Here is a 58,119-nt window from a genome sequence, read left to right on the forward strand (position 1 = left end):
CACCCTACATCAGTACATCCCTAAAACTTAATTTTTTATATTTATTTTATTTCTATATATAGTACACCTGTAAATACAGGGTTTAATTATATTCATGTATGTGTTTTTTATTCACATCTTGTTTTTTTTAACATCTCTGTGTTGTTGTTGTTGTGTCTGTGAACTGGAAGCTTGTGACAGTAAAACAAATTCCTTGTATGTGCAAACATACTAGGCAATAAAGTTATTTCTGATTCTGAGAATACAATTAGTGAAATGACTGGGAAATCTGAGGACTTCAGGAAGGTTCAGGAGCTACATCATGGGATAATTGATATTGAGCCTTTGGGTGAAAGCACTTAACCCCAGTTTGTTCCAGGGAGACTGTGAATTTTCTAAATTATTACTTTCCAACTAATTATTAAATAGGCCCAATTATACACAAAGACATAATAAATATGGCAGTAGCTCTTTACAGTCCTGTTACTCATGTACATACTATGTACTTATAGTAATTGACATAACTAGGTAATAACCCTGAATCTAACCCTACCCAATGTACAGTACTGTAGTTAGTTCAAATACTGTAAAATAAGAGCAATGAACATGGCTTTACTGTGAGGCCTGGTGTGAACTGGTGAATCAGTCCTTTATAGTAACAATATCTGAAAAATGTAGGGTTAGAGATTTTAGTCCACGTTTTAATTGTAATACTTCCGGAATTTACAGATGGTTTTTCTGTTCATATTATGTTATTAATTCTGCCAGAAATGTATGATTTCACATTGAAGACAAATACTGAAAAACAACATGAACTCTACCAGAGAGTGATAGAGCAAAATTAATATGAAAATACAATAAAACTGCATTTTGAATGAATGAATGATGAAAGATGAAACTGCAACAAAATTATGATATAGAAATTCAGAGGCAGGTGTCTGCCACGGTCAGTTACAAGTGGTCACAAAAGTGACCCCCATCCCACTATAACAAATACTATAACATGCAAACAAATTGGATATGAAATCTTTACATAACTTATTATATCAGAATTGGTTTTGATCTAAATATTAAAGAGTAAAATGTTTTGATGTCATTTTGATGAATTAAAGAAGTTAATTCAGACCCTAAACCAGCCATATTATCCCAGCTATTCTATGCTATGAAATGTGAAAATATACATTTCCTAAACAACTCATACATGACTTCACCTCATGTAACTGTACAGAAACAATCTATTTGTTCTATTTATAATAAAACATAAACAAAAATGCATATTAAGGCACATAGACCTGCTATTTAGGACCTCTGTGTGCAAAACTATTTATTAAAACATAATTTCCTGTTTGTTCCCTTAAAGAACCTTTTAGCCAATTCACAGTTTACGCTCTATTTGACTCTAAAACTATTTTTCAATTCCACTGGCAAAAGATATTCTCTTAATAGTGTACTTGTCTAAATGAGTGTATCATAACAACACACATGTACATTTAGGTTCACTTTTATGATAAATTCATGGCCAACCTAAGTTACTGTCCAGACCGAACGTTTCTAGATCAAACTCCAAAACAGAGTCCGGCAGACTTGATATGTCCTGGTCCAGCCAGGATGACGGGTCTGAAAAGGTGGAGAAACATGGTGAGAAATTAAAGAGCATGATAGGAGAATCTAAAATTAAATATAAGACAAGACATACAGGCTATACACACTACAACTATATAAAGCCTACTGTATCATATTAAATAGACATATCTGTTTTATTAAATCTAAAGATTTAATAAACTGTTCCATTTAACAAAACATGGTCTTTTTGGACTATTGTTTCACATGTCAGGCTTTACACAGTTAAACTGGCTGCTCTTACATATCTTACCAGGTACGTTGATGTTGAACATATTTTGCGTCTCTCCAGCACTGTAGCTTTGATTCTGTGCTAGCGGTTCCATTCTTTCTGCAGGTTCACAGTTGAGATCTGACACTCCACTGCCATCTACAGGCTCCTTTTGAAGCACTCCAAGCTGTACAGAGAATACACATACTGGAAGTCAGTCATAAATGCATGCACAGCATCTCTGCACAGCATCAGACCATATGACCAAGACATGTGCAATCTAAATGGATGATTCATGAAACAAACAATGTACCTGCTGGGAAAGGGCCTTTGCCTGACTAGGGGTGAGATGTAAGCCAACATATGATTCCTGTAATAAAAAAGGTGTTTATTATCATATTTGTAATCCTTACATCTGGCTTACATGCTCTAATGCAAACAGGGTTCACCTTGTTCAGTTCAAAACCTCTATCCTGTAAACCTGGATTTGCTTCAGTTACTTCATTTTCCTTATAATGAGGGACCTTCGATCCCTTTCCATGAGTCTCCTGGACAGCGACCTTGGACATGAGTTTTGGCTCTTCTGGCATCTGCATACAGTGTCTACGCTTCATTTGTGCATGTGGCAAGCCATGTGAGCCGGTTACATGATTCCAGTTTTTATCTTGACCTGGAGAGGGGAAAGTCACAGGTTGCTTTTGGAACTGGACCTCTTGGCATGGCATCTGCCACTGGCCCGGACACTGGTACTGCTCCTCAGGTATCTGATGAGGCTGGAACTGTGTGTACTGTTGATGCTGTTGTTGCAGTGAGATGTGTGGTTGGCCAGTCTGGGAATGATACAGTAACTGCTGATGATAGTTAGCATGTGATTGTGAATGATGCTGCAGGGGACGACTGTGTTTGTGAGTGTGGTGGTGTTCATCTTGACTCCATTGTTCCATCTCTGGGATTGACTGATGCTGTGCCTCTGGCTGGAAATACTGGCGCATTGGCTGATGGGACAGTGAAGGAGCGGATCTGAGGTGCTGAGTGCAGGGATACGCTGGTGGCTTCGTCTCTTTCAGAACTTTGTTGGGGTTGAGGAGAGCAACCTGTGTAATAAAAGTAATAAAATAAAAAATGATGACCAGGTAGATGACAGTTTTTTTGGTCTTTCAGAAAGTTGATTCAGGGTCTCTGCATGTTTGAAATGTATTTAAGTGAATGAATGAAATGCAGCTTTTAATGCCAATTTTAAAAATCCTATTGAAGAACTGCAGTGTTTAAAGCAGTTTTTAACTAAAACTTAGAAAAATAAATCACATTTAGTAATTTAAATAAAGCTAAAATAAAATAAAATAAATCCAAATTAAAAAAATATTAGATGAACAATAAAATAAATATTAGATAAATGTTGCCTTGGTACAGTATTGTTCAAAATAATAGCAGTACAATGTGTCTAACCAGAATAATCAAGGTTTTTCGTATATTTTTTTATTGCTACGTGGCAAACAAGTTACCAGTAGGTTCAGTAGATTCTCAGAAAACAAATGAGACCCAGCATTCATGATATGCACGCTCTTAAAGCTGTGCAATTGGGCAATTCGTTGAATTAGTTGAAAGGGGTGTGTTCAAAAAAATAGCAGTGTGGCATTCAATCACTGAGGTCATCAATTTTGTGAAGAAACAGGTGTGAATCAGGTGGCCCCTATTTAAGGATGAAGCCAACACTTGTTGAACATGCATTTGAAAGCTGAGGAAAATGGGTCGTTCAAGACATTGTTCAGAAGAACAGCGTACTTTGATTAAAAAGTTGATTAGAGAGGGGAAAACCTATAAAGAGGTGCAAAAAATGATAGGCTGTTCAGCTAAAATGATCTCCAATGCCTTAAAATGGAGAGCAAAACCAGAGAGACGTGGAAGAAAACGGAAGACAACCATCAAAATGGGTAGAAGAATAACCAGAATGGCAAAGGCTCAGCCAATGATCACCTCCAGGATGATCAAAGACAGTCTGGAGTTACCTGTAAGTACTGTGACAGTTAGAAGACGTCTGTGTGAAGCTAATCTATTTTCAAGAATCCCCCGCAAAGTCCCTCTGTTAAAAAAAAGGCATGTGCAGAAGAGGTTACAATTTGCCAAAGAACACATCAACTGGCCTAAAGAGAAATGGAGCAACATTTTGTGGACTGATGAGAGTAAAATTGTTCTTTTTGGGTCCAAGGGCCACAGGCAGTTTGTGAGACGACCCCCAAACTCTGAATTCAAGCCACAGTACACAGTGAAGACCGTGAAGCATGGAGGTGCAAGCATCATGATATGGGCATGTTTCTCCTACTATGGTGTTGGGCCTATTTATCGCATACCAGGGATCATGGATCAGTTTGCATATGTTAAAATACTTGAAGAGGTCATGTTGCCCTATGCTGAAGAGGACATGCCCTTGAAATGGTTGTTTCAACAAGACAATGACCCAAAACACACTAGTAAACGGGCAAAGTCTTGGTTCCAAACCAACAAAATTAATGTTATGGAGTGGCCAGCCCAATCTCCAGACCTTAATCCAATTGAGAACTTGTGGGGTGATATCAAAAATGCTGTTTCTGAAGCAAAACCAAGAAATGTGAATGAATTGTGGAATGTTGTTAAAGAATCATGGAGTGGAATAACAGCTGAGAGGCGCCACAAGTTGGTTGACTCCATGCCACACAGATGTCAAGCAGTTTTAAAAAACTGTGGTCATACAACTAAATATTAGTTTAGTGATTCACAGGATTGCTAAATCCCAGAAAAAAAAAATGTTTGTACAAAATAGTTTTGAGTTTGTACAGTCAAAGGTAGACACTGCTATTTTTTTGAACACACCCCTTTCAACTAATTGCCCAATTGCACAGCCTTAAGAGCGTGCATATCATGAATGCTGGGTCTTGTTTGTTTTCTGACAATCTACTGAACCTACTGGTAACTTGTTTGCCACGTAGCAATAAAAAATATACTAAAAACCTTGATTATTCTGGTTAGTCACATTGTACTGCTATTATTTTGAACAATACTGTAAATAACTTAAATGAGTACTAAGTTATTAAAGGGGGGGGTGAAATGTTATTTCATGCATACTGAGTTTTTTTACACTGTTAAAGAGTTGGATTCCCATGCTAAACATGGACAAAGTTTCAAAAATTAAGTTATACATTTGAAGGAGTATTTTTGTTCCCAAAATACTCCTTCCGGTTTGTCACAAGTTTCGGAAAGTTTTTTTCGAGTATGGCTCTGTGTGACGTTAGATGGAGCGGAATTTCCTTATATGGGTCCTGACGCACTTCTGCCGGAAGAGCGCGTGCTCCCGTATAGCGAGGCTGAGCAGCACAGACATTTCACAGATCAGAGCGATTCACTGATCAGAGCGAGAGCGTCGCGAAAAGTCACAAAAGAAGTGTTTTTGGTTGCCAGGGCAAGACAACCCTGCACAGATTACCAAAAAAAAACAGCATTAAGGGACCAGTGGATGGAGTTTATTTTTACAGAGCATCAACGGAGTTGTGCAAGTGTTTTTGTTTGTTCCCTGCATTTCGAAGATGCTTGTTCACAAGGCCCAGTTTGACGACGGATTTGCGTATCGTTTATTTCTTAAGGATGATGCAATCCCAAGGAAAAAGGGTCACGATCGTGTGTTGGAACCGCAGGCGGTGAGTAAAACTGCTTAAAATATCTCTGCCTCCTTGTTAGTGCGTCCGCCTCCCATCGGAGACCCGGGTTCGAGCCCCGCTCGGAGCGAGTCGTTGCTGCTGCTGCTTTCGTTCAGTTTCAGCCTCTGGATCTGATTCTGGATCATAAATAAACGGCTGAATCTGACTGTAAGCCATGGTTTGTTTTGGATGGTGGGTTTTGTCCTCACCTAATGTCACAGCTTCCAAACGCTCTCGACGCAAAAGCCTATTCGCGCTCGTCATTCTTTAGCTCCGCCCACACGTCACGCCTCCAGTCGGTCGTGTTTTTCCGGGAAAAATCGGTACAGACTATCTTTCTCTTATGAATATAATAAAACTAAAGACTTTGGATTTATGGATTTATTTTGGATTTATGAAGGATGCAGTACTACTCTATAGGTACTCAAGATTAACAGGATATTGAGTGAAAACGAGCATTTCACCCCCCCTTTAAAACTGAAATAAAAAATAATTTGTAATGATAAATAGAAATATATATATATATATATATATATATATATATATATATATATATATATATATATATATATATATATATATATATATATATATATATATATATAAAAGCTACTTCAAGTTTATATAAATATTTAGATATTGAATATATTTTCTACCTTGTTTTGTTGTCATGATTAATTATATATAGTAAATTACTTTGTACTAAAACTTTTTATGGCCTTAAATTAATAAGTGGATTTAAAATGTAATGTTAATACAAATAAATTAACTATAAGTGAAAAAAAAAACTAAATCTAAAATAAAAACTATATTTATAATAATTATTTAGATTTTTTTTTTTTCTGCCTTTTGTTGTTGTGTCATAATTCATTATATATGTAAATATAGTAAATGACTTTGTACTAAAACTTCTTATGGCCTTAAATTAATGCACTTAAAAAAAAAAAGTGAATAAATTTATGATAAATAGAAAATAAAAACTAAATCTAAAATAAAAAACAGAAAATAAAAAATGTAATTCAAATATATCTATAATAATTATTTATATGTTATTATATTCTTGTGTCATGACTCATTATATATACTGAATTGATTTTTACTAAAACTTTTTATGGCCTTAAATTAATAAGTTAATTTAAGAAATTAAAACTTGAAAATGTAATATTTTTAAAGAAACCTACAGAAACCCTGTGACCAAACATGATAATCAACGATGCTCATATCTCGCCTGGGATACAGAAGACATGGTTGGAGACAGTGTGGGTGAGAACTGCTTTGGATGCTGCCAGTGGGTCTCTCCTCCACCGGGCACAATGAGTGGGCTGAGCTGGGCTCTCTTGCGTGATGTGGCAGGGTGGGTGTGGCCTGTTAGATGTGGAGAACCAGAGAGAGAAGAAGAGGAGCAGGAGCGAGAGCTGCCGATTCCACTGCTGTGGCTGCAGCGGCTGGCAGATGATTGGACGGACTGGTTACTCAGTGAAGAGCTACTGAGGGAGGACTGCAGGGACTGGTTGCTGAGCGATGACTGCAGGGAAGAGTTGCTCAGTGACAGACGCAAAGAAGTGGAGCTGAGAGAGCTGGGCAGGGAGTGGCTGCTCAGACAGCTCTGGATGATGGGATTGCTGAGTGAAGACTGGAGCAAAGGATTACTTAAAGATGCCTGAAGAGACGAGGACAGACCTTAAAGACAAAATTGTGTGGAAACTTCATTATTTTTTATTGATTTGCATTATATGTTTTTGAATACTAAAACCTAGTATATTTCCAAGTTTAAATCAGATTTTGAATTCCAGTTTTTCAGTGTGGTCTCAGACATTTTTGGAGTACACGGTATGATACAAAATTGGTGAATTTAAATTAAACACTAGTTTTACACAACATTTACTCAAAATCAGAAATATTGGCTGATTTATCAGTTCATATATCAGTCATTTAACAATCTGTAAGCACTTTGCATTAATGCAAGGGCTTTCGACCTGGGGTTTAGTCATTTTATTATTTTTATTATAACTATTAATATACTATTAGACTATGAGATGTTGTCTGAAAAAAAAATTGAACTATAAGATTTTATTTGCTAATATTTTGAATCAAATTTTACCTTTATATATAGTAATTTTATTTGCCTTTTTTTTTTTTACATTTATATTTAGATATTTTTTTTTTTCTATTTTAGTTTTAGTCATTTTAGTACTGAATTTTATTTTTCATGTAATAATTATATTTGAATCTATTTTACTTTCATTTCAATTTACAAACATGTTTTGGTTAACAATAAAACAGTGGTCCAGGGACTGCAAGATGGTCGACAGTAAAAAAAAAAAAAAAAGATGAAAATTTGTCAAACTCTTCATTTTAAACTAAAGTATTATTTTATAATTTGCAAATTAAAAATGTTTCTATGCAAACAAGCTTCTTAATACAGTAAAAAGTACATCTTTTTCAATTAATTGTTTGGCTTTAGTAAAAAGAAGCTTATTTCTTTCAACAGTACAAATTAATCTTTATACATGAAAATACACAGCTGCTTTTATATTTTAGGATGGAAAGTCCATTGCAAAGTGATTCTCATATTTGGGGGTCCTAGGCATCCAAAAGTGAAAACCCTCTGCATTAATGTAATTCAAACATGGTCAGATCCTGAAACATACCTGGTAAGGTGAAGTCAGCCATAAGGTCAGGGTGCGTGGAAGTGTTGCTCGATTGCTCCGCACCGCTGCGGGGCTCAGAATCCTGGCCTACAGGAAGAGGAGGAGGCAGGTGGAGGCTGGAGAGGTCTGGAAGAGAGCCGCTAGTACTGAGGGTCGCCGGGACAGGGATGGATGATATCTGCTGATCGGCCAATGGGAAGCTGCTGGAGGGACAGCAAACAAACACTGTTTATAAAAGAAAAACTGAAACAGCTTAATGACTAGGACTACAAAGAAACTTACTGAAAAAAAGGTGTTTCACATCCTGATGATCCCATTGAGGATAACTATGAAAGAAGATATGAGCCTAGCGTTATCAGAGTGTTTAACAACACTTCATCAGTGTGATATGAATGAGGCAGAACACAAACCTTCTTTAGTTTGTGAGATTGTGTCTCCTCTTGAATATTTTCTTCAATCAGTGGTGCAGGATGTGCAAACCCTTAAAGAATAAGTTTGATATAAAATAAGCATGTTCTTTGAAATAAAATACCAATAATTCCAATATTGTTATATTAATATCTGGAAAGCTCTTATCTTAATGTGAAGTTTACTGACTGATTTGCAGTCCATAAACGGTTTGACTGCCCTGACTACCGTTCAGACATTTGGAGTTTTTTTGTTTTTTTTACGTTTTTCAAATAATTTGTTATGCTCACCAAGGCATTGATTCGATTGAAAACAGTTATATTAGGAAATAATATTACAATTTAAATTTAACTTTTTTTTTTTTATATACTTTTAAAAAATCAGTTATTTATCATTAGGTAACTTAAACTCAAATTAAATTACAATGTCTATTCTAATATATTTGAATATATTTGAATATGTAATTCATTCCTATCTGATATAAAGCAACACTGCAACAGTTGAACTCACCATGGTGTCTGGATTGAGGGTTCAGGGTCTGCACAGATTTCTGGGTGTTTCGCACTCTGGTGTGGAGGGCTGAGTCAGAGTTGGTTCTGTGAGGATGAACAGAATGAGAAATTAAGTGTGCGAAAACAGGGTGATGTGGGAATCTAAACCTTCCAGGATCAAAATGTTCATCAGAACACAATTACACAATGATATGTATATGCACAAGAGCTGATCTGGAATCAGTAGTCTGAAGACTCATGAGTTCTGAGCTTCGGTTCACCTATTGAGAGCTGTCAGAGGAAGACGGACCATCTGGCTCTTCTCAGTGGCAGAACAACTGGACCAGGTTCTGCTTGGACACAAGCAACACTTCATTAAAGAACTGGCACAAAGTAAAGCTCAGGGAGTTACATCTGATGCTGACTTCACTGTGAAAACCACATGATTGTGTAGCACCTAAATGTAATGGGGTGAGCGTGATAGATGTGAGAACACTTTATTTCAAATCTTACCTTCTCCAGGAAGGACCTCGCGGAGGTGAGAGGTGGGTGGAGAGATAGGGAGCGCTTTCAAACTGTAAAATGAAGTTAAGGCTTAAGTTAAGAATTCTACAACTGTTCGGGATTACTGTGTAAGCATCTGAGAAGTTTATGTATTTTTTTTAGATTATTAGGGTTCAAAAATTCTAGGTTAGTAAGACATTTTTATTTTATTTTTTGAAAGATTAATGTTCTCCAATGCTACATTTATTTTATTTATTTATTTGTTGTTGAAAATATAGAACTGCAATATTGTGGAAATATAATTAAAATTATTACGGATAACTGTTTTCTATTTTAATATCTTTTAAAATGAATTTAAAATTTTCCGCAGTCATTACTTCAGTCATATGTGTCACATGATCCTTCAGAAATTAATCTGATAGGTTGATCTGGTTTTCAAGAAACAAAATTCTTATTATTACTGGGAGATTTTCTTTTAGGATTCTATGATGAATGGAAAGAACATTAAAAGAACAGGATTTATTTGAAATATTGATCTTTTGTAATATTCTAAAAGTCTTTACAGATCAATTTAAAGTGTCCTTGCTGAACAAAAGTATTAATTTATATTTATATTCTATCATACTAAGCCAAAATGTTTTTAAACAGTAGCATACCACTTACTACTGGACAAATATTGTTTTGGCTGTTATCAGTTCAATACAAGACTAAAGCAACACAGTGATAAAGATAAGAGATGTAGAGTTTCAATATTCCTTATATACTACTACAAACATGAATCTGTAAGACTATCAGCCATGTTTAAAGTGGGGATACATGTCTCCTGTGCAGTCTGCCAGGAGGACTGGGCTGTGCGTCTCTGTACTCTTCATCTGCCTCTAGGAGCTGCTGGGTGAGATAACTTGGGTACTGTTAACAGAAGGAAAGCAAATCAAATGAAATTCGTTCAAACAAAAGGACCTAACATTTAAAAAAATAAAAATAAAATGTTTATCGTTTCTCCTTTTTTTTTTTAAATGATAGGATAATAATACCTAAAAAAAAATAATAATAATAAATTGCACACCTGGGTCTCTGTGGAACATCTTGAAATCTGATTGACATTTGGCAGCGATCCTCCATAGTACGGGACTAAGTCTCCGGTTTGCCGAATTCTCTCAGCCTGAACCTGAGGAGGGAACAGAAGCCCAATAATAGCCCTCCAACACTGAGTTAAACACAAATCTGATCTCACTCTCTCCCAGACTGCCTTACCCTCAGGGGAAGAAAAAAACAAATTGCATCATAATTTAAACCAGACAATGTACCTGGGATTTACACATCTCTTAGTCTGCAACACTAATTTCACACAGACCTAAGATTAGTGACTGGCAAAGCTATTTTTGTGCATCGACATAATCCATGTGGACCTGCTGAATCACAAGTCCATATACAGATGGTCAAATACTTCCTAAGTCTTATTTAGTCCCAACACATTTATCATGAGCTTCTGATTTTTAAGGGTCTAAAACTCTCACAGCTTTTTAAACAGCTGTTGATCGATGGCCAATTCAGATATCTGTGTGCTCTGTGAAACATCATAATTCAGTTACAACTACCATATTCAGTACATAAAATATTTCAAGGGTCTATTGTTAGACATTATAAAAGTCATGAGCACGTTTTAACAGAGCCCTGTTTTTAATAAGTAACTGATTGATTTACATTATGCAATTGCGGAGATTGAAGTAACATTAGATCAAACAAAGTTGAAGAAGAAAGAAATATGCATTTATTTACAGATTATTATTTCTTTAATGTTACTTTATTGTTTGCAACTTTCTGTTGGATCTTGTGGACCAAATTTGTCAATAGTTGGTTATCCAGTTTAAAATTTGTCCAGGAATATGATACACATTTTTTATTGTTATTAATATTTAAAAAAGAAAAAAAAAAACGGCATGCACCTGTGACTGCCTATGCTCATTTAGCAAAACTGGTTTACTATGTACCCAGAGAGCCGTTCCCAAACGTAACGTTTTAGTATTGTATATTATAATATATATATATATATATATATATATATATATATATATATATATATATATATATATATATATATATATATTATTTTGTTTGTGAAATCTAACTTCCCTATAAAGCTGTCCAGTATCAATACAACTGACACTAATAATACAAATAACATTTGAAAGTTTAATCACTTCCTTCCGCTGTGTAAACTCATTATAAGGGAATAATCCAGGTCAAGTATAAAACAACTCTCGTAGCCCGACGTGTCTTGAATTGAGTTGAGACTCACCCTGATGGAAGTCATGTCCATCATAACCTCTCGGAAAGCGGCTGTGTCTTCAGCCTGTCGCTGGTTGTGCAGGGCGATTTTCTCGCTAAATTTACGCGGATTGCAGCTTCCAGGCGCCGGTCCTGCTCCGGGCCCCTGTCCGTACCCTAATTTCCCAATGTCCGCGCCTGACAAATGCATTATTCCGTCAAATAAGAGAAAGTAAGCTTGACTGACACGGCCAGAGTTCGATAAGTGACCCAAGAAAGCAAGACTTCTGACAACGGTGAGCAGTGCTTTGTGGGTAATGCAGTCCTAAAGGCTGTAGTAAACATCGTTGCCAAGCTCATTCGTTATCTACAGAGACTGTAACGCGCACACGCCCAACTACTGTAGAGAAGGGGGAAAACAACTCTGGTATTTTGGGAAACGTAGTTTTTTACAAATAATTAAACAGCGGGAAGTTAGCATTTTTTTTAGCCTGACTTTGTCGAATTGAAAATAAATAAATAAACAAACGTTAAAACACTATACAGTTGCAATAATGAATAACCATGAACAATATTATTTATATTCATTATTTTAATTTTATAATAAATCCCCCCTTAAAACACGTTTATATATATATATATATATATATATATATATATATATATATATATATATATATATATATATATATATATAATTTTACAATCATTTAATATTCTAATTGATTCTCTATGCAATACAGCAAGATTTCAAATTTTGTTTTAGACACTGGGAGCCAAATATATATATATATATATATATATATATATATATATATATAAGATCAAGTTAATTTGAAATGTGACAACATTTTTTTTTTCATTTTTATATTTCGTTAGTGAACCGCAGATTTATATATATATATATATATATATATATATATATATATATATATATATATATATATATATATATATATATATATATAAAAATCTGCGGTTCACAAACGAAATATAGAAATGAAAAAAAAAAATGTTGTCACATTTCAAATTAACTCGATATATAATTTTCTCTGATTATTTGTTCCAGATTTCAAACTGCTTTTGTGAAATACTGACGGAAAATATTAAATTCTCGAAGGAAGGACTACAAACGAAATGTCATAAAACTACAATTCCCATGTGACCGTCGTCCAGCAGTGACGTCTCTTTGAAAGCCTGTTGATTTACTTCCGTTACGCAGCTGCTAACGGAACACATGTCTGAAAACAACATGGAGGAGAAAGTTGAGCAAGCTACAAACAGTAAAAATGTATCTCTGCCTATGTCGAGGGTGCGATTAATCATGAAAAGTTCTCCCGACGTGTCCTGTATTAACCAGGACGCTCTTTTCTTGACAACAAAGGCAACGGTAATTTGATGTGTTTTTAATCAATGGTCAGTTACCAGGTTATCTGCCTTATTTAACGTTAGTTGAAAACTTTTTTGATTTTAGTCACTAGAAACATCCGTGACACCAGTTAGTTTTTAGTTTAAGTACACTTAAAAACTTTACACTTTAGTTTCATGTAAACACTGGTAAGAGTGCAAAGGAAAGGCTCTAACAGTGTGTTTGTTTATCACTTGTGTTCTTATTAATGTGTGACATATTCATTGTTTCTTCTTAGGAGCTTTTTGTACAGCACTTGACTCTGTCCTCATATAAAAATGGTTCGGGTAAAGAGACAAACACACTGTCATACAGTGATCTGGCCAATGCTGCTGAGGAGACGGAAACATTTCAGTTTTTAACCGGTGAGTCCTGGTGACTAACACTATTATACAAACTAAATCAGCTGGTGTGTAAACCGTTTTCTCTCTTTTATGTTTAGATATCCTTCCTAAGAAAATCTTGGCCAGAGACTATCTGAAGTCACTGGAAGAAATGGAAAAAGATGATGACAACCTGTAGTGATGTACAGCAAGTCGGAGGAAATCACTGTGAACTGGTCCTGACCACTTCCTCTCTAAAACAGTGGATAAAACCATAGGGCATTGTCTTACAAATCAGGACATTTCACAAAAAGAGTTGTACTTTTACACCTCTGTTGTTTTAGAGAGGTAATGTACGCGTTTTACATAATGTAGTCTGTATGTTTTAGCACCCACTTACACTATGCCGTGTGTCAAAATGTCCAATAGATTCACAACTGAACCACTCTGAATCCTGGAAACCAGGTTATATGGTGTTTCGTCATGCATCATTGGGGTTTTATTTATGCTTGACACCATGATTTGTATGTTTAGGGAAGATCCAAACATCTGTCCAGTCCATTTCATTCAATGTGAAATAAGACCTTGCTCATATGCATACAAAAAATGTAAAATGATTTTCTAAGGGGGTGAAACGTATCTTAGAGATATATTTCATGACTATGCTTTAACATTTTAACCACTGGTGATAAAAATGTGTTTAATACTTGACTCTGGACTGCAGCTTAAGATTTATATAGTGCACTGTAGAGTTTTTAAATGCTTGAACAGTTAGAATTTTGTATTTGAATAAATACTTTTGCTGATTACGTGTTTACTTTAATCTTATTTTCAATATGGCAGTCAGTCAAAATCTATGACGTGTGAAACATTTGAAAGTGAACTGTTGTGTTTTTTTATTAAGCGTAATATAATTGTACCTTACATTCGTAGGGAACAGTCTATAGTTTGGGCAAATAAAAATATATTTTATTTCCATAACCTATTATTTATTCCATAAAAGAACAAGAGGAAAATACGCACCTAAAGAGAAAAACAGGGTGCTGTTGGCATGCAGTACATGATCATACAAGCCTTGTTTGTTTGAGAAAGTGTAATAATAAAACATGCATTATAGTATTTTCCACATGTGTAGGTTGTGCTGCTCAAATGAAATTACTGGGGAAGTAGTTTGGACAGTCGAAGCTGCATAGTGTTCAAAGACCTCTCCAGATTGGCAAGATGTTTCTCTAGAAGAGCTGCTACTTGCTCCTTTTTAGCAATGGAGTCTTTCGTGTTGTCAGTTTGCTCCTTCAGACTGAGAGAGAGAGAGAAAAAAAATATTCTTCAGTTTTGAAATGTACTATTTAAAATTTTGATTCAGAAGAAAACAACCTGTGATGACATTTTGCAGTCATGTATTCTGCCTTTCCACTGTCTCTGAAACCGAGTGTAACAGTCAGATTCCAGAAAGTAAGTTTTCTCAACAGAGAATTAGATTTTTAACAATAACTAATAAACTTTTAAATATGGTTCACACTTAGCCTATATTTTTTCAACTTAAACATTAATGGCAAAATAACAGTATCCATGTTTCTGCAAGGAAATCTCCACAAATAATAAATCACGCTCTGCAAATTCAGCCAGTTACTCTTTAAAAACATCTCATTACACTCGAAGACTACTTATAGATGAATATATGAATATTTTGCAATAAATGTAAAAACAATGTTTCTATATAATCAGAATTGTAAAATTTGACTTCAAAACAAAAAGTTTGTAGTGTTCATAACTCGTAGCTGGTTGGTTTGTCTAATGACTTAAAACTAACAGAAAAAAAACAATTTGGGAAAAGCCCTCTGATCAAATGGCCTTTTATAGAAATAGTGTTTAAAGATTATGTTTTAATGTTTTAGAGCAAAAATATTGGTCATTCTCACATTGTGTCACACTTTTAAGTCAAGTCGCAAAGTTCAAATATTTCAATGGGGCTAAAAATTCCATATATGTTCAGAAATAATATTCACCATCAGAAGTGAATGACTTCCAGTTAGTTGTTTGTCTGAGATAGTAAAAAGGCGACTTCATGGCAAAAATTCTGCAGAATGTTTTAAATCTCAGCCAAACATATCTTCCATGAAAGCATTCAAAATTACTAAATTACCTTGAGAAGGTATAATGCTCTTTCCCCTCCTTCCTCTTCTCATCTAAATCCATGAACACCTTCTGCATTGTATCAGCGGTCTGGGCCACAGCGAGATGGTCAGCCCGGATGCCCTGCATGTTCTCCCTGGCCTGTTGATCATAGGACGCACCTCCTTCCTCGAGACCACTAGATGTGGATACAGCCTGCAGGGCCGCCCTGTTCTGCAGCACGAGAAGGCGGGACTTCTCAAACTCCTCTGGGCCTGCTATATCATCCCAGCACACAGGGGAGGATGGAGGAAGCCAGAAGCGCTGAGTGCAGTTGGCCGGCCTGCCAGGCGCCTCTCTGACAAATGGACTATCAGCTGGAAAGCTGTTTAGGAGTTCGTGTAACCCAGAACCCAAGTCCCAGTCCCGGTACGTATCCTCCAGCTCAAGCTCTGTCACTATGCTGCCCGCTGGGTACCAGACAAACAGCAGGAACAGGCACCAGGACAAACAAGTCCTTCTCATTCTGTCCTGGAGCAACAGCATACTGGTGATACTGGGCAAACAGTAAACAGTATTGAAAGAATTAAGTGTCCTTGCACTGTGTGAGCGTAGTTTGTCAAACCCATATTCCTGACCTTGTGAATAAAAATGGATCTCAATAAAATGCTTAAAAAAGATTATTCTACATGGTTAAGGTTATATTACACTTTTTTTCTAGCATGCTGAATTATATGAAGGCTGCACATTTATTCAAAACAGCTTTTTCACAGATTAAAGAGTATGTCATTTGTTAGTTTATGAAACATTTAGTCTCAAATTGCCTCGGCAAATGGTCATTTTTCAGTTTATTAATATTAACAAACTTAAAACAGAAATAAAACACTAAAAACATAAACACCTATCAGATTACATATAACAGCATACAAATATTGTCTATTTCAAAAGGGAGTAAAAATATTTAGAACCACTGCTATAGAGAATATTAATGTCGCCAAGTTTGTAATTTATTGCTTTTATTTAATACATTATTAAAGTATATTTGTGTTTATTGCATGCAGCAGGTGGTGTAAAATCTATTAAAATTGCAGTTGTTTGTGTTGTTCTTGATGTTTTAGTAGTTCCCTATGGCTTCCACCAAGAAACAGACCCAGAATGGACCCCATGAGTACTTATTTATAGTGTTTTGGATTAAAGCAATAAACTGTAAAATAACGATTGCTTTTCACCTTCAACATTCCTCCAGATGGTCAGCCAAAGAGGTAGGGCGAATCGTTACGATCATGTCGAGCAGATGCTCAAACAGAGCAATTTTTATAGTTCCATTGAATAAACACTTTTCTGAGGAATCAGACAATTGCTTAAGTTGCTTCTGCTGTTATGCTGGAACTAAACAAAATAACATTGAAACAATGTGTACATTACATGCATCGTTTTATTAGGCCGATTTAAGTTAAGTGTTATTGAAGGAAACAAACAAAAAAGAAAAACAAAACACCGCACACGGACGAAATTTTTATATAAACTAGTTTTTGAGTTCATGAATGGAATACATATGAACTTCTGACTCAATATTCCTTCGAATTCTGTCGCCGTTTATGAAACGTAGAAATGTTCTTTCCACTGAAACGTTTTATGAGGAGAATTCCGATAAAACCTCGTTTTCGCAATTGAGCTTGCAACGAACAAATTAAGCAAAAACATTTAACACCTTAACATGATAAAACTATTAAACATAAACATTTAAACTTACCTCACAGACTATTATAGATCAGCAGGCAGAAAAGGAGCTCGCGTGCTTTTCAGAAATGAGCTATTGGAAAATCTGACTCGCTCTTCAATCTTCACAGCTCAACTCAGAGCTGCTCACGGCTTATTTGTCTAGATAAGCAAAGAAAAACCTTTCATTTCCACAAACACAACAATAATACACGAAATAAACAACGGGCGTTGTACATAAAAAAAATAATATTAAAAAGCGTCAGAGTGAAAACATAACAGACGTCTGAGATGTGATTTTCCAGTTCAAGAGTTTTTATCAGCTGAAGAGTGGCCGTGTCTCAATACCTAGTGAGGTGCCTATCTAGACAGCATTTTAGACATCATTGGGGCGCAGAATAACGTTCTTTCTAGAACACGGTGCAGATGTGCAGTAGGTTTTGAGACACAACCCTTGTAAACTTTTTAAGGAGGGTTTCCCTGTCTGTGAATGTGATGTTTTTCCTTCTTTTGATGTTGAAGGGGGAAGAAGAGTCTGAGGCAGTCACCATTTATTTTAAAAGATACAAGGATTGTCCTTAAATAAACCCTAACTTTTACTTATGTGAGCTAAACTGTACAGCATAAAGCTGAGTTTTGTACTGCAATGTGAGAAGAGAGCGTGAACAGCAGTTTTGGCCTCAGGGAACATTGTTTTGAGGTTTGCAAGAATCCACACAATCTGTGTATACTTACAGATGGTTGTTTGACGATCTAGAAAACTTAAGTGAAGAGGGATTTTAAACGCCAAAATATGATCTCCGCAAACAGGAATGGAAAAAAAGCTGGCAAAAGCAGCAGACATTAACAGAGGCCAGCATGTCCGAAAACATCATAGAAGTAAAAAATCTGGCATAAAACATTAAAAACACAAGACACGGCAGTCAGAGGAAATTAAGTTTATTAAATGACGCAATACACTGTCAAGCAAAAGTGAGCTATATTAAATGATACGTTTTCACATTATGTCTTAGCAGGGTTTACAGCATATCTTGGTTTGTAATTTTGTTTTGTAAAAAGAAAAAAAAAAAAACAAGAAAAGAAAGAAGGAAAAGGAAAAGCTCACACTTTACATTATCAAAAAACAACAACAAGGAGCTTAGCAGTGAAAGCAAACACATGAATCAGAAATGAAAATTCATGACAGGAATGACAGCAAATTTAATTTGGCATGTTATAAAGGAGCAAACACAAGGTTAAATGAAAGATAAATTGCTGATGTGAGAGAGGTTTGACACCACAATGCAGTGCAAGAAAGCCTTCGAATAGAAACTTTGGTCACTTGGCTTTTCCATCACTTGCATGAATATGGTTAAAAACACAACAAGAAGAGTGTCCTGGAATTACAATTGTTTGTTATTGTTTGAAAAAAGATGATTGTCAACTTAGAGTACAATTTGCAAAAAAAAAACAAAAAAACAAAAAACTGTCTGTCAGTTCCAGGACACTCCTACATTCTCAGGAGGTAGTTTATGGCAAAAACGTATGGCCTGATTTGTAGTGACTTGCATGTTGTGGTTAATAGTGCATATTTTAAGGCCAGATATACTTTGTTCCATCCATAAATGCAGTCCTAAGGCTACATTAAGACACAGGTGAGGGGATTGAGGATGAGAGGCAATAGCAGATACAGCCCTTAATGGCAATACCTGAGTCAACTGTAACTTTTGACTGCAAGACGTCACAACATATCTAATAGTCATGATCAACTCAGCAATGTCCAAGCTAGACTGAGGCTCGGTAATATTGTATTATGTCAGTGAACCTGTCAGAACTGCATCGCTGCTAATCTTTAAAATGGTCAAATCACATAATTCAGAAAATGCTTGCACAGCTTGCGGGCATCAAACCTCTCTATAGGGGAAACTGTTTGAAATGAGGTTCACAAAAGACAATAAATGAAGTTTATGCAGCATTTATCAGGCTTATGAGGTACTTCACATCTATACACTTTATTTTTCGAAAAGACCAAGTCGTCATCTGGTTCCTTAGAATTCCTATTGTAGCAGAAAATACCTCGTCTTAAATAGTCTTAGTCTGTGTGCCCAGTTACAACAGGGCATCCTTTAAAACTGCTTAGAAAGTGCAAAATACAAATACTGATCATTCTATGCAGCATTCACTCAAGGTTGCATGATAAATGTACAAATTATTCAATGTGGCGCTGAGGATCAAATGAAAAGGATAGTCCCTTGATCAGGGGTGGGAGAGATTTTAAAAAGGCACACATACGACACAAAAGAGTTTTTAAGCTCGCCGATGGAAAACTAGAACGTGAATGATTTCCATAGAACCACTTTGTACCTTAATATTGATCTCTCAAGAAACTCAAATGCCAGTGTATTAGGATGCTTAATGTATCCTTTATCAGTCTGAGAGACATCAAATCAAAATTGAATTCCCTTCATAAAATGTAGCAAGGTAAACAGATGTCAACCGCGATGAATAGCACTCCGAAGTCTCACATGACAACGTTTAAATACAAATAGCTTATCGCAGACTCGTCACAGAACGTTCATCAAACGGATCAGGGTCGAATGAGTGCCAAACATCTTTATTGCAATACTGGATATAAATCAAGTAGAAGAATCAAGTGGAGTGCTGGCACTCCAAAGACAGTAAAGCTCAACGATTGCCATTTGACACAGGTTGACAAGCTGCTTCATAAGAAAATGTTGTCAGTTTTCCCCCGAACATACATTAAACACACAGGAGGGGTCATTGGACGTTTCTTGTCTAGTATGTTATCCACGATATGGCACAATGCTAGTGATGGACATGGGGATGACACTGCCACATAACAAATCAACTCAACTCAGTCAAGATCCAGAAAAGAACTACACCAACTTCACCACCGTTTTGGCAATTATCCTGGCCTGAATTCTCATTTGTTCTCAAATACAACTAGAGAATTTGAGAACAGCTGCACTCAAAGGCTACAGTGGGAAAATGGTTTTAATAAACTTCTAAAAGCTGATGAGTATTTATCACTACATTTTAAAAAGGGAAGCTTTCAAATCATTTATTTTGGTCCCCTGAAATTTTGTTACATGCTGAAACATCCCTCATATTGATCCACCATAAAACAAATGTAAAATCGCTTAAAAAAAAAAAAAGATTGGAAGAAAACTAAAGACTTAACACACAGTATAGGCTTGTGTTGTTTGGTCACAATTATTGTTCTTTGTCATGAGCACATATACATATATGTATAAGGGATATTTCAAATGTTAGCACCTGACACTATTGAGGTAGTTTTCAAAGTTGGTTTAAAAAGCCAGGTCATGATGAAGCTCTCAATTATTCTCAAGACCCCATTTTCATCTTATATGCATGCTCATATTTGAATAAATAACATGTTGGCATGTAATGAACTAATGGAACTGTGCTCTTCGACAGGACACTTTGCAATATTTTTATCCCTCACAACATGCTTCAATTTTGGTCCTTTTAGTCTAGTTTTCCAACCTACTTTAGGATTTAGGAAGGGTGGACAAAATCCTAAAAAGTGTTTTGAAACCCAATAAACAACTACATGAATGGCAACGGATCTGTAATGAAACTGAGCAGAGGTTTAGTTTGTGCACACAATGAGGGCAGGGCTTCAGTGAAAATGAATTTGGCTTAATGGGTAGATAAGTGAACACGGGTGTTATAGTATAGCTCAAAACACTGCCTTATGTACACTTTTTACAGTACAGCACCACAAACGTCAGAGATATGAGGATCTTTGTGCCAGTGTGTATTCTGAATAAACTACCCATGTGTTAGTTTAGTACATCACAACCATGAATGGTGAGATACAGTTCATGGATAAAAACCTTAAAATGTGCATGCATAAATAAAAAAAGTGGAGCAAACCGGTGAAAATAAGGTGGATGTTCTTAACCAGTATGCAGGCGTATGAAGTACATTCAAACTGTTCGTTTGTATCCTTATGGTTTTAGCAGGTCATAAGGTAGCCCATTTTAAACTTGCCACCTTAGGAATTAAAAAGCAAAGAGTACAGTAACAAAACTACAATGTTATGTAGAGAGAGGCTTACATTTCTGCTTCAGAACACTATAGTGCAAAGTTCTAATGCAAATACATTAGCAATGTTTATTAAGGTTAAAAGACCACCTCTGATCATCAAGCTCAGGGGCACAATTCTTTTGATGAGACTGGCTTTTTTATTTGTCTGGCATGAATAAAATATATGTTTCTGAAATTAAAATCTGAAAGTCATCGGGCACCAACTAAGAATCAACACAGCTAACTAGTTTTATTCAAATCATAAGGTGTAAAGCGAAGAGTCATGTGGACACGGTTACCCCACACAAAGCTGGAAAGATACTTCGCCAAGCAATATACAAGCTTCACTCAAGCAGGAAAAAGACAATACTCTAGAAAAGACGACTCAAAGAGACAATGTAAATGGAATAACAATGATAAATATTTCAAAGTTTCCAGGGAAATTGAGGCACCATTTCAATTTTCTGTTAACACTGTGTGTGCCTCTTAAGAATTGAAACAGAGATGCTGCAGCATAGATTAACACGACAAGCTTGCAAAACCAGCACCATACTTCATTCTCCTCCCTTAATCCTTGGCCTCCATTACATTTGCATTCACAGATATTTGAACGGATTTATCTGAATCGAGCATTTGCGTCAGATTGCTAAAAACATCAGTTGATTGTATTGTGGAAGGAGGGAATGGAAGAAAAAAAAAACACCACTCACACACAAGTGAGGCTTGCGTTCACTCAGAGTCCCTAACTCAATTTGGTATGCATGACAGATTTCACAGACAAAATCCGACAATTTGACCCCTATATATAAACAGAGGGACTGCTCTGAATGGAAATGAGTTTTTGCATAGTGTAAGAACTCAAGACCTTCTCACGTTTGTTAACTTTTAATAGATTAGTGCCAATATGATTGTATATGAACAAAGAAATAAAGCCAAGACTATTCTAATATCGATGGTTCTTCTCTTACAATCTGTCCTCCAGAATGCAAATTAGAAACACCACTTCTGATATAGTGCAAAAACATCTCATATTTCACACTTGAGAAATTGCATATGTTGTAGACCTGTGACTAAGGTGCTGAATTTTTTTAAAAGGTTAAAATACTTAATCTCAGTAACGTCTAAAAACATCTAAATAAAGCAGGTCATGAGGATGAAACGAATGGTTTTAAAGAAATCTGATTGTTCCAGAGAATATCTAGAAGTAGTAGGTTGAGCAATGATTTCATCTCTCGTTTTTGTTGCTGTATGATAAATAGCCTACTATTATTCAAACCTAAAGAAAAAAAGAAAAACGGCAACATGAGACTCAAACAATTATATGTATAAAGCAAAAATGCGCTGCAATTTAAAAAGGACAAAAAATTATGAAACTGAAATTCACACCACACATTTATGAATATTTTTATAGCTTACGGAGCACATTTAAAGCATCAAGCCACTTATTTATGGAAAGCATATAATGATATTTGGGATTCATGTCGGAAACTTGCAGCACTTTGAATACATCACTTTAAACTACCATCAAAAGACAACAGCAATGCTAAATCATCTAGGCTAAATGCCAGCAGGAATGGCCTCTGAACAAATATGAATTCGAGATGCCTTTTAGAGCAAGTGTTCAAGATTTTCTGTGACATCTACCACCTTCACTTACAGAGGGATGAAAAGACAAGTTCCCTATTAGTGCAATTATGAGGAAATGACCAGTGCGGTAATGTTACCATTATGCAAGTAACAGGTAACAGGAGGTAGGACATCTAGACATTTCCACACAACTGCACCCAAACAACACTCGTGATCCAGATACACACAGGAACTGGGGGTCTGTGTCCATTGCTCTTCAAAGTGCATCTACTTTCACAAGTTACGAGATCAGCGCCAAATAACAACATAACTCTAATCAAGTATTTGAAGATAAATTAAAATGCCCCTTATACGCAGCCTGTTGGATTTAGAAAGAGAAGGGCCAGGGTTTCAGGGTCCAAAGTCATAGATTTCGCCAGATCAAAAACCAAACATACCCATTAAGTTCTCTGACCACCAGTCTGTGATTCTTGTTTAAAAGCTGAAGTCAAACAAGATACTTAAAAAATGGCAGTCTCAAGAATAAACTCTAGCACCTACAATTATAATGTCTTATTGTGCTTCAGTTATGGTAGGACATTAACCACAAGTACATATGTAATCTTGTTCGGCTAACAGGAATAATTGAGAGCCATAGAAAGAACATCCAATTGTTGATAATAAAAATAGAGTATTTTGTAAGCTAATACTGCTACAGCGGGTACAGGCTTTGCACTATTTACACTACTAAAGTACCCAGCATGAAAATGACTACATTACAAATGTTCTATATTTATAATTCATATACACAAACATACCACTAAAATCTCTTGGTTAAGAATGCATAGTTAGAAAAAGATGGTTCAAAATTTCAAGAATTTCAAGTTAGAATTGAAGAATTATTTGGGGGAAGTGATCTTACAGTTACTTCACTAACAAGACTGAAACAATCACTACACATCACAATGATATGCTTTAGAAGGGATAAGACTGTTTACATGAAAACAGTTTACCGACTCACATATGATGTATTGCGCTTCAATCTGAACTAAGTTTGGATTCAAACTAAATACCTTTTCTATTCGGCTAACAACTACTCGGCTAATGGCCCCACCGTTACTCTACAAAAAGTCTCAAAAAGAAAAAATAGATTCTGCTAAATTAATTTAGTTTTATATATCTAAAAAGAATACATCTTGAATGTTAAAAAAGGAATTTGTAATATTCTCATGAAAACCTCTATTTCTCTAACCTCAGATTCTTGGTAAAAAAAACAAAAAAAAAACAACTAAGGTGCATTTGAAATTTTCACTGATTTTGTGTCAATGCAACTGTATTAGTATTATTCTTCAATTGCCTGTATGGCCAGCTGGAGTGCGATGACAGCTTAAACCTGGTAGGCGAAGTACAGTCAGACTTCACTATAAGAAACCACGCACAGAACCAAGAAAATCCCAGGGCTCCAGATTCCCCAATATTCAGCACAAAACTGGCTTTGCGTTTCAATGTGGGGAAGATTTGACAACATCATAACAATTTCAGAACAGGTGCTTTAAGTGAAAGGTGATGGTATTTTTTCCTTAAAAGGTGTTTTTGACATGTTTTAGAAATTTAACTTAGACACGTCCAACCCGCTGAAACCTTACATTACAATCAGAAAAAATAAAAAAATAAAAAAGCTCATGGCAGAAGAATTTAAAAGTACGTACAAGATAATCTCATCTAAATGCTTAGAGCCCCAAGATATTAGTACTTTTCATGACAATTACCCATATTCCAGAGCTGTTTCTGCATTGAGAACCCTGGCACAGGTAAACGGAGGGTGTCATTAATGAGAACCAGTGTCATGTGAGCGCCAGAAAACTGATTGTCAGAACAATTCCTACATTCTCACTTTCAAATGCATTCTTGATTCTGCACATACTGTGTTCAAATTTCATGATACAAGCACATGATCATGCTCGGCCCATCATGTCATTGGCGGGCAGGTACAGTAGGATGACTGAGCACTGGACTGAACAATGACACCATGATAAAAAATTCATATTAGCACAAATAAATGAAACAAAACAGGATAAGTACTTTTGTCCTGAAGTCCCCATCTGGTCAGTGCACTTGCTTTTGCTGATAAATAATTTAGCTGTGGAAACTGCAACCCCACAACCCCTAAACCTGATCTGTGCTGTTCTAAACTAACCCGAACCCATTGGTTTGATGAGTTTGTAAAAACTACTGTTGGACAGTCTCCATCACCAGCCTTGGCTATAGTACTGAATCAAGCCCATTCGGATGCAAATGTTACTTTCAGTGTAAAAATAGTCTGAATTTTTGGATTGACTATATGTAAACATGTTAACCTCTAATCTGACATGCACATGTATAACAGAGACATAACCATGCCTCCAAAAAAAAAGAAAAAAAAAAGCTAATTTAAATTCACATATTACTGTTCTAAAAATCATGGATATTTAGCTTGTACGGAAATTGACTACGTGGGCAATTGGAAACCTAACAGTATGGCGATTCTTGTTTTTTCCCCCATTTGAAGGTTCTCATTTATACAATTGAGGCAGACACATAAAAATACACAGACACACACACACACCGTGCTGTTTTCAGGATGTAGGGCTTGTTTCTGGCTATGTTCAGGCGAAGTACATGGTACGCAGAGTGTCCTGGTGGATCTGCACAGCTTTGGCCAGGGCTTGCTGGTCTCTACCATTACTTTGACCTGACGTATGACTGCCTTCAGCACTGCGGCAAACAAATACAACACATAATCAGATCTATTGGTATAATAATGCACAATAAATAAGGTCTTGCAAAACAAACAAAAAATTGATTAAAAAAAAAAGTCACATACAGTTGTGTAAGCTGTACATGATAAGAATTAAAGGGTTAGTTCACCAGAGAATGAAAATGTGTCCATCTTCTACTCACCCTCAAAGCATCCTAGGTGTATGTGACTTTTTCCTCTTTCAGAATAATCCAATCGAAGTTATATTACAAATTGTCCTTGCTTTTCCAAGCATTTCAATGAGGGTAAGCGGGTGTTTGTCGTCAACAGTTCAGAAGACATGCCCATCTGTAATAAAACCTCCCTCACGTGACGTTGTGAATCCATGCATTTTTGTAAGATAAATATCCAGATATCAAACACAAACACAACTGCTGACTGTGGGGAACCAGAAAACGTTTGGAATCTGGATATTTATCTCACAAAAACACATGGATTCACTACAGTATTACTACAGAAGCACACACTTTATTTCACGTCTTCTGAACTGTTGTCAACAAACACCCGCTTACCCCATTGAAAGACTTGGAAGAGCAATGACAATCTTTAATGCAACTTCAAATGGATTATTCTGAAAGAGGAAAGTCACATACAGGAGGGTGAGTAGAAGGATGGACAAATTTTCATTCTCGGGTGAACTAACCCTTTAATATAACCTACACGTTATGTTAATCGCAGTAAAGCCCAATTTATACTTCTGCGTCGAACTTACGCCATATGCTATGCGTAGTATGCCGTAGCCTGATGTGCACCTCTCCAAAAATCGAACAGCACGTCAATTCTACGCAGACTGCAAGCGCTGAGATTGCTAGATCTGCTAGAACCCCTTCCTCTGTATGTACTTGAGTTTTGTGTGCGTTTATGTGGACTTTAATATATTTTAATGTTACACCTTCTTATATAAGATAAAACAAAGCAAAAAACTACTTTCTTATTTATTATACTACACAGTAGGGCTGTCAATTTTTTTTTTTTATATCAAATATTTGTCGAATTTAAAATAAAAGTCCATATTCGAACGCAAAAACGTTGCATTCGGATTTTAGGTGTGCCTGCACCGTCCGAAGTATACTTGTCCTTTATCAGTGGGGCACAAGATGTGATGACGATGTAAGTGTCATTGCATTATAAGGTTTATGTTAGCCTATTCAGATGAAGCCACTAGAAAAATAGAGAGACCATCAAATTTGGAAAAGATCTTATTTACATCAAAACTGAAACCAAGCCGTTCACACAGAATGCATATTTCGCACATTTTCTAGAGGGACACTGCTGGACTCGCGTCTCGCACAAGAGAGCCGCATGTTAAGAAAGCCATTTAAAATAAATTTAAGTTCAACTTTTTCAAAACATATCTCAAGACTTTAAGGTGGGTTTTTGTTCCCCATCCCACTGCATCTCATGTTTTTAAATAAAAAAAAATAAAAAAAATGTATTCTGTGTAACTGGCTTTGCGCCCTTTCTATTTAACTATGAATGCGTACATGACACTGTTTTGTTTATAGTTGTATAAGCAACTTAATTATAATTGGTTTATAAACATTATGTATTTTTTTCCCACAGTATTGTTTTCTTATGCTTTGTATAAATGTGAATTAGTAATATTTTGCTCGATGCGCACTCTTGCCTCAGGAGAAACGCCGCTTCATCATGGTACTGCAGGTTACACCAGCAACATACACGTGGACACTGCCGACTAGCTGTTTGAATGTGTACTGCATGTCGACGCCGACAACGACGCAGAAGTATAAAAGAAAACTGATGCATAGCCTACAGCGTCAAGGCTACAGCGTAGGTATGAAGCAGAAGTATAAACCAGCCTTAAGACCAAGTACCTGTCATGTTCTTTGTCAACCAAGTGGTAGCGAGCACGAAACGCCACCAGGTGAGCGTAGTAGGCTGGTGCAGGAATGGAGACAGAGCGGGTGCAGCGCACATATGTGTGGCACAGTTGGTAGGTGAGGACCTGCAGCTCATCAGAGGTGAAATGGTTGTCGTCCCACAGCACGTGATAGTGGGATGGCCTGCTGGTTCCCTGAGGAGATTCAGCAATTATGAACAACTGAAATCACACACACTTAGACAAGCATAAGGATCACCAACACTAAAGCCAATTAACCTCCACTTGTTTAGGTACCTGATATCTCAGAATAAAGCGTTCAAGTCTATGAATTCTTTATCGACCTTTCATTGGGATTCCATTTGAAATGTTCAATGGTACCTGAATTCCGGCATGACTGCAAAGATAAAAGTCAAACTCAGACGGATGAGTAATTTTGGTGTCAACTGTGGTGCCGGCAGGGATGTTGCCACTCTTTCCAACCTTGAATATAAAAAGGAAATTTGTATGGAAAATTTAAAAGACATAAAAAAAAACGTAAAAAAACAAAAAAAAAAACAACCATCAGATAGTCAGAAATGGTCATAATTTACTCAAGAATATATACTTTTAATATAAATTCTAGAATAATCATACTTTAACAATGACAAGAGCAAAGGCTTTTCTGATTCACAAGAAGTTTGCAATAACCACATTTCTCACTGGTTACTTCCTATGCAGGACGTTCTCTTAAAACTTAAAACATACTGAGCACTGTGTATAATCATACAAACTGTCAGTGCTTCCTAGAAGCCTTTTTCCTTCAAGGACCACCTAAATAGAGCTAAAAAAAACTGTGCCATAACCAACCCGCTCATTCCGGTCCATGCAGAAGAGCCTGGTGTGGTGTCTCTTCTGCACTACTACAAAGGTGATGCCTGGTTGATAATCTTTCTCCAGCTTGATGCAGGCTTCACGAATAGCCAGCAGTTCATGCTGTAGAACCTGCACAGACAAAACAGTACAATGAAGATTAAACAAAATGTGTCAGCACCACTTAGCAAGCATTGACAAAAAGAGCAGACCTGTAACCTACCTGGTTGAACTGGCCCTCTGAGATGCCATCTCTGTAGTAGATTATGCGTGTTGGTTTAAAGCGTGTGGATTTGTAGAACTGGATCAGCAGCTCTCTCACCATGGTGGCTAGATCCTGAATGATGTCCTGACGGTGCTGCTGCACCCGCACCGTGGCACAGTATCGGCTTGGGTGGGCATCCATACTGCCAACAACCTAAATATAATATAATAAACTTCAAGTTAGCATAATTTAAAGGGTACCTTAGCTATGAGATGTTAAAATCCTCACTAGAGAGTTCATGGCTTGTAGATTGGTCACACTTGTGGTATTAGTGCCACTTATTAGTGCGAAAAAAATTAGCAAACTGTAATGAGATCAGAGATCAGTTAGTTCCTCACTTTCCGCGCTGACGCGGAGATCATTCGCCAGCTTAAGTGAAAGTTAACGTGCCAAACGTTTTTGAATCATTACACGTCACACCCTGATGTCACGTTTCTTTACGGGATCTTTACGGGTTGTGTGTGAACACACGCACATATTCTGGGTAATCACTGGCAGTGTGAAAGTGTAAAATCTAGCAACCCGGGAACAACCGCCGGGACACATTACCCGTGTATTTTTTTTATATTTCAATTGCAGTGTGAAAAGGGCTATAAAATATCAGAGGTATGTCAGCCTTACAGCAGCAATTGAGGGTTTCTTGCCATCGCCAGCTGGTGGATGAGTCACATCTGCACCCAGAAAGATGACTGGTTGCTGAAACACCAAGGGCCTACAAACAAAAACAGTTATAAAGCAATGCAAATAAACAAAACATTGCAGGTAGCTGTACCTTTTGGTCAAGTTTCATAGGAAAGCAGCCCAGGCATTAACTAACAATCAAACAAAGACTCAGAAAGTGCCTTTACCCTTTTGCATGTCAATAGCCGCATTTCCACTGTCGGGCCAGTGCGAGCCAGGGCTTAAAGCGGGCCGGGCGGGGCTCATAGCCTCGGGCCAGTAGCACCGAGGCCAGAGTAGCGCAGGGTTTCCACAGGGGAGCTTGAAGCTCCGCTGCTCGTCACTAAAACACGCCCTTTACACGCCTCTCAGAACAACGTCATGCAACCTCATTATTTCACTAACAAAGAGAAGTTATCAGAAAACTAAGAAATAAGTCACTGGAACATGCGCGATCACAAAACGAACATGATAAAAGCGGCCGTTTGTTTGCATGCTTTGTTATTCAAATTCAAAAGCATCGATGTTTTAACTACTATAGAATAAGTGATACATTGATCATAATGATTTAATTTATCAAGACTCTAAATCAAAATTAATCGCACATAAATACACTTTATATTTTATTTATTTATTTTAACGCTTATGAAAATAGCCTGCTTATTCAGTAGTCTGTTTCTGTTTATTTGTAGTCACAGTGGCCTATACGTCACATTAAGAATGAATGATATCTTTAGTTTTATAAAGGATCCCGAACAAAAATCATTATTATATTTTGATGATATGCAACGTGGAGCTAAACTCACGAAACAAGACGACAGATAAAATGTTACTTAATAAATACACAATTGTGATAGAGAATAAGATGCTGACGTCTGATTTCTCCAAGCGGTCATATTTACCATGGTAATGTTAATGTTTATCGTGCATAATCTTTTACATCGCTTATAAATATTTCTGCCTTGTTTAGTGATTGTAATCCACATCGGATCAAGTTATTTCAAACACTCGCTGCTGACTAAGAGTGAGTTTTGAGCTCAACTGATTTTAAAAAGTCTTTAATGCTGGTGTTACATTAACGCTGACGCTCTCCAGACACGGAGAAACTCCGCCTTTGTTCGTAACCCCTCCTCTAGCCCCAGCTGGCCCGCTTTGGCCCAAGGATTTCGTCGGGCCGAAAAAACCTGGCCGTTGGCCCCAAGGAAGCCCCGGCGAGGCACGATCAAGCCCCGGAAGTGACAGTGGAAACGCGACTGGCCCTGGCACGCACTAGCACACCCGGTCCTAGCTCGATAGTGGAAACACGGCTAATGGCTTTTGGAAAAGCTGCCCTTACCTGCCCTGTGGAAGAAGAATGTTGTTGACTCCACCCAGTTTGACATTAATCTTGAGGCAGAGGTTTGAAAGGGTCTGAGGTGTGGTTTTCTGTACATTCTTCACCTGGACACATTGCGTGGCCATGCCAAGAACAGTATCTCCAACACGCTTCACCTCAGCTGTGAGAATTGACAGTTTAGAGTGTTACAAAATACACTGCACACAAAAAACACAAAAGAAACAGAGAGGAGATAAGTTACCATAAACTGGAGTCTTCCCAGGTAGAATGACCACCACCAACTGTAAGCCTTGGTATGTGTACTTGAGGTGTTTGAACATGGGCTCCACACTGTCTGCTCCCTGGGCATATTTGCAAAAACACGGCTGGCCCTGAATGGGCATCCCAGCATCACGTGAAATCTTACGGAGCTGATCAGTAAATGCCCTAGAGAAAACAAACAAAGGATTAGACCATTTAAGGGTCTGAACTTTTTTGTTAAATATAATTCCCCCAAATACAAACAACTTCTCCAGATCCAGGCCAAAGCTGCCTTACTTCAGAAGAAGTTCTGTACACTGCCTCTGCGGGGCAAAGCAGGCAATAGCCCACACTTTGATCTCAATCCCTGTGTGGAACTGCTTGTTCCTCATGTCCCACACACCCTGGACTGGGGTTGCTATTGCTTTGTTCTGAAAAAGCCAGAAAGACACCACCAAATTAGAAAGACACATCCAGAATGGGATTCAGCCACAAGGTCAGCAAGACAAAAATCAAGTTGATCAGGACAGGTTCCTACCCTTCCACCATAGAGAATTGAAGGTGCCTGAAGGACCCGACCATTGACCTCAGTCATCTCGTCTCGAACCAGAACTCCAAACTCACGCACATAAGGATCTGTGTTGAAGTTGGCACTTCTCATCTGTCACAACAAAATGAAAATCCATCATGAGGTGTGGATGAGATTTAGAAGACTGAAAACATACAGAGAGTTGCACATACCAGTTTGCTGATCTCATCCTGGCGATCAGGCGCAGACCTGGCTGTGGCACGTATCATAGTGGAGGTCTGGTTGTCTGTCAGTTTTTTGATGCATCTCTGTCCGGCTACTATGTTACAGACCTGAATTAAAAGAAAAAGAAAAAAAAAAGAGAGAAAAAAAGTTAATTACATTCAGAGAAACAAATGAGAGATGTGTGGAAAAAAGTAAGCGTAAGATGTGGTCTTGACCAACCTCCAATGGAAGGTAAGTGTGTTTTTGCTCCTGACCAACTTGTAAACATGGGAGATGTGGATATCGCAGCACCAGTTTGTACTTATCCTTAAAGTACTGGGCGACAGTGCATTCAATAGTCTGACCATTCTCTTGCTGTAAGGGAAACCTGGAGGCAAGCAAAATACATCTTTAAAACATTAGCCTTTGACACTGCATCACCACAATGAGGAATATAAAATGGAATGGCATTCATACAGAAAGACCTCAATAAAGTTTAAAAAAAGAAATGCTTTGTGAAAGATCTTACGTTTGATGGCTGGCTGGTCTCCTAGTCACATTACACACCCTGTATTTTCTCTTCATCTGTCCACAGTGAGTGATTTCAACCTTCAATCCTGACAGATGAAAATAAAGCAGTGTTCAGAAAATCATAAAACAAATTCCATAAAAACCATTAGGGAAGTCACTAATTACAGTAATGAATCACCTTTGATTTCCTTGGTAAACTTCACTCTCTGGGAATCCGTTAAAGGCTTCTGTTGCTCTTCAATGCTTTTAAAATCCAAAACTTCACACATGAACTCAATCACAGGTTGAGCTTTGTAGAACGCAGTGGCAGACACTAAATATTAATATAACAAAACAAAGATTAGTGTAAGAAGTTTTCAAGAAACATTTATTAATCATATCATTGCACACTAACCATCAATGTTGAGCATCATCTTCCAGAGGGATGGTCGAACAGACTGATGGAAGCCAAACCAGACTTCTCTTCCTCCACCGAGGGGGTTGGAGCAGCCCTCAGAGGGAGTGAAGAATGAACGTCCGACTGGGGTGTACCTGCAGACACAGCAATAATATTCTCTAAGATGGCACAGTGTGCAAAAAGATGAAGTTTGACGCCCTCTTATGGTGATTTATGAAAACAGAGTAAACAAAACACAGCCATTAACCTCATAGAGGGCAAATGTCTCATGACAACGTCCAGAGCCTGAATGGTCTCAAAAGGGATGTTTGGTAGCCGTCCAGTCAGTGCTTCATGTAGAGCTTGCAGACTCACACAGGACATCCATTTGATAGCTACTTTAAAACTCCTGTCTTTTCCCTCACCTGGAATTGTGACCTCCAGTTCCACCTATAAGAGCAGTTCGGGACATCAGTATGACTTTGATGTAGCATTTTGAGAAGGTACAGACTACAGAGTAACAGCTTAACATATTTCACTAACTGCTTTATCAAACATAAACATCATTAAGCCAACGCAGACTTTAATATGATTTTATTAGTGCATACTTTTTCTCTTCCAATGGGTAAAGGCATGGCAGTGTAGAGATTCTTCCTTCCATCATACACAGGCTTTCGATCTCCAAAGATTTGCGTCTTAAAGTGCTGGACCATGTGCTCAACAATTTCACTACCAAAAAAAAGTAAGTATGAATCTCCTTCCAAACAATTAGTTGAAACTCCAAGTTTCAGTCAAAAGATGTTACCGGTTTACTCTCCGTGGGCATTTCTCGGGCTTTATATCTATGTCGTAATGGTACACCTCCAGCTTGGGTATTTCCATTTCAAAGAAGTTGGCCTGAAGCTTGATTGTCCGACCCATTGTGCCAAAGTCTGGCCGTTGAGGTGGTTTGAAGACATACTCTTGTGCCGGAGGAGACAGGGGAGCTATGGGACACACAAAGTGTTAATTTTTTTAAACATTAATTAGAAACACAAACGTTTTGGCCAGATCTATTATTTTAAGATAGAAATTTAAATTTTTAGTTCTGAGCAACTTGTTAATTAAAGAATGGTAATCCAAAAGAATAGATTTACAGATTTTACATTTCTTCAGATGAATGAATTGTGCCCAATTTTATTTTTTACAGTGTGATGCTGTTTAAAGGTGCCATAGAATGCATTGATGCAATATTTTAAATTGTTCTCCGATGTCCCTAGAGAGTTTTCTCTCAAAATACCCCACATATAATGTTTTATAGCTTGTTGAAATTGCCACTTTTAGGGCAATGTAGTGCTGTTTTTGTGTTTGTCCCCTTTAAATTAAGATGAGCTGGTGCTCCCGCCTCCCTTTTCAAAGGAGTGCAGAGCTTCAAGAGCACATGCTGGCGGGCATACCACCGGTGTTACGGTTTAACTGGTGGTGACCTTGATACTGAACTCACATTGCTTCCAAATGCAATTTTTAACTACCACATTCCTATTCATGATCATTCTGGTAGCACGTGAAGGCAGCATTAGTGAAAACAGGCACTTTTCCAATACACAATACCAGCTCACCTTGACTCAACTTTGTTTGGTTTTCCACTGTGTAAAAGTTGTACCTGTACCTGCTTCCAGATACTTTTTTTCGTATCACCTCCGGCGAGGTTCTGAGCAAGCTGAGGCGATACTGAAATGTGACGTGAAAACACAGCAGACTGCTGATTGGTCAGAGAGAATTATCACTATTCACTGCGTCATCATTGCACGCACCAGACGGAGTATCCTGAATAACCATGTCATTATTAAATAGTTTTGCTGCCCTCAGCCTCTCCTGAAACAACGTTTGTCTTCTTGCTGTGAGAAACAGCCAAATCCCAAGGATCAAAACAGCATACACTCGATTTCCGCCATTGTCCTGTGTGTGGGTAAGTTTCCTGTTGGGTAAGTTTCCTGCGGCATCGCTATGATGACCAGGTTCTATTGTGGAGGTACTATCTGCAAAGGAAAATGAAGCAAAAAGCGAACCGAGCTGAGGCGAGTCGAGTCAAGTCGAGCTGGTACTGGTAATGGAAAAGCGCCAAATGGTAGCTTTAGCAACATAGCCTTACAGAGAGCCAAAAAACTCTTTTGGAAAACAATACATGAGGCGTGATGCTTACTTTGTCTAGAGTCTGGACGTTTGTGCACAAAGTTTTGGTATTGATCACTGTTTCAGAAGTAATCTTTGCACATCTCCAGTACTGAACTGACCTTCGTTTGTGAGGCAGTCCAGCATAAAATGTTAGCACAAACGTATAGTACTCTTCCAGTTTTTTTCCAGGACATTTCCTTCAAAAATGAAATTTAACCACTTTGTCCTCAGAGGTCTATGTTCACTGTACCTGCCGCAGCTACAGCAAGAAAACAGTAATGACGGACTGCTCCTTCTCACTCAGGGCTATTTATATGCTAATAGAGCAGAGAGTGTCACAAATGGGCGGGACTTTCCCAACTATGACATCATAGTAGTGAAAAACCTGAAACTGCACATGTGGAGAGACTGTTTATGATTTTCTGGGATTATAAAACAATGAGTGGGTGGATTTTTAACACCATAGGCTGGTTGTTTTCACACACTGCGGCCACACAACTGTGTTCAAACACCTTATAAGTGATTTTAGCATTCTATGGCACCTTTAAGTAATAAACTATCCACTACTGTACTAACCCAACAGCAGGCAAAAAAATGAAAAATACTATACAACACTGAAGGTTTAGAAAAAAAAAAAACAGCGTGTTAAAACAAAGCTTTTAAAAGTAAATTAAGTTGAGAGATAATCATTCTCTCGGATTAAAGCTTTAACTAAACATTTCAAGCAACTTGATAAACAGTACTGAAAATATATGCTGGACTGTCAACAGGCCAGTTTAGTCTGGGCTGCTTACCAGAAACATCTGACCCTGAAGACTGATGTCCCTGACACAGCTCAGCAGCTAGAAAAGACACAATAACTGGATTATTTTAAACAAACCTCTACATTAGTGATCATGTGCAGAAACATATGAAAACCAAAAGGTTAGAACTGTTAAATTACACTTTGATTATAAAATCACATTAAAGCAGTTCATTTTGGTCAGTAATATCCATCAGATTTAGTTTTTTTTACCCAAATGTCTACCGTACAATAAAATTGGGTCACAGGGTTGGTTGATTTCTGAAAAAGAGGTCAAGTTAATGCAACCTTGTTAAATGTGTGAAAAACTGTTGATGTAAAAGGAGGCTGTGGGTATCTGAAGTCTTTCGCTGACAGATTCCTTGAACTGTCTCACACCATCTTATCAACCCTAAAAACACTACACGGCAGGAAGATACTAGGGAAATGAACCCATCCCACTGTGCAACAGGCATTTTACCTCCTTATCACCAACACCACACAAGCAACTCAACAACCTGCCAAATTCTCCCACACACACACACACATGCAAGTACCAGGATGTCTTTTCATTGAACTACAGCAACTGCTTTTCTTTATATCACTATTTAAGAAACGTCACAAATACCAACAGGGCTCTAACGTATATAATACAACACTCTTCACTTTATGAAACAAAGTGTCCACACTTTACAATAGGGTCCCATTTGTTAACATTAAGCACTGGCTAAGATAATCTAACAATTATATTTCTTACAGCATTTATTAACGTCTGATAATAAAACGATTGTTATGTTAGTTTTTTTGCGCAATAACGCATGTTAACAAGTTAAACTTTTGACTTTAAAACTGTATTAGCACGCTTCAAGTCACAACGTGTCATAAAAGCAGTGTTCATTTTTAGTTCATGTGCAGTAATGCAGTAAAGTAAACGGTACTTTGTTTTCAGGTGTTACCAACTAAGTTTATCACTTGAACAAAACGTTCTGTAGTTTTACTGTTTCTTAAAATGTGTGAAACGCGTTTTTTGGAATTTCAATACTTCTTACTGAAATGTAATGAAGATGCATAACGCACTAAAACTAACTGTCATAAACTATAATAAACAATAATAATTTTGTATCCGTGATTTAGATATACAGTCAACTTTAGCTGAACATTGCAACTGTGCAATAATACATAACAAAAAGTTACAACTCGACCGAAAACATACAACATTTAGAAGTAGAACAATTAACAATTTATTAACTAGAACGTTAGTTAGTAGCTTTTAGCACATGACTAGATGGATAAAGTCAAACTGGTGCCTAACTACCAACGTTAAAACATCTAAAACTCACACTATACAATTAGACCGACACCTCTAACCTACGCTAATATCCCGAAACCTGAAATAGTAAGAATGTTTGATTTTTTAACTTTTTAAAATTGACGAGGATAAAAGTTTAAGCAGACGCTGTGAATTCAAAAGCCAGCAGCCAGGTCAACAAGCTTAGCTAGCAGGCTAACAATAACAATGGGCCTACAAAACAAACATTCGACAGAGACGGGGGGGAACACTTCAGAACTATAATCTAAAACATTATTTGAACATTTATGTCATGTACAGCCGAACGCCGTTAAACGAAAATTTTATCTTTATCAAAAACACCACACTTATTCAGTTAGCATTTCGTCGCTAGCCATAATAATACTCACCACCAGCTGCTCCAATGGGATACATTTTAAACGCTTTCTGCACCAAAACTCAATCGCAGACAAATACTTTTTGCTTTTCTGGTGCCACGTAACACATGCGGTAACGGGGAAAATTAATTTTAATTTAAGACAGCATCGATATAAAGGAGAAAGCTGGGATTAATGAGCGCGCTGAGTTAGTGGAGCACGAGAGCTCTGAGTGGCCCCATCCCATCCCCCCTCACAGCACGAGCGCGTATTTACCAGACACTCACACACTCTCACTGCTTCAAAGCTAGAGGAAACCGACACTAACATATGTGTGAGGTATATCAGCGTCGACTTATGCTTTATTTAATGTATTTTATTCAAAATTACCAAGAGCAGTACTAAAACATTCATTAAATAAACATCTAACTAACGCTGGCGGTCATGATACGTCATTTCCGGCTTTGTTTAGAAGCTATTTTTAAATAATTTAGAGGCATATTGAAATGTAAAAGGTTTATGATATATTTATTTTGTTATATTTATATATTTTATTTTAGTTACTTCTCGTAGTTGTGTTATTCTGTTGTATCACACATGTTTGTTTTTTGTTTTTGCTCCTACATATTAAATAAGGGAGATTTGTTTCAAATAAGGGTTTTTATCATTTGATTAAGCATTTAAATATTATTTTATTTTTATAATATTAGGCCTATTAAAATATACCTTATATATAAAATGTACTCTATTAACTATGGAGACATATTGAGTTTGGAAACATTTGCTAATTGTAGTCATTAAAATGATGAATTTGCTTTTGGTTGTACTATACACTGTTTTTTTTCATACTTTTTTTTTGGGGGGGGGGGGGGGCAGAATAATAAATTAGATTGTAAAGAATCATTAGGCCTATATTTTATTCGTGTGATCAGTCAAACCTATTGGGTATCAAACGTTAACCTAACCACTAACCTTGATTTATTACTAGACTGACTATTTTTCATTAGTGAAACAAGTTAGACATTTTTCCTCATCATTAATGACTAGTCAACACCTGCATTAATGCACTGTTACAGTGGCCATGTATTGTCTTTTTAGAAAATGGATAACAGATGTAAAGAAACTTGGACTACTATGAGTCTCCATGACTTATCTCCACTTGGTGGCACCATTTCGCCACTATTGCTGACTACATCACTTAACGCTTGCTTGACGACTTTTCATTAACACTTAAGCAACAATAATAGTACGAACTAGCAAAATCCTGAGTCGTTAAATTATATTGTACATATCAAGGTTTGTGTCATCACACTAAAGTGCTGTAAGTAGGCCTTTATATGCAATGTTGCTGCCATAAATTGTCCTCAAGCACCCGCTACTAAACAGAGATGGACATTTAATCATATGATTTGATTTAGTGTTGAATGATAAATTACTGTAATCTGAAAAATTGCATTTGCTGGTTACACTTATGCACATTAATATGTAGATTAGCACAGACACAAACAGAAAACTGAGATTTCAATAGAATAGCCTATACAAAAATAAAAAAAAACAAAAATTAAAATTAAACTGTTTAGTCCTATAAATAAACAAAACAATATCTGGATATGTAATGGTATCTGCCTTTAAAGTAAAACATATTTAAGGAATCAGACATTTCTGTTGGATGGTGAGAGGTAGATTTACATGGAATAGATCAGCAGCCGTCTTCTTTTCTTGAGTGACTTTTATCAAATAATAATCAATTTCCTTTCAATTTGTTTGTAAACATAACATAAATGCCTCTATTAATTATTTTTTGTTGTTGTTGTTCTTCTGAAACTGGTTGAACGAGTTGGGGAGTAACTGCCGTCTGCTGCGCTCCTTGGCCAATGGCACTAGATCCTCCCTGCAGTGCGTAACAGCGCAATTTAGGATTTAACCAAGTCTTTGCTGCGGGGCTTAAAGCAGTCTTCAAGAGAGACGCTTGACGCTTGCACACACAATGTTAGTGTAGACTCTGTGGACCCCTATAGAGTTAGACTGCCTTTTTACTTTGTCTTATCCAAACTATGACTGGAGTATTCGACAGAAGGATTCCGAGCATCAAATCTGCAGATTTTCAAAACGCTTTTCAGCTCTCCACGATGCATCATCCGTCTCAGGAATCTCCAACCATGCCGGAGTCGACAGCCACGGATTCTGGCTATTACAGCCCTGCTGGAGGAGTTCATCATGGCTATTGTTCACCGAACTCGGGCACGTATGGGAAACCTCTTAATGCCTATCAGTACCAATACCACGGAGTCAATGGATCTTCTGGAAATTACTCTGCAAAATCCTACCCTGATTACGGCTCCTACTCCACAGCATATCACCAGTATGCCGGAACATATAATAGGGTGCAGTCACAACCAAGCCCACAAGGTCAGTTATTATAGTCTATAATATATTCAATTATTTATTAATAATATTATTTGTATTATTCATTCTACTATTACTACTAGGTTGTAGTAATGTATTATAAACAATAAACATTATCATGGTTGAGCATTATTGTTGAACATATTGTAAAACCAGTGTATTACAGTTGTTTCTTATTATAAGGTTTGAAATTTGTAACCAGTTTGGACAACATTTTAAGCTGTTGCAGCATTGCTCCTAATTCGAAATGGGTTCTTTAACGATTTCCTGTGTTTTATTTTTACATAGCCTATGCAAAACAGTGCATGCATTAAAAAGATAGATTGTGTAGAAATAAGAGCTTTTAAAATACGTAAAGATTTAAGAAATTATTCTCTGACAATTAAAAGTCTCAATGACTCTGTGAGTAGCAATTTGAAAGCACTGCGACGCTTGGCATAAATCACTGCAAGAATAATCTACAAACAATCGAGAGAGTGCTTTTCTATCCCCATGTATTTATCTATTTTGTTTTTTTGTTCACCCGTTAGAAAAAGAAACAGCCGAGCCCGAAGTGAGGATGGTCAACGGTAAACCCAAGAAAGTCCGGAAGCCCCGCACCATCTACTCCAGTTTCCAGCTCGCGGCTCTGCAGAGAAGGTTTCAGAACACGCAGTACCTCGCGCTTCCAGAGAGAGCCGAGCTCGCCGCATCGCTGGGGCTCACACAGACACAGGTTCGATCATATTTTTATCAAATGTTTTATTATAATGTCTTTTATTTAATACTCATATAATAAAAGGGCTATATACTTTAAATTAAAATATTAATATGAGCTCGCGCCAACTTTGGGAATCAAACAAGCGCTTGTTTGAGGCTATTTTAAGGCTGTTGAAATAATAAACGATGTTAACGACATTATAAAATATAGTTTTTATTAAGAAGTATAACTCTCACAGGAACAGCCATAATGCTTTATTAAGGAATTCGCCCTCAGAATCTCATAAAACCTTTTGTTTCTTCACAGGTGAAAATTTGGTTCCAGAATAAGAGATCGAAACTAAAGAAGATCATGAAAAACGGCGAGCTGCCTCCAGAACACAGTCCGAGCTCTAGCGACCCGATGGCGTGTAATTCCCCGCAGTCTCCCGCGGTCTGGGACTCACAGGGTCCTCAGAGACCTCACCATCAGCCGCAAAATATCATCACACCGGCATCCACGTTTCTGGAAAGCGCCAGCTCATCCTGGTATTCCTCTACCGGGGCAATGAATTCTCACCTTCAGGCACCCGGCACGTTACAGCACTCGTTGGCACTCGGATCAGGAACGTTGTACTGAAATTGGTTTATTATTTTATTGTATACTGGACTGGTGTTAACTTTTTTTTTTTTTTTTTTTTTTTGAGGAATATGCAATGTACCTATACTGCAGTCCTAGAAGAACGTGTATAATGTGTAAATTGTGTGCATGTAATTTATTGCATTTGGAAGAATTATTAAATGTTTTAAATGGACAATGGACCCAAACATTCTGAATGGTGCCTTGAATTTTGACCTCAACGCGTACATCCGACGATATGCCAAAACATTAAGGACAACCCCAAATAAATGTGTTTTTACTTTAATTATCAAACATTTTGTCGTCTTTAAGTTAATTTGTAACTCAAGACAGATCAATGCACCGAATCCTTTTTTTTTTCTTCTTTTTTTTTTGCTTCAGAGCCTTTGTGATATGCAGTTTGCTGGAAATTTCTGTGACTGCTAAAGATACTTTAACTTTGCAGGCCTAAAAAACAAATTGCTAAATGGAATTTGAGAAAACAATAATAATGTAGCTATTAACATTTTGGGATCGTTTTTTCAGGGCTGAGTCACTATTTAATGGCGAAGAAATAGATAACTTTTATATAATTCATAAAAAAAATATTTGCTACGGATTTGGTCTTCAGTTAATTAAATGAAAATGTAACATTTTAACTGAACTAAATTTAACATTATTATTATTATTATTATTAGGCTATTATTATTAATATATTAGCTAATTCCAAATACATTTGAGATGTTTTTACGTTAGTAGAACTGAATATCTGAACTTTATCTTGATTAAAACCACCCCTTGATGAACGAAAAATTTGGTCTGGCAAACAGTGTACTCTTCCTTGCTGTCTCTGTGTTCCTTACAATTAGTAGCTTTGAATTGTAGTGAGGAGGCGAAGGGACGGCGCGGAGATCTGAGGCAGTCCGCATGCCTGTGGGGGCAACCCGGCTCCAGCGACCACAACCAAGCCCTGACAGGTCCTCCTCCAGGAGAAATGCTGAACATCTCATTAAAGCCAGTGCTAACATTTCTACAGCTAAATGTCACGATAAAAAAAAAAGAAGAAAAAAAAAAAAGAAAAAAAAAAGGACTAGGGAATGGCTTAACTTGAGATTTTCTTTGTTGACTATGGAGTTGATAATATTGTAGGCCTATAACCAAAAGAATAATAATAAAACGTCAGTCCCGTCGACTGGCAATATTTCCTCACAAATCTTCAGTGAGCGTTTCAGTGTTCAAAATACACAAGCTCAAGTTCATTCGTAGAATAATAATAATAATAGTAATCAAATTTAATTAATATAGGCTAACTGGAGATTCCTCATTACCCCTTTTCCCCATAACACCATAACAGAACTGGTATTTGCGATGTTTTGAACATAAAAATAATGGTTACCATAACTATAAAACAATAAAGTAGCCTAAATCGCTACACACGCTATAAGCCTATTGTTTATGGTTTTATTTGAAAGCCTAGATAAACACCTCGACGTGACTAATATACCCAAAGCCATGACACGATTATGAGAATAACGTAGTATGTACTAATAGGCTTATGCATTTTGTTTATATACCTCACACCCCTCCCCACACGCACACGCTTACGAACGCAGACCTTGCGTTCACGCTCAAAACACACACACACACACACACACACACACAAACCAGCAACTCCAACTTTGCCTCTCTTTCTATTTCACATACACAAACACGCTATATCCCATACTATTATATCGAGAGCCTTGTTAAATTCCAACTGAATATTTTCCACTCAACGATTTCACTCCAAACCGTGTATAAATAATGACAGTTAGCTTTACTGGACACCCTCAACTGTAACACTCAACAATAATTATACTTCCACCAGGATTAGCTCCATTATCATAATCTGGACATTTACAATTATCTATAATTTGCAAAGATGCGCCTGGTTCTTGATTGCAGAAGGTTTTTTCCCTGGCTCACCATCACTAAACAGTGACAGTAATAACGGCTAATTTTGCAGGCAATATATAAGAGGTGTCGGGGTGTGCAAACACTTCCACACCTGGATTTGCTTACTCAACACAAGCGGAACACAGGAGCGTCCGCTTTCACAACGGTATCTTTATTGAAACACAGAAACCAGACATTTTGATCCATGCCAAACAATAAATTTATCGAAGGTAAGTGTTGCTCTATCACCGTGTTGTTTTGTTGTTGGCTGGTCTGAGTGTCGCTGATGGATGGGCATTGTTATTTATGATCTTTAGTTCGACCTGTGAAAGAAAGCCAGACTATTTTACAGGAAAATGTGTGACATGAACGCTGGGATGTAGTAAACCGGTCACGATTTATATTAGTGATTTATCTCTCCATTTTTTCATGTGCGCGCACACACATTCTTGAGCTATATTTAGCCTAATAGAGCTCGCTCACAATTAGGTTAGTTTAATTCTCAGTATTGTTATCTTCGTTCATTTCGGTATCATCTGCAGTGTGTCTGATCGTGTCTCTGTCTGTCTGTCCGTGCCTGTGTCTATCACAAACATATTTGGTTTTTATTATTACGCGTAATCAGTTGTGATTCATTCAAAAAAAGATTTCGGCCTAGATGAAGTATTTTAGGTTGCAGAAAACTCAGGGTATCTTCTGAAGACATTTATGTGTGCATACTGAAACGAGTGACAAGCGTGTTTCTATTTCAACATATAGGCTATAGCCTACGTTATGTTTCTAAAGGCAGAGCAAATATTTAAATGAACCATCCCAATCCGCTCGTGAGGGAACCTTTTTAGAAAATCAAGCCTCATTCTCTGCGACTGGGGCATCCACGATTTGACAGCTGCAGGGGCTTCTCGTCTCCCTATTCAACATTGTAATTTTAGATAATATCCCAAGCGTTCACTCTCCTCGGCAATTTGTACATGAATAACCGAATAATTTCATCTTTTGTTTAGCCTTTGCCACTTCAAATCCAAATAAAGATGCCTTTTAGTATTAAAAGTGGTAGAAAATTACAGGTAATTATCTTTGACGGTAAAAACGCTGTAATCAGCGGGCTACATCAAAAATTACCCTAATTATGTCTGCATTTATGAGAATGAAAAAAAAAACGCTCTCTTGGATAAAACCCATAAATTGTCCCAAATATCTCCTTCATATTGAAGGAGACTGCAGCTGGATGCTTTGTTCAGGATCGATCCTGTGGCGAAAGGCATTCAGCGTCTCGCAGATCAAGGCAGACAGAAAGGGGGAAAACATTTAGTCAATACCTTAATAATTGAGCTAGAGAATGACAAGATGGACAAGATGCAGCTCTATTCTGTAGGAAAAACACTTTGAGAAACAACCAGGTCGGGTAAGCTACTTTGCTTTTGCTTCAGATATCTTTCCAGCATTATATAATATGTCATAATGTGTAGGTGACCATTTACATATTACTGTGCAAGTCGTTTTTAAGTCCTAATTTTATATGTTTTATAAATGTTTCATAAAGCAATTATTTATTAAATGCAGATTATTCCAATAATCAAATTAATAACAGATTCTAAAAATATTTTCATAATGTCTCCAAAAGAAAGAAATGGCACGACACGATACCTTAAGTCATGTTTACTCCATTTATGACAAAACATAAAAAAAAAAATGTACCAACTAAAATCGGACAATATATTTACAATCAAATCGCTTGCATTTGCATGATCAGAAACATCTACCCATGAGGTTTGAGTTCGTTTTCAAACGCGACTCAAGCGCGTGCGTGCGCGTGTGATGTGACAAAACGTTTAGCTTCCTGTTCCGATTTCATGTTGGCGATGAATGTTTGATTAGAGTCAAACGTGAGAACAGATTTTTTTTAATCAATCTGTTTTTGATGCTACCGACAGTTAGTTCCATCGTTGATCTTCCCACACCACATGTCTTCATCCTTCAAAAAGAAATCGTCCTCTTAATAGGCCAGAATAGGTCTCTATTAGGGATGTTAAGCCGATGACAATGTGCGTCCTAGCGCACGTGAACAGGGCGAAGACAAGATGTCAACATCAAGGCCTCTGGCCTAAAAAGAGCTAGTTGCCTATCTCTGCATGGCGTCCTGATGAGGTGAAGAGTACCAGTGTGAGTAACCGGGCATGTAGCTGTTGGCAGACATGTTTACTCCTTTAGAGGAGGCTGAGACGTCCCAGATAGGAGGAATGGCTGGAGAGCGCGGGGACAAGGCGATGGAGCCGGGCAAAGGGTCACTCTCGTGAGGGTTACCGCCTTGTTTTAACAACTTCTTGAACTTGGACCTTTTGTTTTGAAACCATATCTTTACCTGAAAAACAAATGAAAAATGTAGGTTGCTAAATTGTTAAGTGTAGGTGATGTCTAATTTAGTGTAACATGAGATTTTATTTTTGTCAGGGTTAAAAACGAACAAATGTATTATACAGCCTAGTTCCAAAACACTATTATTCCATTGTTATTATCAATAACAACAATACACTATTATTCCATTGTTATTATCAATAACAACAATCAAGATATAATACTCAACCTAAATGAGAAGGACAATATACTAATAATGCAAATGAGTCCACATCTCACCTGTGTCTGCGTGAGCCCGAGAGAGGCAGCCAGCTCCGCGCGCTCTGGTAGCGCCAGGTATTGAGTCTGCTGGAAACGGTGATTTAGTGCCTGGAGCTGCAAACTGGAATAAATCGTCCTCGGTTTTCTGATCTTTTTGCCTTTTCCGTTGAAACGTATTTCTCCATTTTCAATCACTGTTGTTTTCTGCTGTTCTGAAAAGGGTGAATATTGTGGAATGATTCCCGAACATAAATATGTATAAGTCTGTACAAACTTTAGTTTTTTTTTACAAACACAAATAGTCTGTAATGTTCATTCGAGCACTCTATAGCATAATTACATTGTCTGTCATATTTAGGAAATTGCATGTAGTGACACGTCGAGACGGAGACAATTAGATGCTAATTATAATTTGCAATGGTGGGTAGAATCACTGAAGGAACGCAATAAATCATTTTGAGGAGAACACCGTTATCGCTGACATAGGACGGGCAAAATTAGGCGAGAACAAAGAGAACGGGTAAGGTGCTTTAAAATATGAACTTGCAGTGTAAGTCTTTGTTACATTTTATCTAAGTACAGTTTAGCAATGTAAACGGAGCTGTATGTTTACGCGTGCAAATACGCTTACCTGTGGCGTCTAACCTGGTCTGTGCTCCGCTGGCGTTACTGTGGTAGGACGACAGGTATGGACTGTGATGGGGATGGCTTACATAGGAGTAAGGTAGCGACCTGTTATAGGAGTTCGAGCCGGAGTACGGAGAGCTGTCGTGCTGATGATGATGATGAGATCCGGAATGAAGACAGTGGAGCGGATAATGGCTGGCGGCCATCGACGGGGAGCTCTGTTGTGAGTGCGACTGCTGTCCAAACTCCATGAAAGCAGATTTTGACGAGTCTTGAGCCTCCAGACCGTCAGCCATTGTAGTCATGGTCATCATCAAATTTTCTGCTTTGAGAGCACTTACCCCCTATCTCTGAAGTCCAAATGAGTCCTTTCGTTGTGTTCGTTTCTTTCTCTCCGTGGTTAGGAGATATTGCGTTATTACCGCCACAATTTATCCTTTTTTTTGTCCTGTAATTCTCACGCGGTATGGTGGAAGGTGGGCTTGAGTAAAGGCAGAGATTTTAAGGTGGATTCTGTTAAATTTGAGTCCTTGCTTCCAGACTTGATGCAGCCACTACAAGTAAAATGGTTTGTCTCCAAAGGGCAGCGCCTTCCGATTGGTCATTCAACCTAACGTCATCAGTTCTCTGCTTTAGCTGAGACTTCACAGCGAGTTAACCTACCTTAACAGCTCCCACCGTAGCCATAACCATGTGGAGAATAATAATACTGGGATATCCCTCTGATATTCACTAAATTCACACTCAGATACGCGACTCCGGAGACAATGTCACGCGCTGCCATCGAAGTAATTAATCGCGTGGTTCGTAATCGCGGCAGAGGTGCCAAATGACGCTTAGCCTACAAACTGCGCAAACACTGAATGCATCAAATCGATAGAATACGATACAGGACAGCGACTTCATTGACTTACGCACACCTACAAAGTCACTTCATGGACATTAAATGCATTTAGCCTAAAACAGCAGAATTTACAATAACATAAGATAAAAGCAGAACACAAATAAAACCACCCAGGACAACACTTAAATAAACAGGCTGTGATTTACAGTATAGAAAAAAATATATATGTTAGGCCTAGGTGAAAATACGCAATGCCAAAATAGAAAAAAACATAGTTGTAAGCGTCTTCAGAGAGGATTCACGTGAACTACTAAACATGCCAGATATGTTCTGGTTTAATTAAGCTCCATTCACTGAAAGGCCCGGGTTAGTGACAGCCTTTCCTTGTAGTAATCACGAGCCAGTCACAGTTGAAAATATATGCAAATTACGAGTGCAGTTTGTGGTTTGGCAAATCGCGATCACATTATAAACCACGATGTAAATATACCCTACAACTGCAAGGCTTTCTTCATTCTCATCTCACTCAATTTTTATTTTATAGACAACGAGTTTCCTCATGATATGGCAGAAATTTATTTCAAATGGTAATGAAAAAGCAATTATGGTCGCAATCAGTTATATTCAAATCCTCTTTGATTATCCGTTACACTGTATTAAGACAGGCGCAATAAAATTAAGAACAATTCGTCCGTAATGATTATGGACCTTGTTTATTTTGGGAGGTGGATTAAAAGTGGATATAGCATAAATTATCCGCTAATTATACACCAGTGTCGCCTCAATTATCCTCTTATCAAAAATGGTAGCCCTAAATGCAGCATTTAGTTTCAATTTTCTCCCTTTCTGTAACAAGAACAGCGTACCTTGCTATTATTACTAGGGATGTTATTTACTTTGCCGGATTTAAGAGTGCACAAGCAGCGTAGATAACCATTTTCCATGCTGGACTGAACTTGGGAGAGAAAGAAAGGCAGCTGGTCTCTAAAGCTTCCGGATTTCTTCTTGTAGTCAAGATATCAAACATTCTGATTTGAAAATAATTTTGCCAGGTAAGAGGAAACCTGGAGCGTTAATTCTTTCGTTTGAAGAATAATATTTACTGAATGTGAGTGTTTTTGTTTCTTATATATATATATATATATATATATATATATATATATATATATATATATATATATATATATATATATATATATATATATATATATATATATATAAATATATATATATATATATATCTGCCACAATTAGCTTAAATGCAACTGTCAAATGAGTTAACAGTGGTGATCAGGAATTTGATTGATTATTTCTGCTGCATGACCAGTGTGAAAATGTTTGTCAAACGAGAGCGAAACCAGAGACATATAGTCATGGCATGGTACAAACAAATCTTCCAATTATGCTTTCTTGCTAGAATATTAAGTGCAAATTGATCGAGACTTCATGGTTTGGTACCTTTGCTACCTGTGTTGACAGTTTACCTTTGACAAATTGAGGAAATATCTAGAATGGCTATATTGATCTATTAAATGATTTGCTAAAAGCTGACAAAATTCTGCAACAGGCCAGTGAATCGGTTTCAGCATATTGTAGACAGGCTCCGTATGTCAATTAAAATCAAATGAATTTACCTGCTGCTGAATTATCTTAAATGGTTTTGTGTTGTAGAAATTGTATTCCAGTAAATAATGCGCAGAAATAGAAAAATTAAAATATGAATAAAACATGAGTTCCTTTGAGTTAGTTTGAGAACACCATAAACATTTAGTTACAAGTTAAAAATTGAAGTAAAATAGTAAAATCACAAATATTTTGTTGGGCACAAAAAAATTATATTTGAATAAAAAAAAAATAATAGTAATAATTTCTGTATTATAAAGGTGAAACCAAACTTGTCTTTAGTAGATATTGCTGAAAAATTAAATGTATTTAATTTTTATTTAAATTATATCATTTTTAAAAATGTGAACCATAATGTAAATAATAATTAAACTTATTTTATTCTTATTATTATTATCGGGAATATAATCATAGCAAAGCATGCATGCAAATCCATAAGCATCATATTACAAATCTGCCAAAAAGACAGAGGAAGAGAGGGATCTGTGTGGACATGCCAGCGCTCGAGTGCATCCATGCAGCCTTATCTGAGCCTTAACACAAAACTAGTTCGAAATGGAATCGTCTTCATTCCGATAGCGCCGGAACTTGATGTCTTTCGTCCGAACAGACATATTGACCAGCTCGGATGGAAAGACACCGTCTTGAATATACCGACTTGCCAGTCCAGCAGAGGCGGCTGAACGGGTCTGCTCTCCCGAACTCAAGCCCATCGGCTGTACACAGACTCGCAGGCGTCGACAAACTTCCATGGCTGCTGAGCAGAGGAAGTGGCGAGGCAAAGCGAAGTCAGATGGACTGCACGCGCAGCTGTCGGTATTCGAGATCACTACAATAGAAATCAAGAGAGGAGAACAAATACCACCAGACCCCTCCCTGCCATTTAGCCTAGGTCTCACATTAAATCATGGATTTTATTTCAGGACTAAATATTTAACTGAGTCGGTAAACATTTCGGATAAGATGCTTTATTGGATTGGAAGCCGGTGTTAGAAAAACAAAGACAAACAAGACAGAGATATAAAAAGATGCAAATGTCTATTCAGTTGTTTAAAATATAGGCATAAAATCGATTACACAATGGGCAAACATTTAAATAATTTAAAATTAAAATAATAGGCTATTATTAATGTCGAAATAGCCTATATATTTAAATAGGCATGTTTTAGAGCTGTTAATTATCACGTCATTTCCTCATTCCTGCTTAAAGCTTCTCTTGATTGATTTGTTGATTAATGCAACTTTACACTAACAGTGGACACGGTTTGGCGACCATGGTCTTAAGATCACATAGCATAACGGTCCATTTTTGATAGCTATGTATTAACACGAGCGAGCGAGGCCTAATGTCACATATAGTAGCCTATAGCTTTGCGTCTCTGTGCATTTGACGTAGCCAATCCCATCCTAATGTACAACAAAGAAGTTTGTTTGTCTCTAGAAAATAAGAACATGCGACTGTGTAGTAGGCCTACACAGACCTGAAAGGATACTCCAGTGCTCATTTCAAAATTACAGCCAAAGAAGAGGCGCACGTTGCCTTTTATGAGTATTAATTTTCAGTTCAGTTCTGAAATATATTTTATCTTCTGAGGATGTTGCACAATTGAGAACAGTGGGATTTTTCGGGGTTCTTTTTCGACTTAATAGAAGACATTATTAGCTCTGACAGCACACGGCTCAGGTCTGGGGGAGAGGATTTTCTAGAGAGATGACAGACAGGAAGGCCAGCAATCACAGGCTTTTTTATCCGAATGTACTGTTCGATGCCGTTTATCCCTGATGATAGAAAATTGCTCTGTTGCCAGGACGCGGCTGCTGAAATAGAGGGCAAGAGCAACATTTCCATTTTCCAGTTTGAAAGCCATTGAAATGAATTAGTAAAATGAAAAAAAAAAAATTCCGCGGTAAACAAAGAGGGGCAAACAAAGATACACTTTTTTCCCTTGTGCCGAGCCCCCTTTCATTTTGTAAATTTTCGTTAGCTGCTTTTCTGAGGCTTTGAATTCAACACTTACAAATATAATGGGCTCCTGATGTGCACCGGAGATAATTATGCATTTTCAATACATTCTAAATGTAAAGAAAAATGTAATTTGTTCCTGTTTGCATATCAGTGCAATATTTGTTCACGTTGCCTATTCCTGTTTACAATAGCACCATTTGAAGTCTTAATGAATATTGAAGGTCTGTTGAAATATTTGCACATTCATTATACTCGCACAATAATAAAATAATCGCAAGAATACATACGAAATTAATTGGGTTTTATTTATGATTTTGACAAGTGGCTCGTCATTAGACTCGCATTGATAATATTTCTTAACTTGTAATCCATAAAGCCTCAGGGAGGTGTTTGTCAGAATATTACTTGTTATGACAGCTTGAAAACACACCCAACGAATAGTGGGTTTACGTGTCATGACAGACACATGCTTTATTGTTATTTGGGCGCGCGGTGGCCGACCACAACACGCGCATTTGGTAAACAAGCGCGCGGAAAACAGGCCCTGTTCGAGATGCACGAATAACCAACACTCCTTGTCCAGACATTTCACAGGTGAAAAAAGCCAAGTTTACAAGACTAGCTTACAAGACAACCATATAATCATCATTTTGATAAGCAACATGCTGCAGCACAGTTGTCATTGCTCGACAAAACGGGAAAAATCGTAAATATTAACAGCAGGAGATCAGCATGACAGTTATTTCCATGTGTGACAGTAGCCTGTAAATGTTAGACGGAAAAATGTACGATAAACAACGAAATATGATTTCTTCCAATAGAAGGAATTATATATATATATATATATATATATATATATATATATATATATATATATATATATATATATATATATATATATATATATATATATATATATATATATATATTATATAGGCCTATTCTATTGGAAGAAATCATATAATATTCTTATTTGGTATTGTTTTGATTATGATTATCATTATAGTGATACTTCTGTAACTGATATCGAAATGTAATTTAGCTGTCGTTAACAGTAACAGTGCTTACAGAACAATCGAATACGAGTTACTTGACAGCAATTTTAACTGGAAAAGTTAGAAACAACGCCAAGTAACGTAGAATTAAAAAAACTCCATTTATCAGATCATCGTACATTCATTTCTTTATTCACATTCACAGCATCTTTTAATCCACTGATTTCTCTTTGATCTTTAAAGCGGAAGAAATCAATGGCTATATTAATATTTACGTGATAAGGAGATCATGTGGCCTTTATACGGATATTATTTTGCATATTAATCTTTGGATAGGCAGGTTTACCTCGACGGTGCTCCATGTCGAGTACTAATACAAGTAAAACATTTACTCTATGTGTATTTGCCTTGAATTTGTGCCTGCATTGTCTGAACACAGCTTTTGGAGCGCCTATATCCTGCAGTGCATTTGCCTGAGCTATTTATCCACCCATAGCCATTATTTATAATCATTGCTATTAGCTGGCTCTGATAGATTTTGATCTTTGATTGAAGCTGGTCCAGCTATGGTTTCTTTGTGTGTTAATCATGTATCCATACAACAAAACATACCAATTGTATTTTTTCTTAATTTTTCTGATATTTCAATTAAGCTTATTTTGTTTTTTTCTGAATACAGCTGGGAATTACAGAGTCAAACAACAACAACAAAAACACCAAAAAGCTTATGTATTTAGTTATTTATTCAAATAATGCTGTAGCTCATGCTATTTTATGCTGGCATTTGAAGGGCTGATGTTGCGTGTGATTTAAGGAGAAGTTTCCCTGATCTGGATTTCCTCAGGTCAGGTGAGGAAGTGGCACAAACAATGAAGCACAGACAATAATTGTTTGCCTGAAACTCAAGAACATTGAGTTTGATGAGGCGTAAAAAAGGAGAGAAAAAAAGTCACACCTGGAGAACCGCCTTGTGCCTACCACATTCATTCTCCTGCCATGGTTCACATGAAAACCAGTCTTCAGGAGATGCGTGCATTTCTCAAGCTCCTGTTCATGGCCTAAAAATCTCAAACAACGAGCAAAAATACAAAGACAAGCTGAAACTACAAACTTAGCTGATGAAGAACATTTGAAATTCACTCACAAAAGGTTCTGCGGGAGCTATAAAGACTGCACAGTTACACCAATGAAGCTGTGAAGCTAAAGAATGGCTTGCAGGAATAAATGAATGCTTAAAAACACAAGATTTTTAATTTAGTTATTAGTATTTAAAAGTGGTACTGAAAAATGTGCAGAGAATTAAATTGAAATAGCAAGCAAATCCATTATACAGTAAGTCATAAGGGAGGATTAATGTATATTTTACCAGACACACTATTAGGTATATGCAAGTAAAAATGAGTGTTTGGTACAAAAACATTAGTCTCAGGATTCTTGGCTATGTTTTTGCATAGTAATGATGGATTAATGGCTGTAAGGTTAATGGAGGACACAACATATCTTCCATTTATTTCAGATTAAATGTTGCAAATGCACGTAAGGTGATAAATTATTTTTCACAATAATAGACACCCCTCCCCATTTATCATAACTAAACATTAACCAGACTATTAAACTGTAGGCCTTTTGTGCAGTAACACTGAATACATAAGCATAAAAATACAGGGAAATAAATAAAGCAAATAAAAGTATGCGCATTTAATCTGTGTATTTATTCATAAAAATCATCTGAGCAAATGTTGTTAAAGCTTAAATAATCGCATTAATGCAGTGAAAAAAAAAAAAAAAAAAAAAAACACACCAAAAGATCCCCTTAACATTTATTTTCATAAACTTTAACAGCCATTTCAATTGAAGGGTTTTCGGCTTTTCTCATTTTATCAAAACACACGCCAGCAATCACAGTGATAACTGCTCTTGGAAATGCATTAAACCAAGGAGCTCATTCAATCAATGTAAGAAGAGGGTGTTCAAAAGAATGCTGAATATACAGTCAAATCATACTACAGGATGACTGTACAAAACATCCGAAAGGCAACAGTGAAGAAGCTTTCCAGATTTTTAAGTCTCAACGAGAGCTGGCATAGAAATAATAGAGATGCAGGTATGTTTTTTGAGGGGTAGATTTGTGTTAGACTGAGGGGAGGGACTGAGGGTGGGCTGAGCGCTTAAAATCATCTCCATATAGAGCAGCAAAGATGAAGGACAGTGGGAATGTTGTTTGAGTTTGGATCTGGATCAAAATGGATCCGATCACACCAGACTCGGGACATGTGGCGGTTTAAATGGCATGGCATGGGTGGCGAGCCGTCAATCATAAGCTCTCATGCTTGCCTCAACTGCTTTCCTTCTTTTCCAAAAGCCAGCGGACCAGCGTAGGAAGAAGGCGAGCGTTTGTTGAGTCTCTGGAATATTCAAGCAAATCCAGCATCGTTTGATTTTTCACAGCTGTGGCCTCCAATAAACATTCCTTTCAGTGTTAAAATGTAGCTTTAAACTATGATATATTTCAAATAACCGTGAGGATTCCATTGTGCACAAGCCATTCTTTTGTTTCAGCACCTCAAACAATTCATGTTTTCAGGTGGGTGTACAAATGCTCTTCCTAAATAACAATGAAAACCTGCATGAACAATGTTATCGTTTTGATTGACACTGTGTGTTTTAGAATCCTATTGACTGAATATGAAGCACCTCATCCACACATCATGCCGTCTCTCTCTGTCCAGCGCCTCCACTCGTCTCTCTCAGTCACCCCGTTCGGTTTCTACAGCTGCAGTGAGTGAGATATGACCAGAGAATTGGCCTCTGGGAGAGCAGCAAGCCATCCTGGTGCTATTAGGCTCGTGGCTAATAATAGGTGTTTCAGTCCGGGGGAAGATCAATCAGGGGGAATCATGGGGAATGTTCTGAGGAGCGCTTTTACACATCTGTCCAGATGGATGAAATTACACTTGTCTGTTTTTAGTTGCATTACTCCCAAATTGGCTGTCTACTTTTTTCTCTCTTTCTCTCACTCTCCCCTCATTCATGTGTCAGTGGTGTACTAAAAGGATTCGGCACTAAACTCCCTGTCATTTTGGTCTTTCCTCTCTCGCTCTGCCCTCTCTCCTCAGTCACCTTATTTACATTCTTGCATTCAATAAGTTGTGATGTGATGTGATGTAAAATCTACTCTAAAAACCAATAATTTTGTACTTATATGAAGTAATTAATGGTCAAATTTGATCACATTTATGTAATTAACAATAGGGTCAATGAAAGCTGAGAGATATAATTACTGCAGATGCTGAGAATCATATTCAGCACACACAAAAAAAAAAGTATTTTCCAAACTAAAAACAGAAATTGCATCACATAAAAAGCGTGTTCCTTAGTATTAGGCCAAATAAAAAGGGGTAAAAAAAAATTGCATTTTAGTCTGGAAAAATCACATTAGGATTTTTACAAAAGGTTTGAGTAGGGTTTTGCGGTCAACTAAAACTAAAGCTAAAACCACAACAACAACAAAATATATAGATATCTAAAAAAATAATTCATTTTAGATAGCTGTCAAAGCAACATTTCTCCCAAAAAATGTAATTAAAAATAAATTATATGCATGAAATAAAAATGAATAAAATGAATAAAAATGAATAATAAACAGACATTAAATAATACTAAAACTAACAATTCAATTCAATTCAAAATTTAAATAAAAATCAGAAAATGCCAAAAAAAATAAACGAATCCAAAATATTAAGAAAAACTAAAACAGCATCTCAAATGAAACTAAACAAACGCCTGGTTATGAGGAAATTTAACAAATATCTATCATTAAGACGTCTTATAGCACCATTACACAAGAGGTAGAACTTCATTTATGCCGAAAATCTATTTTGAAATTAAAATGTTGCATTAAAGAAAGAAATGTTCCCTGGTGTTCTCAGTCTTTTGGACCCCCACTGTATTTCTCATCAGCTCTGCTATCTCTATAATTTAAAATATATAATTACATGCATTTGCATTGTGCAGCTGCAATCACCAATCCCCAAGTTTCCCATTCAAAACAATGATATTTGCGTACAATACTTGCAGTAAGTCATTAGAAAAGAGTTGCCAAATGCTTATGTGAGCAAAGATCCTCTAAAAACAATGTTTTTTCACCTATACCCTGAGACACACAGAGATTGCAAGCAAAAGGACACATGAGAATGTGTGAAAGTGAGGCATTGAAATCCTGACCTGCAGTAACCCTTGAACAGGCGAGTGCACAAGCTGAGGAGGTAACCACATGCTGGACGGGCCGCTTGCGATGCAGCACCGGCAGTTATCTAGCACAATGTGTCAGTCAGAGAGTGGGGCATAGAGACTGAGAGGGGTCATTTACAGACTACGAAACAGCTGTATGCATCTGCGCTTCCTAACTGCGACGGCTGACAGCTCGAAATATTTGATACTTGAAAGTGGCTGTCTGGCAAGTTGTACTGAATTAGCCTTTTTCAGATTACGCCCTACTGAGTTCTTACACGGACCGATGTCACTTCTTTTAAAACTCTGAGACTGATTTGCTTGCGGTGTGAATTTGTGTAAATATCTCCGCCGTAGCCACAATGGGTTCGCGCGCACAATACGGCCACTCTGAGAAATTACCTCTCAAGACAGACACAGCGGGATACGTTTTATCAGTGAAAATGAATACTGTACATCATTGTTGATTCGAAGCCTTCAGAGAACCTGATTTGAGGTGTTCTTCCATTTTTGATTGCCCAACATTGAGAGATATTTCAAGCACTGAGCAAGCTGTCTGAGAAGAAAGACGCAAGCTCGATGACCAGAGGAAGAAAATCAAGGCTCCCCAATGTGTTACCCTGGCAACGAAAGAAAATTAGCATTGACATGTGAGCGAGGCCATGGAAAGGCCTCTGGGTATTTTACGGCTTGAAAAGTGACAATCAAAGTAGACGTAAAGACATACTCCCATTCTATTTATATTGAAATCAGCTTCTTTTATATTTCCTGAAGGAAGAGCGACAAAACTTATAATGTATGTATTTTGTTCATTTCATCGCGCTGCACGTCGAGCCTGCGATGCCTGGGCTCTCGTGTTTGCCCCCCGCTGCGGTAAACAGAATGCGACTCTCATAGCGGATGCATTTCAGGCCACTCACAACACGCTAGTGAGGCTGACATGGCCTCCCTCATTTTCCGCCACGAAATTCAGCTTTGGTGATTGCCAACACACATAATGATAGCGTCTCCCAGAGTCACTGAGGTGTCCCACTGACGTGCCAATGTTCTCTCTGTCATATTGCAGGAAATTCAGCGGCTACCCTGGAGAACCTGCCTTCGGCATGCATCAGAAGTTGTTTTGTTAATCGAAACAAAGGGCGGATTGAGTGATCCAATGCACGGAGTGGCTCACTGTTTCCTCTCATTACAAGACGGCCTTACCAGCAAGGAGGAATATGCAGGAATACATTAAAAGGTAATGAGGAAGCTGTCAGGAGAGGGGCGTTCGGGGCAGTGCTCGGCGTTGGAGAGCCTTCAGAGCATTACGTGATGGACTTGTCATCTTGGGACGAGAAGCAAAACGAGGTGGAGTTCAACGGCGTTACTAATAGCAGCTGCTGCCAGGTCTTCGTCCGTGCTGGTAATGTAGCTGCAGAAGCATCTCATCTTGTATGTGTTGTATTTTAAATGCTAAATTAAATATTTTGGTTCTCAAAATATGAATTCTGTCATTTCTCAAGCATGAATGCTGAAAAAATAAGGACCGAAGGGTGAACCATCATTCGCAATCATGTTTTGGAATATTCACATCAAGGCAACGTGGAATCGCATAATGGAATGTCATGGTAACAACACCTGGCAGCAGCTTGTCCTCATGCCCCTCCCCCCAAACCGAAAGTGCTGGAACATTATTTCTGTGAGACAGAAAGCCCTATGAACAAATAATGGGTGAGCGCCAGTTTAAATAAAGTATGGTTTATGACTTGTGGTCAGGACCGTCTCTGTTTTTTAAAAAGTGTGCTGTATAAAAACCACTGCCAACATTTTTTTTTCTCCATACGGTTATAATACAAAGTCGTTTTTTCCCCCTCCTCACAGTGAGAGATTCAGTCAATAAAGGCCCGGCAGTAGACCAGTAGTCTGCAGCCACAGGAGAATGGAACAAACCACACACGCCAAAACAAACTGGTGCTCCTTTGCGATTTTTCGGTTCGGGCATTTTAATAAGTCCTTCTGCACAGGGTAAATGTTTTGCGAGCATGCCCTGTTTTGCTTTTGATATGAATCAACAAAAAGACTGGAGGGATTCCTTTCCTTGACTTCGAAAATAAAGAGCTATAAGCGGCCCATTGGATATCTGAACTACATTTGAGCCCAGGTCCAGGTGTTTTGGTCTAATTCGCAAACAATCCGGCTGTTGCATATCAAACCAATTACCCAAATGAGTTGTACAATACCGAGAAACAGACACAGCAATTTTCTACTTCCATTTATATGTGCCACTGCAATTATAGATCATCAGAAACTGTCATTATAACACTAGGCTTGTATTAAGACCATACAAACTGTAGTCACTGTCTTGCAACTACAAAAAGAAGGCGTCCATT

The 58,119-nt window shown here is 37.3% G+C and overlaps 6 protein-coding genes and 1 long non-coding RNA gene across 12 annotated transcripts; 3 read left to right on the forward strand and 4 right to left on the reverse strand.

Moving 5' to 3' along the window:
• Positions 1–654: 654 nt before the first annotated feature.
• Positions 655–12,398, reverse strand: LOC113119353 (CREB-regulated transcription coactivator 2-like). 4 transcript variants are annotated; one of them, XM_026288774.1, is made up of 14 exons: positions 11,832–12,398; positions 10,599–10,700; positions 10,349–10,441; positions 9,542–9,603; positions 9,310–9,381; positions 9,048–9,133; positions 8,540–8,610; positions 8,412–8,455; positions 8,130–8,329; positions 6,707–7,158; positions 2,260–2,904; positions 2,124–2,180; positions 1,853–1,997; positions 655–1,596 (listed from the first exon to the last, which is right to left on the reverse strand). In XM_026288774.1, the coding sequence occupies exons 1-14, from the start codon at positions 12,009–12,011 to the stop codon at positions 1,493–1,495; spliced, it is 2,313 nt and encodes a 770-aa protein (XP_026144559.1). In that variant the 5' UTR covers positions 12,012–12,398; the 3' UTR covers positions 655–1,492. The 4 variants fall into 4 exon arrangements, with proteins under 4 accessions (XP_026144559.1, XP_026144558.1, XP_026144557.1 ...); XM_026288773.1 differs by having other exon boundaries at positions 8,130–8,332; positions 9,310–9,378; positions 11,832–12,396; XM_026288772.1 differs by having other exon boundaries at positions 8,130–8,332; positions 11,832–12,396.
• Positions 12,399–12,996: 598 nt separating this feature from the next.
• Positions 12,997–14,338, forward strand: LOC113119357 (chromatin accessibility complex protein 1-like). Its single transcript, XM_026288780.1, has 3 exons — positions 12,997–13,190; positions 13,447–13,573; positions 13,651–14,338. The coding sequence occupies exons 1-3, from the start codon at positions 13,038–13,040 to the stop codon at positions 13,728–13,730; spliced, it is 360 nt and encodes a 119-aa protein (XP_026144565.1). The 5' UTR covers positions 12,997–13,037; the 3' UTR covers positions 13,731–14,338.
• Positions 14,339–14,410: 72 nt separating this feature from the next.
• On the reverse strand, positions 14,411–17,722 carry LOC113119356 (uncharacterized). 2 transcript variants are annotated; one of them, XM_026288779.1, is made up of 3 exons: positions 17,397–17,722; positions 15,675–16,174; positions 14,411–14,828 (listed from the first exon to the last, which is right to left on the reverse strand). In XM_026288779.1, exons 2-3 carry the CDS (start codon positions 16,166–16,168, stop codon positions 14,687–14,689), a joined length of 636 nt encoding a protein of 211 aa, XP_026144564.1. In that variant the 5' UTR covers positions 16,169–16,174; positions 17,397–17,722; the 3' UTR covers positions 14,411–14,686. The 2 variants fall into 2 exon arrangements, with proteins under 2 accessions (XP_026144564.1, XP_026144563.1); XM_026288778.1 differs by having other exon boundaries at positions 15,675–16,199; positions 17,397–17,719.
• A 563-nt stretch (positions 17,723–18,285) lies between these two features.
• Positions 18,286–37,657, reverse strand: LOC113119355 (protein argonaute-2). Its single transcript, XM_026288776.1, has 20 exons — positions 37,245–37,657; positions 35,560–35,607; positions 33,417–33,597; positions 33,220–33,340; positions 32,880–33,061; positions 32,630–32,766; positions 32,414–32,548; positions 32,234–32,321; positions 31,945–32,092; positions 31,713–31,832; positions 31,510–31,632; positions 31,269–31,402; positions 30,973–31,157; positions 30,732–30,891; positions 29,357–29,447; positions 28,694–28,888; positions 28,468–28,602; positions 28,000–28,101; positions 27,614–27,813; positions 18,286–25,735 (listed from the first exon to the last, which is right to left on the reverse strand). Exons 1-20 carry the CDS (start codon positions 37,267–37,269, stop codon positions 25,627–25,629), a joined length of 2,619 nt encoding a protein of 872 aa, XP_026144561.1. The 5' UTR covers positions 37,270–37,657; the 3' UTR covers positions 18,286–25,626.
• Positions 37,658–39,134: 1,477 nt separating this feature from the next.
• LOC113119358 (homeobox protein Dlx5a) lies at positions 39,135–41,271 on the forward strand. The gene is made up of 3 exons (XM_026288781.1): positions 39,135–39,620; positions 40,148–40,332; positions 40,624–41,271. Exons 1-3 carry the CDS (start codon positions 39,266–39,268, stop codon positions 40,933–40,935), a joined length of 852 nt encoding a protein of 283 aa, XP_026144566.1. The 5' UTR covers positions 39,135–39,265; the 3' UTR covers positions 40,936–41,271.
• A 2,784-nt stretch (positions 41,272–44,055) lies between these two features.
• Positions 44,056–57,494, forward strand: LOC113119360 (uncharacterized). 2 transcript variants are annotated; one of them, XR_003294447.1, is made up of 3 exons: positions 44,056–44,254; positions 56,817–57,152; positions 57,253–57,494. It is a non-coding gene; the product is annotated as an uncharacterized LOC113119360 (long non-coding RNA). The 2 variants fall into 2 exon arrangements; XR_003294446.1 differs by having other exon boundaries at positions 56,817–57,494.
• On the reverse strand, positions 44,502–47,363 carry LOC113119359 (homeobox protein Dlx6a). Its single transcript, XM_026288782.1, has 3 exons — positions 46,097–47,363; positions 45,484–45,677; positions 44,502–45,211 (listed from the first exon to the last, which is right to left on the reverse strand). Exons 1-3 carry the CDS (start codon positions 46,404–46,406, stop codon positions 44,972–44,974), a joined length of 744 nt encoding a protein of 247 aa, XP_026144567.1. The 5' UTR covers positions 46,407–47,363; the 3' UTR covers positions 44,502–44,971.
• Positions 57,495–58,119: the final 625 nt, after the last annotated feature.

This window comes from Carassius auratus, chromosome 19, assembly GCF_003368295.1.
Source record: "Carassius auratus strain Wakin chromosome 19, ASM336829v1, whole genome shotgun sequence".
NCBI classification, from domain to species: domain Eukaryota; kingdom Metazoa; phylum Chordata; class Actinopteri; order Cypriniformes; family Cyprinidae; genus Carassius; species Carassius auratus.

What these genes read in the sequence shown, in the direction of transcription:
- LOC113119353 (XM_026288772.1), bottom strand. Translation starts at nt 12,011, where the DNA reads ATGCATTTGTCAGGCGCGGACATTGGGAAATTAGGGTACGGACAGGGG. An exon ending in CCATGTCTTCTGTATCCCAG is followed by an intron (nt 2,905 to 6,706) that starts GCGAGATATGAG and finishes TTTATTACACAG; the next exon opens with GTTGCTCTCCTCAACCCCAA. An exon ending in CAAAGGCCCTTTCCCAGCAG is followed by an intron (nt 1,998 to 2,123) that starts GTACATTGTTTG and finishes TTCTCTGTACAG; the next exon opens with CTTGGAGTGCTTCAAAAGGA.
- LOC113119357 (XM_026288780.1), top strand. Translation starts at nt 13,038, where the DNA reads ATGTCTGAAAACAACATGGAGGAGAAAGTTGAGCAAGCTACAAACAGT. An exon ending in TCTTGACAACAAAGGCAACG is followed by an intron (nt 13,191 to 13,446) that starts GTAATTTGATGT and finishes GTTTCTTCTTAG; the next exon opens with GAGCTTTTTGTACAGCACTT. An exon ending in AACATTTCAGTTTTTAACCG is followed by an intron (nt 13,574 to 13,650) that starts GTGAGTCCTGGT and finishes TTTTATGTTTAG; the next exon opens with ATATCCTTCCTAAGAAAATC.
- LOC113119356 (XM_026288778.1), bottom strand. Translation starts at nt 16,189, where the DNA reads ATGCTGTTGCTCCAGGACAGAATGAGAAGGACTTGTTTGTCCTGGTGC. An exon ending in GAGCATTATACCTTCTCAAG is followed by an intron (nt 14,829 to 15,674) that starts GTAATTTAGTAA and finishes TCTCTCTCTCAG; the next exon opens with TCTGAAGGAGCAAACTGACA.
- LOC113119355 (XM_026288776.1), bottom strand. Translation starts at nt 37,269, where the DNA reads ATGTATCCCATTGGAGCAGCTGGTG. An exon ending in GATGATGCTCAACATTGATG is followed by an intron (nt 32,549 to 32,629) that starts GTTAGTGTGCAA and finishes ATTAATATTTAG; the next exon opens with TGTCTGCCACTGCGTTCTAC. An exon ending in ACACTTACCTTCCATTGGAG is followed by an intron (nt 31,833 to 31,944) that starts GTTGGTCAAGAC and finishes CTTTTAATTCAG; the next exon opens with GTCTGTAACATAGTAGCCGG.
- LOC113119358 (XM_026288781.1), top strand. Translation starts at nt 39,266, where the DNA reads ATGACTGGAGTATTCGACAGAAGGATTCCGAGCATCAAATCTGCAGAT. An exon ending in GTCACAACCAAGCCCACAAG is followed by an intron (nt 39,621 to 40,147) that starts GTCAGTTATTAT and finishes TTCACCCGTTAG; the next exon opens with AAAAAGAAACAGCCGAGCCC. An exon ending in TGGGGCTCACACAGACACAG is followed by an intron (nt 40,333 to 40,623) that starts GTTCGATCATAT and finishes GTTTCTTCACAG; the next exon opens with GTGAAAATTTGGTTCCAGAA.
- LOC113119359 (XM_026288782.1), bottom strand. Translation starts at nt 46,406, where the DNA reads ATGATGACCATGACTACAATGGCTGACGGTCTGGAGGCTCAAGACTCG. An exon ending in GACCAGGTTAGACGCCACAG is followed by an intron (nt 45,678 to 46,096) that starts GTAAGCGTATTT and finishes CACCCTTTTCAG; the next exon opens with AACAGCAGAAAACAACAGTG. An exon ending in TCGGGCTCACGCAGACACAG is followed by an intron (nt 45,212 to 45,483) that starts GTGAGATGTGGA and finishes TTTGTTTTTCAG; the next exon opens with GTAAAGATATGGTTTCAAAA.